Source organism: Ursus americanus, chromosome 27, assembly GCF_024610735.1.
Source record: "Ursus americanus isolate L20-20 chromosome 27, mUrsAme1.1.p, whole genome shotgun sequence".
NCBI classification, from domain to species: Eukaryota; Metazoa; Chordata; class Mammalia; order Carnivora; family Ursidae; genus Ursus; species Ursus americanus.
In genome coordinates, this window is record NC_142153.1 from 24,877,423 (window position 1) to 24,947,976 (window position 70,554).

Here is a 70,554-nt window from a genome sequence, read left to right on the forward strand (position 1 = left end):
GGCTGTAGCTGTCCAGTTACTTCTGTGAAGGCCACCATCAGAGTCAGCCTTTGCTCTGGTAAGCCCAGGTCCGCGTCACCCGCCGCTTCTGCTTGATATTATGTACTCATCACACGTTGTGTTAAGAATTCAGACGGGCTCTGAAACAAAGTCCCTGATGACTTTTATTCCAACCTGCTTTAACGAGAGGTGAGGACAGACACAAGCTAACGTTCTACTGAAGATGCCCTTCCACCAGCAGCAGGTCACACCAAAGCTCCCTGATAACGTTTATAAATAAAGAACCAGTGTCTTGCTTCCCCGCTATGACGGTCTAGCTCTACAGAAAAAGTCAATGACTCTGAAGCATCTCCGCTCAATCGCTATGCCTCAAGCTTCTCAACTCCTTGTTCCCTTCTAGCTCCTGATTTTATTGTTTTCTCCTCTTGAGTTCCCATCTTCTTCCTTACCTGGGAACTTCTGCATCAGCTTCCACCTTGTTTTCCCAGCTCATGTGAGTTCAACCTGTCTTCACCTGGAGTTGATGCCGCAGCCTGTCTTACCTCCCGAACCTTGCCTTACCGAGGCAGGGAAGAATCAGCGTTTGCAATCTTGGAACCAGATAGGAGATAGAATTATGTTGTATTTCTAACCTGACCTACTCTTCGGCATGCCAGGGATTGTCTCTAGATGCCCATTCGCTGCTGAATTAGAACACGTGTTCTCCCACCCATCACCCTGGTGACCTTCTCTGGATGCAGGGCTTCTGTGCGATGGGCAGAATGAGTATTTGCGAACGCGTCTTCTCTTTTCAGGCCATGGATGGCCTGATTGTCCAGTGCTACAGTTTTGTGGAGGAGTTTGTACGCCACCTCTGCATAAGGGTATTTCTGCGCACTGTTCCACCTGATTGAGAATCACAGAATTAGACCTTTGTGACTCTGGCACCCTGAGTTGGAAGCCTAGCTTACCACTTGTCATGTGTCACCTGGGCAGAATGAATGACCGTCGCATCTGTGTCTCAGCTTCCTCATCCTCTATAAGGTGGTGATTACGATAGTACCCACATCGTAGGGGTGAATGTTTGAAGATTAAATGACATGATCCCCATGAACTTTGTAGACTGCCCGGCACCTAGTCAGCCCTCAGTGACTAGTAGCCACCTGAATTTTTTTTCTCACTCCAAAATTCTGTCTAAACACTTTTAAATTCTGTTTGCAATTACCCAGGGGTATTTCTTTCAGTTCCGTTTATAATATGCTTTCTTCTGTAGATAAGTGCACAAATAGAGATTGGGGGCTCTTTGCTGTGCAGAGCTCTTGTCATGGTGATGAGATTTCACCATATTTGGTCCTTCTTAGATTAGTAGCATGGATTGGGACACATTTTGCTGGGCTTGGGAGCAGAGCCTGTGAGAGACGGATGAGCGTGTTCTCAGAGCAGTCAGTGCTCATTGGCTGGTACAGGCACGATCCCCTAATCTTGCTTAGTTAGCACCATGAGCTAATGAGACGAGCCACCAGGTCCAAATCGCTATGGCCAAAATTCCATTGCAGTCACAGTCAAGCTCTGTGAGATGGCTAACCCAGTTATGATGCTGGCTACAAAAGGAAGTGAAGACAGATGAAGAAGTCTGGGATTTCAAGCAACTAACTCTGTTCTCACTATCATTTCCATCACTCCTAGTCTCCAAAAGTCAGAGGGAGCTGACAGGTCAGAGGTCCTAAAAGTAGACATTATACACGAGGGATTCAACTTACCTCCGGGAAGTGGCTCAGAATACTCGAGTCCTGCCTGGCACCCTAAATTCAGAACAACACATTTTGGATATTAAAATCAGTGCAGGAAATAATGATGTATAAAACAGTACTCCCAGCTCCCCACATCTGCTGTCAAAGGACAGCAGGTCACAGAGCTGTATCTTTATGCTATTTCTGAGGGCCAACACTCCCAGTAACCAGTAAGAAGTTTTAAAAATGGGGGGTGGGGTGGTTAGCAGTTTGCTTAGAAAATTCCACTGCAGATTCAAGAAAATCCCACGAGCAGCTCAGTGGCGGGCTGACTATTACTCTTAATTTTACAATGGTCCACGGAAGAGCCATCAGGCTTTATGATCTGCCCCCTTCACAATACCATCCTTTTCCAATTACCTGATAGAAATTGAGCCAAAATGAAGAAAAAGGCAAGGATAAAATAAGACATCTTTCTGCTTAGGGTCATCTCTGAGGGAAGCCTCTTCAGAGTAGAGGTTTGGGACCTCTCTGAAAGGACAGGAGGCTCACTTATATTTGCAAGTAATGGGGAACGCTCTTGGCCAGTGAAGTGAATCAATAAAGAAAACACATTTATATGCTCCATTTCCCAGGATCAAGGACTGATAATGATGGACAATAACCCTTGGCCTCCACAAAGCCTTGTATTCTGGGAGCTCTGGCCAGGGCAGTGCAAGGAACACGAGGCCAAGAGCTGGAAAAGCAGAAGCCACCCCGATCCTCCCGATCCAGCAAGTAGGAGCCTGCTACTCCCTTTCTTTCTCAGAATTTACTCTTCTCTTCCATTGACTAAAGAGCAACTGCAGTTACTGAGAGTCAACACAGTATTGCCAGCCTCTCAGCCTTGGTGTCAGGCTCTAGTGATGACGATGGGGACGTGCTTGGAACACAGGGACAGCTTGGAAGGAGGCCTGGTGCCTTCTAAGAAGAGCCCAAGAAGCAGGCGCTGTTCCTTCCCGGGCTCTCATTTGCACTACTCGTCAATAACCCCAGGAGCAAGGGGGGAGGGCGGGGGCGGGAGCTGTCATTTCCCCAAGTGAGCTCTGAATCCCCAAGCATGTAACGAGGTCACCTAGGAGCCCGAAGGCATAATTACTACATCCTTTTCATTCTTCAAGAACATGGGGAACAGAATTAACACTCCATCACTGCACCTCGAAATAAGTCTCATCCTATTGCCCGTGCTTATGCAGGGCTCCGTTCTTCACTTTGGGAAGGCAAAGTAGGAGCACTTAACCAGGCAGACTGAATCAGATCAGTATAGCAAGTATGTGACCTTGGGCAGGTTGCTTCCTTGGTTGAACCTGCTTCTAAATCTTAAAGTGGGAGTGTAATAAAGGTACGTACTTCATAGGATATTTACAAGGACTCACTGAAATGAGTATCAAGTGCCATCAGACCCCACGCTTGGACTGAGTGTAGACGTACCTAGCGATGGGATGGGGGTGTCTCAAGTATAACAGAGCCATGGTGTAGGCGGGCAACTTGGCAGGGACAGGCCTCTCCCAAACCCTCAATTCAATGCTCATTGCCTCCCAGCACAGATGTTGACATATCCTTGAAGAGCCGCCTGGTCACCATGGGTGGGAGTGGCAGGTTCACGGAGGAAACACACCTGGCTTGACTCTCCCCGCAGCCAGGCATGGCAGTCCCACAGCTGCTGGCAGGAGGGGTCAACCCAGCAGCCGCTGGACCTCACACAGATGTGCAGTGGCAATGTGGGGATCCCGGGCACCTGTGAGGGTCTGCAAGTGTCCGGCAAGTATCCTTGTGCCTGAGGAATTGTGACATTAAATAGCAAAGAAAAATTTCTATGACAGATAGAGGAAATGGGTGCCTTTAATGGCCCCTTATTCCTGCGTCTTGAACATGGACGCTTGCATTTTTATTATGCACTCAGGCCAGCACATTATGTAGCTGGTCCTGACCTGCAGTGAACTTCTTTTTTTTTTTTTTTAAAGATTTTATTTATTTATTCGACAGAGATAGAGACAGCCAGCGAGAAAGGGAACACAAGCAAGGGGAGTGGGAGAGGAAGAAGCAGGCTCATAACGGAGGAGCCTGATGTGGGACTCGATCCCAGAACGCCAGGATCACGCCCTGAGCTGAAGGCAGACGGTTAACCGCTGTGCCACCCAGGCACCCCCTGCAGTGAACTTCTAGCCTTAGAAAAATAAGATGACTCTTGCAGCTCTCAAATTAAAGGGTTGGTCCTTGTCAAGGGGATTGCAAGACCTCCTTGATACATCAATGGGCCAAAAATGCCCCTGTGTAGTGGTCCCTGTGGTGCTTACTTCTGCAGCTCAAAGCCCCTTGCTCCAAACTTGAACTCTTCCATACCTGAGCGCTTCGGGTATGGTGCAAATAAGCATTTGTTTAGCCATTTAGAGCCCGCCTGCTTTGCGTGCCACCCACAAGTGCCCCTAACATCTGCTAACATAGACAAAGCAAAGCCCCAATTGCCACCGCCCTCCTAAGGGCTGTGATCCCAAGACTCCCCAACTTGCTGCTGAGAGGTATCATCTAGATGCGTGAGCCCTTCTCTGGTGCCCTTCTCCCCCGGGAGTTCCCTTCCCTTTTAGGGTGGATGCCTCCTGCTACTGTCTCTGGTGGGGCCTTCCCCCCATGCAACCCTGTCCAGGTGCCACCCGATGACACCTCTCTTCCTTGAGCAGCCCCCAAACCCTAGAACCCCACTCCAGCCCTTAGAATTCACCCACTCAGAGGTATCTGTCCTCTCCACAGTGAGGTGTGAACGGGGCGGCTCTTAGCCGTTGCGGTGCGCCACATCCCTTAGGAGAGAGGAGACAAGATGACACATGCCATGTCTGAATATCTGTGTCCCCTCAACATTCCTGTGGAAACCTAATCCCCACACTGATGGTGTTTGGAGGTGAGCCTTTGGAATGTGATTAGGTTAAGAGCCCTCATGAATGGGACTATTGCCCTTATGAGAGCTCTCTGTCCCCATCCTCCAAGGGAGGACTCAGCGAGACGTCAGCCATCTGCAGCCCAGAAGAGGGTCCTCAGTAGCACCCGGCCATGCTGGTGCCCAGTCTCGTATCTCCGGTCTCCAGAGCTGCGAGAAGTGAATATTTGTGGTTCATGAGCCACCACGTCTGGGGTGTTTCATGACAGCAGCTCAAAGGGACTGAGACATCATCTGAGTCTAGGTGAGAAGCCATGTGAAATCCTACCACCTTAGTAACGTCCGTTTGTGTCAAAGGGTCCAACTACGATTGCCCTAAGTTTGCAACCTTCACTTCCTGAAGAATCAGAACGGCCTTAAGAAACAGAGATAAGTGACATCATGAGGTAATAAGACCAATGAGAGTGCGTGTCACTGAAAATGTTTGGAAGTTTGTCTTTTCTTATGGATTTAAATCATTTTAATTGAGGAAGGGAAGGGATACAGAAAAGTTAAAAATGTGTCCCTTTTCTCAGAGTGATTTATGTATTCAATCATTTATTGATATCAGTATAGCACGAGGAAGTAAATGGATGGTCTTGTCCAGATCACACACAAAAACCATGTTTTCAACAACACAGCAAGCATCTGTTGCTTTTCAGGAGTTTATGATTATTTTAACAAATGTCCTAAAATATCTCAACTTTTAATAACAATAATAATAGGGGGGTGATGACATTAGGGCTCATCTCCTTAATGTTGCGTTAAAGAGAGATATTTCACAAGAAGGAAGAATTAAAGTGGATAATTCAGGTCTTTCTCTCTACCCACTTAGCTGATTAACTCCAGATTAGGAAAAAGAGGTAATTAAATTAGTGGGAGCCTCTGACATTCAGAGTATATGGATATCTGATATATATGTATATAGTCTTTTTTAAAATAATAATATTTTTTATTATATTATGTTAGTCACCATACAGTACATCCCTAGTGTTTGATGCAATGTTCCATGATTCATTAGTTGCGTATAACACCCAGTGCACCATGCAATACGTGCCCTCCTTACTACCCATCACCGGTCTATCCCATTCCCCCACCCCCCTCCCCTCTGAAGCCCTCAGTTTGTTTCCCAGAGTCCATAGTCTCTCGTGGTTCATTCCCCCTTCTCAAATATCCCATAAGCTCACAACTATCCAAGGAGCTATTTAAGGATTAAATAAGATAATATATGTAGCACTTAAAGTGTGTAGCACTTTTTTTTTTAAAAAAGATATATACTTATCTGAAAGAGAGAGAGAGATGGGGGTGGAGGGCAGAGGGAGAGGAGAGAAAGAGAATCAAGCAAACTCCCCACCGAGCGCAAAGCCCAATGTGGGGCTTGACCCCAGGACCCTGAGATCATGCCCTAAGCTGAAATCAAGAGCCAGACGCTCAACCAACTGAGCCACCCAGATGTCCCCTGTAGCACTTTTTAAAAAATAAATAATAACACATAAGCTTCAGTCGAGCAACTTGCTAAGGGTACACAGCTCATAAATACTGGAGCTGGAATTCCGACCCACTGACTCCATTATGATATTATATAATTACTCTCATTTTACATAGGAGTGAACAGAAGCTATTAAGGAACATAGCCATGATTAGAAATCCAAACTGCCAGGTTCCAGATCTTTTGTTCCCACTGGTGCTTCAATCTACCCCTGGTCATCAGTGCACCCTCTACTCTATGTGCCCTTCTTCCCCACTGTCCTTGGGAACGTTCCAGAATCAGAAAAACAATGAGCTGCAGACTGCCACCCACTGAGATGTGTGGGCTCTACTCGGCAGAGCATGGACAGGCCTTCATTTCTGACATGCCTCGCTGATCAAGATGGTCTTTGGTTTAGAGAAATATATAAATGTGGGTGTTTACTGCTCTTTTATCATGGATGCTGTGCTGATCTTTCAAGACCTTGCAAGTCATGAGGACGTTCCTCTTTCTCTTTGCTGTTTTCTTCCTTCTGGCCCCAGGTAAAATCAGCATCTTTGCAGGGAAGCTTATAGAGGTGGTGGCTAAGAGACAGGGTCTGCTTCAGTGAGCACCTGAGTGCACTCAGCCCGGTGACCCTGCAGGGGAACGTTTGATCCAGGAGCTAACTATCCCCTAATGCCTTTTCTGTAAATCCCTTGCATTTTTCATTACTGTCTAGCATGGGGTATCACGGGGTTGAAGACAGAAAGATATTCCAGGAAAGATGCCCTTTGGTCCCCGTTTCCATGCTCCCTAACAAAAACAAAAATTGGGGGAAAAAATATAAAAACAAGCATAGGCATCAGTGGATCTTTAAAAAAAAGACCATTGTGATAGAGATGGGAGAGATAAGGAAAAGAGCCAGAGAAAGGAGTGCTGGACAAGGAAAGGGATGGAGGTCAACACTGTGCTCGTGCCAGTCATGGCCCAGGTCAAACAGTACCCTGAAATCGTCACTTCTTTGCCACACTCCATGAAGCTGGGTCCTGTGACAAACACTTCACACCATAAAATGCAAGTTCTCCAATGCCAGGGCCTTTAAAGAAACTCTGTCCTACTTTTTTTTGTTTAAGTAGGCTCCGCCCCCAGCGTGGAGCCCATTGCGGGGCTTGAACTCATGAGATCAAGACCTGAGCTGAGATCAAGAGTGGGTTACTTAACTGACTCAACCACCCAGGCACCCCAGCTGTGTCCTGCTTCTAATTTAGTGATGTTCGGAGCAACCCTTTCGGCTTGGAAGGGCTGTTTTACAAGACCCAAGCCTCAGCTGGGCGAGGTAGCCTCTCAAAGTCATAGAGTTAAGTAGGAATGAAGCCAGGACCTGGGAGTCCATATCAGGACTCTCGTCACACTCTCCTGCTCCTGGGAGCCGCCAATGGCTCCAGTCAGATCCTCCTCAAAATTAAAGCCCAAGACTAGACTCATCCCAGTTTCCAGAGAGCTGAAGAAAGGGCTTTTCAGAACCTCCACTGAGCTCAAATCGGTGCCAGATGCTTTAGAGGTCTCCCCTTAGGAGGCCCAGAATTCTCACACCAGCTGTCGTGTGGCTGCTCTCTTTTGCAATAAGCCTGTGTGAGTAGATTCTGTGCCAAGTATCAGGGATCCAGGACCTACCGCAAGCTGTTCACTCACTGGCCTCAAGGTACACACTGGGACTGATGAAGGCCCTCTTCCGACCAGTAAGACTTATATAATTAGTCAACACAATATGCAAACATGTAACATAAAATTATCTAATAAAAGCAACTGGAGCTGACCTATTAATGTGCCATATGCACACAGACTCAGAGTTCCATTAACCCCTAGATGGGTGCATGTGACGATCCTTTTGAAGCCTCGTGCACACAGATGCTCTCTCCCTTTGCGGAGGCATTCTGTTTCTGCACCATAGCTATCAATCAGATGTAATACAAGAGCTCTTGTCAAGAGTGAGGTCCGGCACCTCCAGCCTGGGATGACTCACAACACTAGGAGGGCGGCTAGAGTCCTCGGCGGTGGGAGCCACGGTTCACTGAGCTTTGCAACATTGGAGTGTGTGTACTTAGGAACTTAAATGCTGATGCTAGAAATGATTAGGCCCATCCTGGTCCCAATCCACCTGGTTTTAAGTTTTACATACACGTGAATTAGCCACCTTTCTGGGTTGACCTCAATTTCAATTTGCGTACATGCGACGCTGTCCTTACATGTCTCCGGATTAGGTAAAACTCTAAAATGTTGATTCTGATATGTGCGTCTGTCCTTAACTTGAAGCTGGCTGCTCTTTCGATTGCTACTGATAAAGTACCAAGGCCAGAGCCGGTATTCAGTGCAGAACAGACAAGAAGAGTCTTGGAGAGCCACTCCCAGCATCTGCCCTGACCTGCTCTTGAACACATTTGATGAAATGTGGAAGAGAAATTTGAGCCTTTCTAAACAATCTTTTTCCTTCCGCCCACAACAGTAAATGTTTCCCTTTCTATATATTTATCCTTGTTTACTCAGTCTCGGACCACCTCCCCGGCCTCAGACCTGCCCTGCTCTTACCAAGGAGCATTTGGCAGTGAGTTGGGGAGTTACCCACCCTGGAGGGGTTTACAGGAACAAGGCGATCATGACCCCAATAGATTCTAAAAAAAGAACAATAGCTTCTGCTTCTCAAAGTCCCTACACAGCCTAAGCCCAAATGCTGGAAGACAAATCTGTTCCTCCTGGTCCTTAACCCACCTATGACAAAAAGACAGAAAATTCAAAGAGAAAATAGCTCCCTACCCATCTCAAATACCGTCAAGGTGAGACACTATGGCAGCTTGTAAAGAAATCTTTACTAACTAGTTACGCGACCGTACCTGGTAACTGGACATATCTGAGAAGAGAATTAATCCAGGCGGCTCCTTCCCTTGTATAGCCAGGAATGCATTTTTTGATGAGAAATGCTTCAAGCTTAACGGAAGATGCATGAATTCTTGTCGGAAAAATGAAGATCTTGTTGCTCTCTGCCAGAAGTCTCTGAAATGCTGCCTGACCCTCCAGCCATGTTGGAAGAGTAAAGATGATTAAATCTGAAGACTCTGGCTTCCCAGAATGACATAAATGACCAGATAGTTTTGTCTTCTCTTTACTCTGGCCTCTTCAGTGAGAAGACACTTCAATAAAAATAAATGACTGTCTTTTATCAATTTGTCGAGTGCTTCACTTAGAATAGGGAAATGTGAATAGCTAATCTTGATGGTCCCTGCCTACTGGCTGCTTCTTCTGTAATTTTTTGGTAAGGGTATTTTCCCAAAATCATCTGATATTTCTTTTTAAAGGGGACTGGTAAAGACTGTAAGTCAACAAACCTCTAGCTTGCCCGTAAGTCAGCCCCAACTGCCTGTTGAGAAAGAGGATAGAGAAATGGATGGGTAGAGAAATGAACATATATTTATATGGATAGTTACATTAATGACAAGTAGATAGCAGAGAAATTTACTTATTAAGGACTCTTACGTGTCATACACACATCTAAATTAATCATCTTGACTCCGTGGCTTTAATTAGAACGGTTTAATACTCCCCATGCATTTATCCCCTGTCCATAAGTCTGGAATCGAATTTGTTGATGGGCAGAGGGACTGTAGATATCTATAGCTGACAGTAGCTCCAGTGACCTGGGTCCTGGTTGCAGATTATTGACTTTCTATGACTTGCTAAATTATATCCTGACTCTAAGCTTTCCTATTACCTGCTTTAACTAAGGATTCCTGGTCATGTTCCCCAGGCCTACGATGCAGCCTTGGTTCCCTGCCAGATCAGAAATCTTGCCTTATTTCCCTCTTGATTCCTCGAGGTCAATGTATTTAATCCTGTTGGAATCAACAATCTTTTTTAATGACATTTTTCTGTTTTGATATATTTATAGAGTCATGTACAGTGGGAAATATAATAGATACATCTCTACCTTTTTTTATAATAATATTTTTTATTATATTATGTTAGTCACCATACAGTGCCTCCCTGGTTTCTGATGTAAAGTTCGATGATTCATTAGTTGCGTATAACACTAGTGCACCATGCAATACGTGCCCTCCTTACTACCCATCACCAGTCTATCCCATTCCCCCACCCCCCGCCCCTCTGAACCTTTTAATCCAGTTTTCCCAATAACACAACTAGAGTGCAATATGACCACCAAGATTGACAGGATACAAAACAAGTCCATCATCACAGAGACCCCCGCCACATTGTCCATTCAGAGCCATACCCTCTTCCCTCCTGTCTCTATGTCTGCCTTCACTGGTACAACTAATCTGTTCTCCACTTCGACAACTTGTCCCTTCAGGAATGTCAAATAAATGGAATCATACAGAGGTAACTTCTGGGAATTGGCTTTTTACTCACTATAGTTCTCTGGAGATTCTTCAAGGCTGTTGCATGTCTCAGGACACCTTTTTTTTTGGTGTTGTGCAATAGTCCATGGTATGGATGGACCACAGTTTAACCATTCATCTGCTGGAGGACAGCTTGGTACTGTCCAATTTGGTGCTATTACAAAAAGCTGCTGTGAACATTTATGGGTTTTTTTTTTTAAGATTTTATTTATTTATGTATTTGACAGAGAGAGAGAGCACAAGCAGGAAGAACAGCAGAGAGAGAAGCAGACTCCCTGCTGAGCAGGGAGCCCATATGGGGCTTAATCCCAGGACCCCAGGATCATGACCTGAGCTGAAGGTAGACTCTTAACCCACTGAACCACCCAGGCACCCCAACATTTGTGTTGAGCAAACACAATTTTCATTACTCTAAATGTTTTGTCATGCAATCGACTAGTCATATGGTTAGTTTTTATAAGAAAATGCCAAACGGTCTTCCAGAGTGGCTGCACCGTTTTACGCTCATACCAGGAATGTAAGCGTGGCCTGGCTTATCCACACTCTAGCTGACATCTGCTGCAAAGAATTGTCACTATTTTTTATTTTCACCATTCCAATAAGTGTGTATCAACAGCTTGTGTGTGATTTTAATTTGAATTTCTCTAAAATCTAATGATGTCTCACATCTTGTCCTGTGCTTTTTTGTCATTTTCATATCTCCTTCAGAGAAATGTGTGTCTCATACTTCCTTTGTAATTGGACTTTTCTCTTGTTGGATTTTTTTCTGTTGAGTTTTGAGAGTCCCTGATATTTTCTTCATATGGGTCATTGGTTGGAAACATGGTTTCCAAATATTTCCCCCCCAGTCTACAGCTTGTATTGTTAATATCTTACTACGATTTTGCAGAGCAAATTTTTTTTAGACTTTGTGAAGTCCAACTTATTTCTATGGATTGTGGAGTTTATTTGGGGTCAAGTCTAAGAATTTTTGGGGTAGCCCTAGATGTTTAATCATTTCACATTTACACTTACGTCCATGAACCATCTTGAGTTAATTTTTCTCAAATCTCTAAGATGGTCACACTTTTGTTGTTTCTGTTTCTGTCTTTGCCCGTTGGTGCTGCCAGATAGCTCCAGCGGCATATGTCCAAAAGGCTGTCTTTTCTCCAACGGATTCCTGTTGATTCTTTGCCAAACACTGGCTTGCAGGATCTGACTCAACTGATTTGAAAACTTATGTCCAAACAAACTCCTGCCTGAAATGTATATGGCAGCTTTGTTTGTAATCACCCCAAGCTGGAAGCAACCAAGATGTCCATCAATAGGTGAGTTGGTAACAAACTGTGGCTCATCCAGCTAATGGAATATTATTCAGGAGTAAAAAAAGATAAGCTACCCAGTTGCAAAATGACACAGAGGAACCTTAGATGCGTATTGCTGTGCGAAAGAAGCCAGTCCGAAAAGGTTAGCTACTGCATGATTCCAGTTACAAGGCATTCTGGAAAGGGAAAAACTAGAGATCGTAAAAAGAGGTGATCTTTTGCCGTGGTTGCCAGGGGTTGGCCAGGGGTAAAAACAGGGCGGAATGTCAAACAATTCTGCAGGACGCTAGGCCTTTGTTAAACCTTGAGAGCTTTGCAGCACAAAGTGGAACCGGTTCACTGTGCAAATTAAGAGAGTTAATTTAGGAAGTCGGGGCTACCCCAGGATGGAATGCCGAATGTGACGAAACTAACTGTCATGAACGTATAAAACAACTTCACTGAAGGTGGGGGGTTGGTGAGGCTGGCCTAGGTGACTTTGGCAGTGAGGGCCATCTCTCAGCCTACAGGCAAAAGAACCTGCACCCGAGCACCGCACTCTGGTGGATGACGGATTTCTTCGGTAACACAAACCTAGCAATTCCGATCTCACTATGCACATACAGCTGGAATTGAACAATTAAATACGCGGCCGGCAGAAGTGGGAGCCAGGGTCAGGAGGGAGTTTACAGATAATCAAGGAAAGGGTAGAATGACCACGTGGGGATGGATGGGCGGTGGAGACGTGGCTTCGATACAGATGGTGCCATATACAAATATTTATTGATACGTGTGTGCATGTACCCTGAAGGGAGGCCGAGGCTGTTCCCCCTGCCCCTCCCCCCGGGGGGAGGCTGAGGCCCGGGGTCCCGCACCAGGCAGAAGGGGGTCTGAGGTCAGGGCACTGCGGCTTTGAAGCCCATGGTAAGGAGTTGACTTGAACTCAACCAAAAGGTGTTCGCAAACTGTTGTAGGGATTTTGAGAGGAGGTGTGATGAGCACCAGCTAGCTTTTTTATTTATTTTTTATTTTTTTTAAAGTTTTTTGGTTTTGTTTTGTGTTGTTTGAATCATGCTGGAAGAGAATCAGATGGTATAGTCCATCCGCTAGGAGCGCAGAGGGAGGGGTGGTTGGGAAAACCACGGCCGTGGACCTGTTTCAGCAGTGCTCCCGGGCATTCTCTGCAGTTGGTTCAGCCACTCTCCCCAAAACCTTCCCCATCCTTGGGACACAATTAATCACACCGACTTATTCTGTTATTTAGTGAGAAGTGAATTTGACACAGACAAAATATGTGGTTATGGGACCGCCCGCTGCCGGAGGACTTGTGAAGCAGAGGAATTCCAAATCGGAGTATGCCCCAATGTCTATCCGTGCTGTTTGAAAAAGCGAACCCGCTGAACCCCGTGACACCCTGAAGCCCAGGGCTGCCTTGTCCCCAGAGCCGCAGAAGGCTGGACCTCGGAGCCTTCTCTTCCTGAGGCCTCACAGCTAGAATATTCCCAGCGGCAGCCACTAGTCCAATTATTGAGACTTTGCTGAGTGCCTTCACTCAATGCAGAGCCCATGTACGAGCCCCGAGATGGCTTTCTGCAGTGGGGAGAAGGGAGGAAAGCAGTGCGGGTTACGTGAGAGTTTCAACACCTTAACAGCCCAACCAAAAATACGCCTCATCGGCCACAAGCCTAAGTGAACATCTTTTTTATTTTTTTGGCCTGAATTGTAGCAATTGATCTTGATAGCATTAGTTTTCTGATCAGAAGTTTTGCTCTGCAGTTATATGTGTCTTTTGTTCATTAAAACAGGGAAATAAATCAATATTAAGTGCAATTCGTTTTGCATACACTGTAATTCAAAGCACAGACTTCCGGGGAGCAAAACAAGAGGGATGCTATGCGATGACCCGTTGTCCAGTTGTCCGTAGAGGGTCACGTCCTGCAGGAGGAGCTCAGAGCAGCTCCGTGCAGACTACTGTCCTGAGATCTGCCGAAGGAGGCGGAGTCGTAAAGCCTTTGACCTGCCGTTCCTTTCCAAACCTTCTTTCGGGGTGACCAAATGATTTGTGGGGAAAAGCTTCTCTCTGTAAAAGTAGTCCAGCTAATAAATGACTGAGAATGATAACATCAGGAGAATATCATTATTTTCCAACACCTGGAGACATAAGGATCTAGCCCATGAACATCAATGGCCCCACTGAAATAAACAAGAGCAACCACCTGGGGTCACGGGGTGCCTCGGGGTAGATGTCCGCAAAGCCGCCCAGGAGCGGTTAAACTGCTGCCTTTTAGGAAAATGGCAAACTGAACCTTCACGTAACTTACTATCACCCAGCCTCAGCATGTGGTTAATCTCCTTTCATTCCTTGATGAACTCCGCCTCCTGGATTATTTCCAAAAGTACTCAACATGCCATGTCACCTCATCTGAAAATACTTTGGAATATATAATTCAGAGAAAAAAACTCTTAAAAAGAAAAAAATATATATATGTACATTTATGTATATATACATATATATATATAAAACCACAGTGCTATGACCACACCTGGAAAAAATCAAAGCAAATCCCTTACTATAATCAAATAGTCAGTCAGTGCTCAAATGATCCTGGTTGTTTCTTAAGTGCTTTTGCCAGAACTGGTTTCTTAGACTCAGGGTCCTAAAAGTCCATCCACGCACCGTATTTGGTTGTCTGCCTCTGGCTCCTCTTTTGTGGGTGGTATCGTGTTGCTGTCCCACCTGCAAAATACTGTGTCGAAAATGCAAAGCAAATGCGAGCCTTTGATTTCACCACAGCCGTTACAGGGGAGAGGGGAGCCTGGGAAGCAGCCCCCCGAGGAGGCTATCCTGACAGCCCGGATGTCAGGATAAGGAACGTGCTTTAGGACAACCTAACGTCAACTTTAAGTTGTGTCTTGTCCTACGTTGGTGTCCCCCTTCATGATTCTCACACTGTATTTTACAAGGTACTGTCACGTGCATAATCTCTTTTGAGCCTCACAATAAGCTCGTGAGACAAGAGGCGTCACCCTGACCTTTTTTGGGTGTGGAAACAGAGGCGCAGAGAGGCGAGTGCCTTTCCCAGTAGGTGAGGATAGTAGGCAGGACCAGGCATCTCCCCCACCCCTCAGGTTCAAATCTGAGGCAGCAGGGCCTGGTGTGCTAGAATCCCAGCCCCTCGGGATGGTTTCTACCTTGGTTCCAGTTCCTAGACATAAATATGAACACAACCGTAAGCACAGCTTTGGGGCTAGAATAGAAAAGTAACATGGCTTACAAGTGAGGGGATAAGAACATCTCTATTTGGAGTTAGGGTCTCAGCAATTTCCCACCCCCTGATTGACCATCTACTTTCTTCCAGCATCCAATTGTCAGCATCTGATGGCCTCGGTGATTAGCAACCCTTATCAGGGACCCGTTGCCTCCCATCTCTACCAGCATCTCCAATTCCCTCCTCGAATTGAAGATTTCCTAATGCCTAAAAATCAAGAATGTGAATGATCTTATGCTAGCCCCTCTGTGCTTCACAATATTGAATCTGCCCCAGGCCTGGAGGAGAGGCTGCAGCACGATGACCCTGTGCACTCCAAACCTTGTCTACTTCACTGTTGCTTCTTGGGTGCCCAAGCCCCTGCTGGGCCACTGCTGCCCTCTTCATCCTCCCTCCAGGTAGAATATCATTGTTTTCATTTACACAAATGATCTTAGACATTTTCTCTGGACCAAAATGTGCTTGTAAATGAGACACACGTGACAAGCACTACCCTTTCCAACACCTCCGAGGCCATATTGAATTTTAGATGGTCATAACACTCTTGACCAAAGCCCACATTTCTCTGGTCACATCCAGGGCAGACTGCCTGGGGTATGCATGCCTCAGATAATCCAGTGACATAAAACTCATCCCTGCTAAGAAGAAGATGAGGGGTGACTCAGACGGTTAAGCATCTGCCTTTGGCGCAGGTCATGATCCCGGAGTCCTGAGATCGAGCCCCTCGTAGGGCTCGCTGCTCAGCGGGGAGCCTGCTTCTCCCTCTTCCTCTGCCCGCCACTCTGCCTACTTATGCCCTCTCTCTCTGTCAAATAAATAAATAAAATCTTTAAAAAGAAGAAGAAGGAGAAGAGCCTTTTGCTTATTGATTATGAGAAGAGAAAACGCAGCATCAATTACAGATTTTTTTTTAAGCAGAATTGAATTGGACCCGATGGCAGCAATAGCCAGACATCTGAGGAAGACAAGAATGGAAAGGAGAGAGAAACATGAAGAAGAGTCAGATGAATTAAAATCAAAATAGGGAGGATAAAAAGAGATGAAGGAGAAGTAGAGGAGGTCAAGAAACCGGGGGAGGGATTAGGGGGAGAAAGAGCAGAAATGAAATCTGGAGTGACTTTGCGACTTCAGGAAATGACAGGTCATCTCTGATATGTGTGATGTCTTCCTGCAGGGTATTTTACACCAAAATAAATACATCCAGAAGACAGGACAGAAGCGCTATGGTGGCCATATTTATGTCACCATGTCGGCACCTAGCAGTGGTCCAACAAGAACTTGAGGAAATTTGTGCTTTTGTGGTTAATGATGTCTGTTATGCCCCCTCTCTTTCCTCTTCCTGCTCCTCTTCTCTTGCCCTCTCATTTCTTTCTTTCTTTTTTTTTAAAGATTTTATTTATTTGACAGAGAGAGAGAGACAGCTAGCGAGAGAGGGAACACAAGCAGGGGGAGTGCGAGAGGAAGAAGCAGGCTCATAGCGGAAGAGCCTGATGTGGGGCTCGATCCCAGAACGCTGGGATCATGCCTTGAGCCAAAGGCAGACACTTAACGACTGAGCCACCCAGGCGCCCCTTGCCCTGTCATTTCTTATTCACCAAACCCACCCAGGGCATTCAGGCATGACATTTACTTCCTGAGGAGAACGGCTCAAATGTTTGTTCCGCTAGCTAGTGGTGGGAGAATAATGTGTCCGCATGTGTCCTCTGTGACTCAGAGATTATTCCAGAATGCCTCTCTTCCCCTGCTGCAGGCCCCCTCCCTGCAGCTCAGGGCTATAAAGGGAGCCCTGCTGTCTGCCCATCAGCACCTTCTCAGCTGTCAGTCCCCTCAGCGACATGAAGCCATCCCTCTCTCCTTTGATCAGCCTTCTCCTTGTGGCCCTGATGTCCCCAGGTAAATTGGAAATGTGATCTGGTCCTGAGGCCAGGGTCTCTCCACAATGGCCGTGTCCAGGCTGGGCAGTGAGGTACTAAGACCCGCAAGTGCATTTCCTGGCAGGGTTTTGGGGCAGGAGTGGGCTGGGTTTGTAAGGGACATTTTGAATATGCTGATGGCACTGACTGCCCAGGAGTCGGGTCCTAACCCTGACTACACTTTCTTATCCTGTTAATACTCACCTACTTCTTATAAAGAAAGACAGCCTGCGTCACAAGGGACCTTAAATATTAGGGTGTCTCAACAACTATATTGGTGACATCCCCCTGGATGCTTAGCTTGGCTTCCAGGAGGAACTCGGGCTCCACTGCCCACCCTTCTTGGTCATCTCTTACCTCCCTCCGTCTCCCTCTCCCTCCCTCTCTCCCTCCCTCTCTCTCTCTCTCACACTCACACACACACTGGCACACACAAATAACATTTGTCCTGCTTCCAACCCATTCCATCCCATTCTCCACTTGCTCTTTTTCTTTACAACTTTATGGAGGTGTAATTAACACAAAAAATGGCTCATATTTAGTACAATTTGATGAGTTTGGATGTTTGCCAGCAACCATGGTGCCATTGCTACAGCCAAGGGAATAGCCGCACGCACCACCTCCCAAAGTTTCCTTGAGTCCCTTTGTGGTGCTGTTTTGTGTGTGTGTGAGCAGAACACTTAGCAAAAGAGCCACCCTCTTCACAACCCTTGAAGTGCACGGTACCGCACTGGTACGCGTAGCCGCCGTGCTGCACAGATCTCTGGAATGCGGCCACGTTGCAGGACTGACACTTCATACCCACTGAGCAGCAACCCCCGTCTCCTCTCCACGCTCTGCTTTCACTCGTCCCTTAGAGTGACGCACTGCATCTTCATGGGTCTGCTCACGAGAGCTCTGAAAATGCTCTGCTGTGTATTTACTGTGAAACAGGACAATCCAGAGCCGGAAATGTTAACCACCAAGGCACCGAGGGTCTGAGAGAACCAAGAGAATCCAGGGAAGAGTCTCCTGGACAAGGCAAAAATGGGTCTCCCTTGTTACACCACCAAGAAAAACGCCAGCTCTTACCACGCACTCCCCCTTACCCGGGTAAGTAAAAAAAAAAAAAAAAAAAATGTGACAAGTTCCTCACTCTGGAAATGTTTAGCGAATGAATAGATGGGAAGGTGTCTATGCAGGTGGGGGAGGGCCGAGCAGTGGTGGAGATAAGGGTGGGCTGTGTTTATGAAGATAGTAGGTGGACGGATCGCGCTGTCCCACCTGTCGGAAGGGTCATGGGGTCTGACAGCCTCCCCTGACAGACGACTGAGTGTCCCATGAGACTTGGAAGCATGAGGGACAAAGAGACAAAAGTATTCAAGGCACTTCTATAATCCTGACCTCACCCACACCAGAGAGCCAGAGGAGATGGTACTGAGCAAGGCCCCCTCCTCCTACCAGGTTGGAACCCCGCTCCCTGGGCCTTCAAGAATTTGTGAATACCTGCTAAGTGCTGGTGAGCAATGAGCATGCAGGGAATGCCCCAGGGACAGATGCAGGGGACAGGCCACTGGGATGACAAAGCTAAGGAGCCCTCAGCCGCTTTTTGGGTCGGTCCTGAACACCCATGTGGAGCCAGCTTCCAATTCGTAAGGGCCTGGAGGAGACAGTCATTTCCAAGATGCTTCCTTAATCCCAAACTCATTCTTGACCCTGAAATAGGGAACAAGAGGCTGGATGCTCAGTGGGCAAGAGCAGGGAACATACACGAGGGCACTGGCAAAGGGACGCCAGTAATTCAAATCCTGCCCCATTATTCCTCCCACTGTCCTTTCCTCACTTCGATCCCTTTGGAAGTGACCCTTGGTTCTCAAGGACTCACTAGCTGGTTCTCCTCCCAAGGGAAGAGAAAGAGAAAATACCATGATTGCACAACAAATATAAACAGTAAAAGGCATGTGTCATTTATTCTAAGAGTAGATCTTCGAGACGGGGTTGTTACTCCCATTTGATTCACGAGGGAGTTGAGGAGATTTAAAATAACTCCTCCGATTCAGGACAACAAACGGTTACAGAATGGAGAGGGGCATGGGGATGGGGTAACCAGGTGATGGGCATTAAGGAGGGCTCGTGCTGGGATGCACACTGGGTGTTCTATGCAACTAATAAATCATTGAACACGACAGCAGAAACTAATGATGTACTATATGTTGGCTAATTGAACATACTAACTAAAAAAAAAATAAAATAATAAAATAAATGAAATAAAATAAAATAACTTGTCCAAGATTGTGCAACTGGTGAATGGCAGTCAAGAGTGGAAGCTTCAAGAATTTAAGCCAAACTTCCCAGTGTTATCCTCCAGGAAGCCATCCCAGTATACTTCTTTTAAAACATACCCGTTTCCCTCTTCTCTCCAATACACCGTACTCACTTCCTGCCTCAGTTTCTCAGGGTGCATCACTCGCTCCTGAATTTTTACTTGCCTTCCCACTTGGGATTTCCATCCTGGGTGTGTAGCCTCCTTACGTTCAGACCGGCCCTGATTGTGTCTCCTCAAGCCCAGTGCCACCCACAGAATGCAACACTGACCACCTCCACCTCGTTCCCCAACTTAGAGAAGAAGCAATTAAGAGAAAGAATGTCCTACATAATGACTATTTCTGCAATACAATTTTCCCAAGCATTTTTATTTTCCTGCTGGTTTTCTACTTCCCATTTCATTTGAGCGTGCTGGAAAAATATTTATTACGAACAAAATTCTCTCTCTTAATTGCTCCTTCTCCTGAATTGGGGAAAGAGTCTCATTACTTCCTGCACTGGCATAATACTTCAATCTGCGTCTAGAAACACAGTAGCTCAAAAGCATACATCCTAAAATACTTAGCCAGCTGTAAAAGTCTGTGTTAGTCTGGCATCAAGCTGTCCTACCCACATTTCCCATCAGTATCCATCATTGCCGTGGTCCTCAAGCCACGCCCATGATTCCGAGAAAATACTCCATTCTTCCAGGTCTCTGCACAGCTCTGTGGAACGCGTGTAGCCTTCGTTCAAGCCCCCATTTAGGAGCTACATTTAACATACATTTAAATGTAACCATCTCTGTGACCTTTTGGCTGTTCTCTATGTTCCCAAAACACACTGTGTAAACTCCACTATAGATTGATTATATTGCATTTAAATATATAGTTATGTGTCTGTTTCCCCACTAGACTCCGAGTTCCTCATCCAGAGAACTATCCCTGACTCTGTCATAACAGGCTAAAATGTCCTACATCATTTTGTCTCGAAGGAATGGGCAAGTGAATTAATTTGCCAAATGAATAGAGCTCTGTAGACACCCCCCATCTGTTCTATTCTTGTCTATCTATGATTATCTCTTTCTCTCTCCCGAGTAATTAACTTTCTGTATTTAACAGCATGCTTAACAAGGTATGAAAACAGCATTTTCAGCTGAGATGCAGAACGCTGGTGAGTGGGGAGGCAGACCACCCTGCAGAGAGGAGGCAACCAAAATCCAGGGAAACAAGCCTTAAATCCTAGGGCCACTGGCTCGTGAAGAGGCCCCCCTTTCTCCTGAAGGCAAAGGCCTGGGGCCCCTGCTCCCAACTGGAGCCACGGGAGTTGGGTTTCGACAGGCTCACCTGCTGGATGGGGTTACAGGGCAGTGCGTCTCCTCTGCCTCCAGACCCACAGGTGGGAGCGGCTCAGGTGAGCTTCGCTCACCGCAGGTGCAGAGCACAGACCGGGGCTACTTCAGAATAGGCCTGTTTTCCGCTTGGTATTGGGTCTCAGATGCTCGATGAATAAGTTCTAGAAACCTGTTGTACAAGCGCCTGTCTATGGTTAACGATGCGGTGCTGTGCAGTTAAAAATATGTTGAGAGGCTAGATCTTATGTTAAGTGTTCTTACCACAAGGAAAACAAAACCAAAACAAAGCAACAGAAACAAAGGGACACGAGGAAACTTCTGTAGGTGACAGACAGGTTTACTGCCTTGACGGCGGTGGTGGGATCCTGGGGCAATGCAGGTGGCCGGACTCATCAGGTTCTGTGCAGGCGTGCCGATCTTCGTCTATCTCTGTGTATCCATGTATATCTATCCTCGCGTGTTTATCTCTAGGGAAGGATGACTACTGGTCAGAAAATGAAGTGATAGGAAAAGACTTCTAATCAACTGATTCATTGATAGTGGCAAATGTTTGTAATGCTTACCTGTGAGACAGATTAGGGCAGGAAGAGGGTAACATCTCTTCACATTGAATCTGTTTGAAGGTCACATCTCAGGTCGGTGGCAGAGCTTCGATGACCAGAGCAGCCTCGGCTTGGGGTCCATCGGAAGACGTCCCCAGCCTTCTTACCCGAACATTGTCTGATATCATGTCTCTGCCTTCATCGTGTTATCTATTTTTTCTTTGCTTTAACACTCGTCCCTTGCCTTTTCTATCAACTCTCTTCATAATATATCATTTAAGACAAGAATTTGTGTGTAATAGTCTCAGTACTTGAATTGTAGAGTGAGGTCCCAATTTCACATTGCTCAAGTAAACTGGCACATCTTGGAGGCACCAAACAGCCTTCCAGGTGTTCCCTCAGAATGAGGGGGAAAAGAAATCCTTCTCACTCTCTAAAATCTGCCCTCGGCTACCTGTCATCTCCCTTACAGTGATGGCTCAGCCCCAACCCGCCTTCCTCGGACGACCATCCCACTTATGGACATGTCTGGTGGGGCGGTCACCCCCAGCTGGCCTCCCAGAGTCCTGGTGGGTCCCCTGACACTGCGTCCTCAATTGGCCGAAGTGGAACATTTATACTGTTGCACATCCATCGCTGTTTCTCCTCCCGGCTGCCTCTGAATTGGCAGCTGTTTTTTTCAGGCAGTCAAGGTGCCTTTTAAGCCAGAATCAAGGATCTGATTTTTACGCTGTCAGGATGGCCACAGGGAAATAGGAATGCTCATTGACAACCTCCCTGTGGCCTTTCTCCACCACATTCCCTTGGGCTAAAATAACCCCCGTCCGATTCTCGAGATGGTCTTAAGATGCTAACGTTGGATATTTCTTTATACAGAACCCGAACCGGATTTCAAAGTTGTTGATTGCAAGAAAAGTGAAGGCTATTGTCAGGAATATTGTAATTATATGGAAACACAAGTTGGCTACTGCTTTAAAAAAAAATACGCCTGCTGTTTGCATCAGAACTGAGGCTGTCGACACAGAAGCCAACGCTTGGCCCACCTGCCTGCTCTCCACGGCGGTAGCACCCACCCAGACACAGGTGCTCTGGAGAAGCATGGAGTTGCTGGGGAGCTGTCATCTGATCTGGACAGTCTGGACATTTTGTAGCAGAAGAAGAAAAGGCGAAAACCAGCTCTGCCTGACTGTAGAGAAAGTAGCTTAGCCGGAGATGGACAAAATCGTCACAAATCACCCAGCTTTTAATGTAATAAACATTCACAGGAAAACATTCAAGTAATTCCTTCTGTTGTTTGAAAGATATTTTTTGAGCACCTGTTTTTTCCCTAGGCACTGAGAAATGCAACAAATTGGAAACATGGGGGGGGGGGCAAACACCCAAAGAGATAAAAACGATAAAGTGCCACACATTTTATAATGTGCATATGTCCAAGGCAATAGGTGGAGGAGACAAATGTGAGAAATGTAAGAAAGGGTTCCTGGGGAAATGCGAGCAGGGTTTCAGAGGGTGAGTAGGAGTGTGTTCACTGAAAGAGAGAGGCAGAGATTCATAGAGGGTACGTTTGCAGAAAGGCATGAAGGAGATGTGAAAGAATGGTTTGCTGAGCAGATGGTGAGAACCTCAGTGTCTCTGCCAAAGAGAGGCATTAACTCCAAGTGTCAGATGAGGAGGGTGTAGGAAAATGTGTGAAGTTGTCCAAGAAAACAAATATTACGCTAACGCCCTCAGGCTGCTAAACGAGAGGAGGTTATCAGGGGCTCCAGAGGAGTGACACTGCCATGTTTTCAATTTTAGAATGTTCCTTCTAATGAAAGAAGTGGGGTGGATTGGAAATGGGTGAGGCCAGAGGCAGGAACACAGGTAAGAGCCGAAGGCAATGGGGCAAGTGCAGGGACAGCCATTCGGTGACCAAGGTGGAGATCGTGGTGAGGAAGGGGGAAGAACTGGGGGTGGGGCAGCAAGGACGCGGAGGTCACAGGTTTGGTGACGGAGGGGAAGGAAGGACGTGGAGCAGGAACGTGCCCTGCGGTACTCACCGGCAGTCTGCCCTGTCTCATGGTCCCCATGAGTGGTCCGGGCTGGGCTAATCATGCCCTGTTTTCCATCCAGAGGTTACGTATCCCACCACTTCCAGCTCTCGGTGCCAAGCTTTGCCTTCATATTTCTAACGAGGTCCTGGGGAGGATTGCAGTCGGTGCATTTTCTGTGACTAGACTGGAAAACCTAGGGACCACGGGAACTGTCCCTAGGTTTGTTTTTGTTTCTTGTGTTTGTTTCAGAATTTGCCTTCCATTAACCAAACTCAACCCATTTGACTTCCGTTACACATATCCCAAGAACCAAAGAGCAAATTTACGGAAACTCTGCTCAGCGGTCACCAAGAAAATGGCAGTTACCTGTAATTTTCACTTTTGACTTAAGATGACAGCTATGAGGGGCACCTGGGTGGCTCAGTGGATTAAGCCTCCGACTCTTGATTTTGGCTCGGGTCACGATCCTGGGGTCCTGGGATTGAGTCCCACATTGGGCTCCCTGCCCACAGGAGTCTACTTCTCTCTCTCCCACTGCCTCTCCTCCTCCTTGTGCTCTCTTTCTCTCTCTCAAATGAATAAATAAAATCTTTCAAAAAATACAAAAATAAAAATCAAATGTCCATTCGTATTTCCATTAGCAATGTATTAAAATATCTGTTTCTCCACACTCTTTGATTTCTGATATCAAAAGTTAACTAATTCTTTTCACTCTGATGGGTGACAAATGGAGACTCAGTTCTGGAATCAGGCAAACCCTGAGTACTGTGTGGTTGAGAATTTTTTCATTTGTTTATTGGTCATGTTTTCTTTTCTGTATGTTTTAATAATTTTCTTGGGTTACCACTTCATTCTTATCTATGGATACATGCTCTTCTCATAGGTACGATGTTCAACCTTAGCTATTCTTTGCTTCCTTACTTCCCTTTCTCTTTCTGGAATACCGACTGCTTAAACCCTCATTGTCCTTGGACCACCTTCCTCATCTATCACCTTTTGCTCATAATTTCCATGCCTTTCCATTTTTGCTCTCAACTTCCATTTGTAATTTTTTTTTTTTTTTTAGATCGCAATCTCTCCTTCGGTAGTGCCCTTCTATTTTTCACTATTTGGGGATTTTTCAGGTTCAGATATTAGATTTTCACTTATTTTTAAATATTCCTATTTAAAAAGTATGCCTATTTTAAGGATTCCTATTTTTAAAGTATGCCTTTTTCATGGGATCCCGTTCTCATTTTATTGATCAAACTGTATCTTCTCAAATCTCATCAAGAATAAATACACATTAACTCTAAAAAAAAAAAAAGTTCTGCATTTTCCCCTTTGAAATGGTACCTATCCCAGTCCCTAGTTTGTTAAAATGCTCGTTCTCCTGAAATTTGTAGTCATTTCATACCGACTGCTAACCCCTACTCTCCCAACGGACCAGCGATAGAGGTCTCCTCGCTAAGTAAGAAGTGCGGGATGTGCTCCATGGGCAGAACCCTCTGTTGTTTATCTTAGAATTTTGTGCTGAGCATCCCTACTCAAAAGCAGTTTTGGGGATCTCTTTATAGATCCATAGTGAAGAAATAGTGGAATTTGCTATGATATATATATATATAAATGGTGATTATTTTTAGACTCCAGATAATTATAGTAAACTGTTTGTAACTCATGTTACAAACTTTTGAGGCCATCATTCTCTCTATATCTTTCTTTAGCTTTCATGAGTTACAAATCCTCTCTGCTCATCACAAGGAAAAACTTGGGTTTTTTTTTCTTTTTCTTTCTCTTTTTTTAGTATCTGTATGAGATGATGGATGTGAACTAAACCTGGTGTAATTATTTTATGATATATGCAGGTCAAATCATTATGCTGTACACCTTAAACTTATACTGTGCTATATGTCAATTATATCTCAATAAAACTGGGGAAAAAAGAGAAAAAAATCATCATTTCTGATGTCAACTATATCTCAATAAAGCAAGAACATAAAGGAGATGCTATGGTTCTAAAAAAAAATAAATCTTCTGTGCTATCGTTACATGTGGGTATCTTTCTGGGTTAAAATCAAGATTCTGCAGCTCATACAGACAAAACGAGGTGCATAGATAGACCTTTCCAGAATGCTGCCTTTCCAGGCTTCTTTCTGGATGAGTATGTTCCATACTTAATCCTCACACAGATACGCTCACACAACGCTGACACGGCGTAGTGCAGGCATGGTGAAAACCAGCATTTACATATAAAACCAGAAGCATTGCCAATTTACATAACGTCCCTGAGAAGTAATTTTTTGTTATGCTTGCAAGAGAGGAAATACTTGTGCTCATTGGCTCAGTTATTCTGCTTCTCAGAAATGACTGTTATGTTACGGTTATGCAAAATGAGTAAGTTCTAGCAATCTGCAGTACAACATTGTGTCCGTGGTTGAAATACTGCATCGTGCTCTTAAACATTTCTTAACAGGGTAAGTCTCATGTTAAGTATTCTTACCTCAATTTGTACTCTAGAAACTACAGAACACTTATGAAAGAAATGGAGGAAGACACAAAGAGATGGAAAAACATTCCATGCTCATGGATCGGAAGAATAAACCTTGTTAAAATGTCTATCCTGCCCACAGCAAGGTACACTTGCAATACCATCCCTATTAAAATACCATTGGCGTTTTTCAAAGAGCTGGAACAAACAATCCTAAAATTTGTATGGAACCAGAAAAGACTCTGAATAAGCAAGGGAATGATGAAAAAGAAAAATGAAGCTGGGGGCATCACGTTGCATGATTTCAAACTCTATTACAAAGCTGCGATCACCAAGACAGCATAGTACTGGCACAAAAACAGACACATAGACCAAAGGAACAGAATAGAGACTCCAGAAATGGACCCTCAACTCAATGGTCAACTAATATTTGACAAAGCAGGAAAAAACAATCAGTGGAAAAAAGGACAGTCTCTTCAATAAATGGTGCTGGGAAAATTGGTCAGCTACATGCAAAAGAATGAAACTTGACCACTCTCTCACACCATACACAAAGATAAACTCCAAATGGATGAAAGACCTCGATGTGAGACAGGAATCCATCAAAATCATAGAGGAGAACACAGGCGGTAACCTCTTCAACATCGGCCACAGCAACTTCTTTCAAGACACATCTCCAAAGGCCAGGGAAACAAAAGGAAAAATGAACTTGTGGGACTTCATCAAGATAAAAAGTTTCTGCACAGCCAAGGAAACAGTCACCAAAACAAAGAGGCAACCCACAGAATGGGAGAAGATATTTGCAAATGACACTACAGATAAAAGGCTGGTATCCGAGATCTATAAAGAGCTTATCTAACTCAGCATTCAAAAAACAAATAATCTCATAAAGAAATGGGCAGAAGACATGAACAGACACTTCTCCAAAGACGACATACAAATGGCTAACAGACACATGAAAAAATGCTCATCATCACTTGCCATCAGGGAAATACAAATCGAAACCTCAATGAGATACCACCTCACATCAGTTAGAATGGCAAAACTTAACAAAACAGGAAACAACAAATGTTGGCGAGGATGTGGAGAAAGGGGATCCCTCTTACACTGTTGGTGGGAATGCAAGTTGGTACGGCCACTCTGGAAAAGAGTATGGAGGTCCTCGAAAAGTTAAAAATAGAGCTACCCAGCAATTGCTAACCAGCAATTGCACTACTGGGTATTTACCACAAAGATACAGACGTAGTGAAAAGAAGGGGCACCTGCACCCCAGTGTTCATAGCAGCATTGTCCACAATATCTAAACTGTGGAAGGAGCCGAGATGCCCTTCAACAGACGACTGGATAAAGAAGATGTGGTCCATATGTACAATGGAATATTACTCAGCCATCAGAAAGGATGAATACCCACCATTTGCATTGACATGGATGGAACTGGAGAGGATTATGCTAAGTGAAATAAGTCAAGCAGAGAAAGACAATTATCATATGGTTTCACTTACATGTGGGACATAAGGAATAGCAGGAAGGACATCAGGAGAAGGAAGGGGAAAACTGAAGAGGGGGAAATCAAAGGGGGAGATGAACCATGAAAGACTATGGACCCTGGGAAACAGACTGGGGGTTTCAGAGGGGAGGGGAGTAGAGGTGGGGGGAAACAGGGTGGTGGGTATTAAGGGGGGCATGTGCTGTGATGAGCACTGAGTATTATATTTAACTAATGAATCGTTGAACACTACATCGAAAGCTAATGATGTACTATACAGTGGCTAACCGAACATAATAAAAAAAAAAAAGAAAAGAAATTAATGAAAAGAAAAGAAAAAAAGGAGGGTAATTGTCCTCAGGAGATAACAAAAATATTTTGAGAAACTTTTTGAAATAAACCTAAACGTTCAAACTAGAACAATTATCTCAGCAAACTACGGTACACCTACCTAAAGGGATATTATATATCTCCTAGGTATAATAAACAGGAAAACAAATAAAAACCATAAAAATGCCTAAGATAAGATTTCAAGACAACTTTCTCTTAGAAAGTACAAGATGCAAATTTTCATATATATGATGTAAAATTAATTATGAAAAGTATGTCCAAAAGCAAAAAAAAAAAAGGATTTTAGGCTACAATGTTAAGATTATTGGCGATTTTTAATTATTTTATCTTTGAAAATACCCTGTCAAGTTATTGCATAACTCTTGGGACACCTGGGTGGCTCAGTCGGTGAAGTGTCTGCCTTCGGATCAGGTCGTGATCCAGGGGTCCTGGGATCGAGTCCCGCATCAGGCTCCCTGCTCAGCGGGGAGCCTGCTTCTCTGTCTGCCTGCTGCTCCCCCTGCTTGTGCTCTCTCTCTCTCTGACAAATAAATTAATAAAATCTTTATAAAAAAGTTATTGTATAACTCTTAGATTTTAAATATACATTTAAAAAGATAAAATAAATGTGCCTAAGGATAAATATATATATATTATATACAAACAAAGATGGACTTGGATTGTAAGCAAAGACATTACACCAAGAAAGTCCTAAATCTAACATAAGAAAGAACTTCTGGGTATTAAGACTATAAAGCATTAAAGCACATCCCCCAGAGAGATTCTGGAACCAACTTTGGGATTCCTAAGAATTAGGTAACAACTGATATTTTTCTACCACCTGCAGTAATTTTTGCAGTCCTGCTTGGAGACAAGGAAACGAGCACCATGGTCTCTCTAGGCAAGTTCCGAGTCAGCAACTCTGTTACGCTTGTGTTGTTCTTTTCATAAACACCTGCTTCATGCAGGACCCTGAGGCCGGCAAGGCTTTATGGACACCAGCTGTACCTGGTGGGAAGAGACCCTTGAGCTAGCAATTGCTTTAGGTCATTACAGGGCCAGTCATACCACGCCTGGCTGCCTCCTTTCTGCTCTCCCTGCCCACCTTGCACACTCAGTGTCCTGCCTCCCACTGCACACTGGACCTTCTGTGAGCTTTGATGCCTGTGACCCGTCCATCCCCCGAAGCGCCCCTTCATCGGGAAATCTATTTGCTCCTCAATGCCCCAGGTCTGCTGGGGTGGGCACCGGGTGGGCAGGCTCAGTCAACCAAACCCTATGACTTGGCTTCCTATGACTTTCATAACAGTCATACCGAGTTTTTTTCTGCCTGTCCACCTACAGGCTTGGACTGACTCGGCTTACCTCTTGGGTCATAAGAAATTACCTTACTGGGGGCGCCTGGGTGGCACAGTGGTTAAGCGTCTGCCTTCGGCTCAGGGCGTGATCCCGGCATTCTGGGATCGAGCCCCACGTCAGGCTCCTCCGCTATGAGCCTGCTTCTTCCTCTCCCACTCCCCCTGCTTGTGTTCCCTCTCTCGCTGGCTGTCTCTATCTCTGTCAAATAAATAAATAAAATCTTAAAAAAAAAAAAAGAAATTACCTTACTGGACCCAGGGAGTCCCCTAGTCATAAGAGCAAACATTAAAATCCGTATGTCCAAAGGAAAAGAAACTAAGATTATTAACAGAGTGTCTGCCTCTTTCTTGATAGACCAAAAAAACTCCCAGGAGTTGGATGACTAGCATCGGGGTTGCCAATGAGGACAGCGGGGATCGGGATCGACCCTGGCTGCAGGGAAAGGACATCGAGCCCGGGTAGGAGGCAGAGGGGTCTGATGAATTATCTCCGTTAGGTCTAAGTGCGTTGGTGGACGCTGTGGTTAAACATGGGGCTTTCGGGAGCGCAGGAAAGCCTCGGAGTCTATTCTCTCTCTTCTGCCTGCTTCCTATGGGTCCCTTCTGTGACTTGCCTCCAGTCTGCTCTTCTTTTCTCTGGGGGCTCTGAGAACACCCGTAGAGAATTCATTGCTACCCCCTACCTGTCTATCCAAGGCACCAGCACTGGGCCAGTTATTGTTCCTATTTCATTATAGGACAAATTAAGGACAGTGATCCAACCCAAATCAGGTGGTGATCAGATGACATATCCAGGACACTATCCCAGCTCACTTCAAGCCAGAAAAGTCCAAGCGTGGGCTTTTTTGTCTCACATGACACTGATGTTTCTAAGAAAACACACATTTGTTTCTCAGAACGTTTCCTGGCCACAATCTCAGAGAGATGGACCCCGGCCAGGACGGGGGCTCAAGCTCTGGGGGAAGGCACTGTCCCTGCAGGAGGGCATGCGACTCTATGAGTCCCAGATGCCACTAGAGGTGGGTGTGTGAGCAGAGGAAGTAGCACTCACCAGGAATGCTGATGCTTGGGTCCTAGCCCCGACTCCAGTGATCATTGTGTCGCTGCTTTGCATAACTCCCGATAAGCACGGTGGGCAAACATGCCCTTCTCCACCCAAGCTCTTCGTGACAATCAGTGAGTTGTATCTGTAAGAACAAAAATTAAAATTTGTACACCCCGAGGGAAGGGAAGGGAAACTGAGAGGTATTTCTGTAAGTGACCCAAGCACAGTAGCTCAGCAGACAAAGGAGGTGTGATTGCGGGAGCGTGGTGCGCTCTCCTGTGATGAATTACGTTGAGCCTGGAAGAGAGAGAAAGTCCTTGGAGTACACAAGACAAGAATCTGATGTAGGACTCTGGGAAAACGACAAACGCTCTCCTTGGCTTAGCCAGGGGTCTGGTAAAATTGTCAGCCACACAGGGGGCTGTACGATAGATCAACTACAGGACGGAGTTAGGACAGTGGGAGAAAGCCCCAAAGGAGTTTCCCGAGCTAGGAGGAAAGGAGGCTGGTTATGCTGATCAATCACTCACCTTTTGTCTTTATTTGAGGCTCCAGGAATAAAGACAAAAGCAAGACACAGGAGAAAGGGCCCACGCAGATTCTTGGATAAGAGGAAGTCAGTGACTAACGTAATATAATAAAAAAATTATAAAAAAAAACCAAGTGAACAAATAAAAAAAGAGACAAACAAAAAAAAAATAGACTCTTAAATACAGAGAATAAACTGGTAGCTGCCAAAGGACAGGTGGGTGGGGGGATGGATGAAAGAGATGAAGGGAATTAACAGCACATTTGTTGTGATGAGAACTGAGTAATGTACAGAATTATTGAATCACTATATTGTACTCCTGAAACTAACATGACACTGTGCATTAATTATACTGGAATTAAAAAAAAACTAGTGAATTAAATGTAACTCTTTTTTTTAAAAGATTTTATTTATTTATTCGACAGAGATAGAGACAGCCAGCGAGAGAGGGAACACAAGCAGGGGGAGTGGGAGAGGAAGAAGCAGGCTCACAGCGGAGGAGCCTGACGTGGGGCTCGATCCCAGAATGCCGGGATCACGCCCTGAGCCGAAGGCAGACGCTTAACCGCTGTGCCACCCAGGCGCCCCTAAATGTAACTCTTAAATGAAAAAAATAAAAAACAAAAATAGATAAATTAGGGGCAAAAAAAAAAATAAAAAAGAAGAAGAAGAAGAGGAAGTCAGTGGGAAGATCATTTCAAGGGGATAGTGTGGTAAGAATCGTTAGCCAAAGAGTAAGAACAATTACCCCCCAGCCAGAATCAGGTGGTGGAGACCCAGTTTATTATTTCCCTTAGTCCAAACCCAAGGGCTGTGTCGACCCTATTCAAGCGGCTGGGAACCACACACTTGGCGAAGCTTTTGATGAATGGAGGGAGTGGTCCTACACTAGACAATCAAGACACTCCCCCATAGTTTTTAGGGGAGCATGAGATTGTCCCACTGGAATAGTGGAGGCTGGAAATTCTGTTTATTTCTCCAGGAATAAAAAGGTGGACGTGAACCACACTGTACACAGTAAAACAGACACACGGGGAGGAAGAAATGCTTCTGTAAAGGTGAGAAGCCAGTCTGGCTTGAGGAAACCTGAGTATGAACGTAAGTACGTCTCTGAGAGCGGAAACGCACATCTAGCCAACGCGCTCTGTGCTTCTCACTAGGAGATGTAACTTTCAGAATCGACAGAATTGCAGAGCCGTCTTAGCCTTTAAAGGGCACAACCATGCTTTTGGTCCTCAGGACACAGGAAAATGGGTTTGAACATGGCAAATTCAAAGGAAGAAACTGGCGTCTAGCATTCCTTTACTCAAAAAAAGGGAAAAAAAAGTCAATGTGACATAGGAACAAATGTAAATGCTGTCATTTTTTCAAGAAAGGCATTTGGATGAAGTATTTTCTAACTCCTTGAATATTTCAGGGTGATTTTCTCTTTACTCCTGAAAGATACTCGGTTATGAAACCAAATCCTCACAACACAATTTCCCTCTTAGAATCTCAAAGATGCCATTGCTCATCTGCCATTTTGTGTGGCGTGAAACACACACGAGGCTGGTTTGCTTTTGTTCTTTTGCAGGATGCCCGATTTCTGCGGGTTTCTTTTCTTTTCATTTATTCTTCAAACATTTCATTTAGTCTTATTTAACTGTAATTCTCATTTTATTAGTTTCATCTGAAAAATTGGTAAACCCTACCAACTGGCTAATTCTGATAATTTTCTAATTCATAAACAACTTCAAAATTGTATTTTAACATTACTTCCTTAATATAGAGAGGAGGTGGGTGGGGGGATGGGTGAAGTAGGTGAAGGGAATTAAGAGCACACTTGTGATGAGCACAGGATCACGTATGGAACTGCTGAATCGCTATAGCGTTCACCTGAAACTAATATAATACTGTATGCTAATTATCCTGGGATTAACTTTTTTAAAAAGAAAAATATCAATAATTTTTTATTTTTATTTTATTTTTTTTTAAAGATTTTATTTATTTATTCGACAGAGATAGAGACAGCCAGCGAGAGAGGGAACACAAGCAGGGGGAGTGGGAGAGGAAGAAGCAGGCTCATAGCGGAGGAGCCTGATGTGGGGCTCGATCCCAGAACGCCGGGATCACGCCCTGAGCCGAAGGCAGACGCTTAACCACTGAGCCACCCAGGTGCCCCTCAATAATTTTTTAAATGTTGAAAACAAAGATAGGAGAAGTGGTGAACTATATGTTCAAAATCAATTGCAAAAGTACTGAGACAGGAAAGAACTGGACAATGGAGACACTAACAATTGTCGGGATATGGACGTCGAGCCCAGTGCTCAGCAAGCATTCAGTAAGAGCCACTTCATTTCTTCTGGTTTCCCCATACATGTCTCATTAAAAATGAATTCGCCTTTTAAAAATTTGTAATTATATTGTCATAAGAACACTTCACATGACATCTATCCTCTTAACAAATCTGAGGGGTGATCATTGTTGCCTGTTGTACAGCAGACCCTGGAGCTTATCTGTCCTGAATAACTGGAACTTTATACCTATTGATCATTAACCCCCATTTCTCCTCCCTCCAGCCCCCGATAACCACCATTCCACCTAATTTCTTCTTTGAAAACTTTCTGTTTTCATCTCAGGGATCACATGGCCATGAGGTTGGCTCGCCTGCTTTTCTATGGTGTCTCACCTTCTCTAATCACTTTCCGACCATGTCTTTTTCCCCCTGTTGTCTAGAGCGCCAACTCAAATTTGACCCTCATGTCATTAATTCAACTTCCAAAGGATCAACTTTCCTTGCCACCGTAAACTCTTCTTTACTCTTCTAATTCATTGTTTTCATCTTAGCCCGCCATTCGACTTCACCTTGTCGGTCCTTAGAGACACTTGCTTCTAATTAGGAGATGCTATGGTTTTTTCGTGTTTTGTTTTGTTTTGTTTTTTGTTTTTTTTTTTAAATATGTGAGACAGAATTGTCATCTGATCCCTCCAACTGAATATTTTCCCTAAGATAGCTGGCTTGCTTAGTCTTCCCAACAATATTTCCATACTTTTATTTTGCACTTGTTTTTTTTTCTTTTGCTTTGTGTTGACTTGAATTCTATCTCTATTAGAAAACATGTTAGAATGGTAAAAATCGACAAGGCAGGAAACAACAAATATTGGAGAGGATGTGGAGAAAGGGGACCCTCTTACGCTGTTGGTGGGAATGCAAGTTGGTACAGGCACTCTGGAAAACAGTATGGAGGTTCCTCGAAAAGTTAAAAATAGAGCTACCCTATGACCCAGCAATTGCACTACTGGGTATTTACCACAAAGATACAGACATAGTGAAGAGAAGGGCCATATGCACCCCAATGTTCATAGCAGCAATGTCCACAATAGCCAAACTGTGGAAGGAGCCAACATGCCCTTCAACAGATGAATGGATAAAGAAGATGTGGTTCATATATATATAATGGAATACCACCCAGCCATCAGAAAGGATGAATACTCACCATTTGCATCGACATGGATGGAACTGGAGGGGATTATGCTAAGTGAAATAAGTCAAGCAGAGAAAGGCAATTATCATATGGTTTCACTCATTTGTGGAACATAAGGAATAGCATGGGAGGCATTAGGAGAAGGAAGGGGAAAATGAAGCAGGAGTGAAATCAGAGGAGGAGAAGAACCATGAAAGACTATGGACTTTGGGAAACAACTGAGAGTTTCAGAGGGGAGGGGGTTAGGGGGATGGGTTAGCCCGGTGATGGGTATTAAGGAGGTCACGTGTTGTAATGAGCACTGGGTGTTATAAGCAATAATGAATCATGGAACACTACATCAAAAACTAATGATGTACTGTATGGTAACTAACATAACATAATAAAAACAAACAAACAAACAAATAAATAATAGATAAAAGATGAAAAAAAAAAAGAAAACATGTGAATTCATTCAACAACTATCCATTGAGCCTCTCTTGTATGACAAGCACTGTTCTAGGTCCTAAAGATAAAGTAAAGAACCAACCACACAAAACCTCTACCTGAATGGGGCTTACGTTCTCATGGGGCAAATAAGTAAGTGGAAAGAGTAAATGGCTTCACTCACCAGAGAGCAGTGGAGCCCTATCTCAGAGTCACCTGGAGGGCGGGTGGGTGGGATTCCTGGCAGAATTCTAACCACCTAGTTAGTACCCATTTAGTGAAATAGTGAGACTAAAATTGGAAATAAAAACTCTACGGGTCATCGGGCAGCAACACCACTTTGCTATTGTTGTCATTATTATAATTTATTATTATTATTATTATTATTATTATTATTATTATTATTTCTAACGGTCCTCCTAGTGCCTGGGAAGTGATATCTCTGTGGTTCGAATTGCATTTCCCAAATGATTACTGATGTTGAATACCTTCAGTGTGTTTGTTGGCCATTTGCATTTCTTCCCTGGAGAAATGTTTATTCAAGTCCTCTGCCCGTTTTTTAATTAGGCTGTTTATCTAATTATTGTTGAATTATATCAAGGTTTTTTTTTAAATATATACAAATGTTTTGCCACTCTCAAATGTTTTCAAACCAAAGACATCTTTCATCTTTCCTTACACCATCTTCCTCTGTCTGAGTGTAAAGCACCCAGAACAATCATCTTCCGTGCTGGGACAAACAGAGCTCTAGTTCCTTTCAACCCTGTAATTATAAGAACCAATGACCCTACGACCAGATTAATGAAATTGTTCAATGAGCTGATTTCCTAGTTTGTCTTCTGTGGGGATGGCATGCCTAATTCTTCAACACCACTCACGGGATTCTTTCTTAGCGGTTGTATCTGAGTCTGTGACTTGAAAATGATACATCTATGTGTAAAGAAAAAAGTGGGTGATAAAATTCTAATACTGTTGCTGTGTTTCTCTCCCAGGTGAGCTACCTTTCCAACATAGCTCATAGAATTCCCAAACTATACAGAAAACAATTTTCAAACTCTAATCTCACAACTATTTGAATACTGGCTGGACTGCTAGAAAAAATATGCCATCCACATTTACCTTAAATCTTTTCTAAATCAGGTAAGTCTAACTAGCAAGCAAGAACACAAAGTACAAAACATACTTTTTATGGGTTCACCTACTAAGGTGACTTTTTAAAAAACAGCACATACATTTGGATATATAAGTACTAGAATTTGTACTGAACGTAATTCTTATATCTCCTAGCTATACTTTCTGCATCCGCAGAGGTGGATTCAGAATTACAATCATTCATTCGAAGTCGTGAACTTAGGATGTGTTCTTGGCGTAGAAGAGAGTTTTCGCAAGGATCAAATCAAGATGCCGATGCCTTTTTCACAACGGGAAAATCTGGAGATGTGTTCAGAACAAATGCTCCAGAGAAAAAGAATTTCAAATTTTAACAGATTTCTCATAGACTGTTTGACCCACACACATACACATCTTGATATCTATTTTATGATTGTTTAGTTCATAGTGACCTATAGGGTGACCTTTTGTTGGCAAAGAGAGAAAAGTAGCATTTAGTTCCCAAATAATTCCTCCTTAACTCCTATTTTCACATTTTTAAAAGATCTTATTTATTCGTGTTTGTTTATTTATTTATTTCGAGAGCGCACACTGGGGGAGGGACAGAAGGGGAGGGAGAGGAAGAGGGAGAGAATCCCAAGGAGACCCCACGCTGAGTGTGGACCCCAATCTGGGGTTCGATCTCATGATCCTGAGATCACAACCTGAGCCGAAACCAAGATCAGATGCTTAATTGAGGCACCCAGGGACCCCTCCTTATCTGCTATTTTCATAGGTGTTTTACAAGGTACAGAAAGGCCAGTGAATCAGGCTATCCTTCATTAAGACCCACATTGTCTTTGCTTCATCTTTCTCGTCCTGGAACATCCAAAGTGAACTCCTGGCCCTCACCTCTTCCAGCCACCTGCATTGCTCACCTATGTCCTTCCTTGCTCACCTCCAGAAGTCTGGGTCCACCACCTGACTTCTCATCAAAATGCATTGTCTGAGTAAGACGCACAGTCAGATGTTGCTGTGGATGGTGCATATCAGGTGGGAGACCACCTAAAAGAACTCACATGCAGCTGTTACAAAAAATGAGGAAGCTCTCCACGCATCTAGTTAACAAATCTCCAAGGTACGTCATATAAAAAAGGCAAGTCCAGAGTAAGAAGTATAGTCTGTCACTGCTTCTACAGAAAGGGGCACAGAGATTCATCTCTGTGTATGCACACATGGAAAATTCTGGAAGGAAGGGTAAGAAACTAGAAACAGCTATCATGAAGCCTGGAGAACGAGATGGCAAGAAGACTTGTTTTTCATGTCTTCGTAATGAATTGTAAGGGAAATAGACGTAGGTGATGCTGGGCCCTCAGCCAAGTCGGGGCAGAAGGAGAAGCTGCAACCACTGGGCCTTTCAGCGTCGTCTGCTAGGTACGGCTGCATGGAGAGCTGTCCTTCCAGACCCGGCTCGAACGCCATCCTCCTAAAGGCTCGCCTGGGGTCCCCGAGGCGGGCTCCGCCCTGCAGCCCAGTGCTCTGCAAAGCCTCCCCTTGTCCCCGCTAGGCTGCATGCACACTCTAAGTCAAGACGACTTTGTCAAACGAGAGAAGACTCTACCCTCGTCCTTCTTCCGCCGAAGTAGGCAGCTTCCTGCCTTTTAATACACCAATTAGATTTGCCACGTTTTAAAAAACTAGTGCCGTATGCGTCCGCCGCGTGCCCCTGCGGGGTGCGGCGCGTGCGCGCTGAGGCCTCCGTGGCGGCCGTCCCGGGGCGACGGCCGTGGGGACGCCTCCCTGGTCTTGGTACCCGCTGGAATGGCTCCGAGGTCGTGCTCTGCGGACGGCTGCAGCGCAGGGGCCCGTGTCTGTCGAGTACACACCTGGGAGGGTATCCTGCGCGCAGTTCATGCGCTCGTGCCGCCCAAACCGAAGCTTCCCGAGGGCAGGAAGCGTGTTGACACGTGGCCGTCTCTGTCACCCAGCACAGCACCTGCTCTAAGGAGCCCCTCACGGCCGTTGGTTCTCTTTCCGGGGCGACCTTGGTGTACCGAGCCATCGGTCAAGCCCTGCTTCTCCCAATATCAAGAAGCTTGTCTATTTTTAGGCAGAAAGGAAGAGTATCCAGTACCTTCTGCCCACAGCCGTACTCAGTAGACCAGATAAATGTGCTCATTCCTGATCAGTGTTCCCAAAAACCTATAAATGTCCCATTTTTGTGTCCTTTCCACTCCACTCCACTGTTTTGTTGGCTTGGTGTTTCTGCACAGGAGGGCTGGGAAAGCCGCGGGGAACCTTGAAACATGAAGGTCCTCTTTCTCTTCGCTGTCCTCTTCTGTCTGGTCCAAGCGAACTCAGGTAAATGTCTCCTGGCTGGTGCAGAAAGCTGCTGGAGGTGACCAGGGCAGGTAGGGCGGGAACCCCTCAGATAAGCCTCCGTGTGGAGGACTGGGGTGTCTGTGTGTTGGTAACAGCGTAGAGGGGGCCCATCTGGGGCTCAGCTCTGGACCGTTTGGATCTTCCCTGTGAAGAGTTTTTTAAAAAGTGAAATATGGGACATCAGGGTCAACTAACACAAAACAAAGGGGGCACCTCGGCTCTGGTAGACATAGGAAACATTCACCGAAGTCTGAGAAAAGTTTCCAGGACAAAATGACAGTCACATGAATGTCAGAGCTGGAAGGGACTATGGGCAGCCCTGTGCTCTACAGGGAGAGGACACTGAGCTCCCAGGAGAGTGACGGTGTACTGCTGGGCACTCACCGCTTACAGCCCAGCAGTGACTCATGCCCAGAACAGCATTCCTCCAGCCCTCCACCCCGTGTGGTCAGTTCTGCAGAACATTGAGGCATTGCTGGTTAAACAAATTGTCCAAAGAGAGAGAATTAGCTACTGGAGGAGGTAAGACTAGAATGCAGATCTCCAGGTCCCTAGGCTCATGGTTCTTCTACCTTCGTTGCTGTGGGGCCCATGTCTTCACGTGACTGTCCTCCCCAAGCCACGGCAGAGCCCAGGTGACATGGGATCCCAGGGTAGGCCCCAGTTGTTGCTGAGATCTTGCACAAGGTTGTTTTTTAAATTGTGCAAGACCGAGACTCCTGGGCGGCTCAGTCGGTGAAGCCTCTGCCTTCGGCTCAGGTCATGATCCAGAGTCCTGAGATGGAGCCTCTTGGGCTCCCTGCTCCGCGGGGAGTCTGCTTCTCCCTTTCCCTCTGCGGCTCCCCCTGCTTGTGCTCTCTCTCTCTCTGACAAATAAATAAATAAAGTCTTTAAAAATAAAATAAATCGTGCGAGACCAACACTGTGGGCATTTTATGGTTTTTGTTGTTGTCTATGTTCATCAGAGGTGACATTGCAGACCTGATATCTCATTCCCAAATAGGAAGTGCTTTTTTTTTTTTTTTTTTGAGATGGAATTGACATACGACCTTATACTACTTTCGGGTATACAATATAATGATTCCGTATTTGTATGTGTTGTGAAGTGACCACCGCAAGTAAGCCTAGTGAACGTCCGTCACCACACACAGTTACACTTTTTTTTTTAAATAGAAAATACTTTCCATAGGGGGTGGTCGTGCTTGACCTACGGGTTCACAAGTCATGGTGAAAAAAAGGTTATCTTTTCTTCTTTTCATTGTAAGACATGAAATTAAAAATGGGGCCACAAACTAAGAATCAGAGCTATTTCCAATTTTCCTAGAGACCCAGACCCACCCCTCCTTTATTCTACTCTGTTCTCTGAAACTTCTTTGCTTTCCCCGAATTCAATAACTCCTATCTGTCCCCAGGAAGTTTGAGAATGCTGATATAATAATATAGGATAAAATATACACCCTTCTGGAAACATTCGGAGGAGGAGGTTATTGGGTCTGTTTTAAAGCTAAGAAACCAAAGCTCAGTTAAACTGGAACTTGTCCAAAGACACTGCACTTTGGAAGAATATAGGAGATAGAGCTGGGCGGTGGGCCGGGGTCCTCTTGTACTCTCTGTACCATATGAACTCGGTATCAACTCTACACTATTGTATCGACAGGGGATATTCCACCTGGAATCAGAGATGTTATCTGCTTGACGCAACACGGGACCTGCAGGCTTTTCTTCTGCCATTTTGGTGAGAAAAAGGCTGAAATCTGCTCCAATCCCTGGAACAGGTGCTGCCTACCAACCACAGAGGCAGAAGGAAAAAATAAACCAGAGACGGACAGCAAAAATGATGGCAAAAACAAGAAAACTGAGACCTAACATGTAAGCTGCTGGAAGTCAGGAGGACTCTTGAAGCATCCCAAGGACTTACAAGGACGTGTGGCTTATTGAAGGTGCTCAATAAATGTTTGTTGAATGAATCCGGCAGCAAGGGTGAAGGTCTGATGAAAGAATTTTCCTAAAAGCTTGCTTACTTTACCTTTCTCTGTTTTTTTTCCTGACAGTCTCAGAATTTTGTAATAGCCAACCTCCTTTCCTTGCTCCTGAGAGTGTCTCTCACTGACCCACAGACAGGGGGACTAGAGACCACTCTCCAGGCTGATGTCATCCACAGAGGGACAGAAATGCAGTCAGTCAATCCACTGGCCCCTTTCCCACCAAATGCCGTCTGCCTTCTCATCAGACCCAACACCAGCCTCCACCTACGTATGGCCCGGCCCTGATGAGCCTGGTCCCCCTTCCCCAGCATCACAACAGGTCACATTTACCCTTAGGTTTTCCCACCTGGCGAACACAACACAAATCTTATGGAGCACGTATGAGCGGCCCCATTGGTGGGATGGAAGGAAAATGAAAGCCGAACGGTTAAGCCAACTGCCCACGTCGGCAGGTCGTTGGAGGGACTCTGATGTGCTCACGGTGCTGGGTTACTTCTAAATAACAGACTTCATGGGGTACCTGGGGGGCTCACACATGCTGTCTATACCACACCTTTGAGCCAGGCCCCCCAAGAGTAGTGACTATTAATTCCAGGTAGGAAATGTCAGAAAATACCAAAAGCAAGTGTGCTGGTGGAAGGGGCAGACCCTGTGCCAAGCTTTTTCCAGCCTAGTAGCTTGGGGAGCTGCCTGGCGTCGGTATTCCTGCTCACTGCCTGAGTCCAGTCTGCCCACGAATTCCCTGAGCGTCAAGAGTCACCTGGAAAATAGACTCTTGGGTTCCTGTCTCGGTTCCCTGGTCAAGCGTCAGTGAACGTTTGGAGTAACTGCCTTGGGCCTCTCCCCAGGCTCTTTTATAAACGCTCCTTGTTTTTTTATGTTCTTTTTCTGCTTTTTTGAAGAGTTTTAAAAAACTTTTACTAGAGACTATATTGGAAGTGTGACCTGGATTCACATTAAAAATTCAAAGTTAGAAAACTAGTAAAAAATGTATATACAGTGATGTTTAAAGAAAAATCCAGAGAATAGTGCAAAATGTCAAAAGGAGTATAATAAGTGGTGTTATATCTTAAGGTTGTTATTATAATCCTCTTTCTGTCAATATTTTATAAGTTTTCAAGAGTAGGAATTAAACAAATATAGAAATTTTTAGCCCAAAACATAATTTAAAATATCACAGAAATGGACTGTTTTGATCTTGAGACTTCCTTATATTCCCCCCTTTCAGGATAAGCAAGATAACTGTTTACAAGTACAATCCCCTATGAGCTTACTGGGTGCTAAAATGCTTTATATTTTTCTGGGCTATTGCTAGTACTTGAATAAACTGTAATAGTGTTGGTGGGATGGGGAAATTTTGTTTGTGTTATGTTGTTAGTCACCATACAGTACATCCTTAGTTTTTGATGTCGTGTTCCATGATTCATTGTTTGTGTATAACACCTAGGGCTCCATGCAATACGTGCCCTCCTTAATACCCATCACCAGCCTATCTCAGTCCCCCACCCCCCCTCCCCTCTGAAGCCCTCAGTTTTTTTCCCAAAGTCCATAGTTTCTCATGGTTGTCTCCCCCTCTGATTTCTAGTGGAAACTGGGCCTGGTCTGGGGCGCCTGGATGGCTCAGTTAAGCTGTGGACTCTTGATTTTGGCTCAGGTCGTGATCTTGGGGTCGTGAGATCGAGCCCCACATTGGCTCCATGCTCAGCGTGGAGTCTGCTTGTCCCGCTCCCTCCCCCACCTTGCACCTTCTCTCTCAAAAATAAATAAATAAATAAATAAATAAATAAATAAATAAATAAATAAAATATTAAAAAAAAAAAAAGGAGCGCCTGGGTGGCTCAGTCGGTTAAGCATCTGCCTTGGGCTCAGGTCATGATCCTGGGGTCCTGGGATCCAGCCCCAACGTAGGGCTCCCTGCTCAGCGGGGAGGCTGCTTCTACCTCTCCCTCTATGGTCGCAATCTCTCTCTCAGGTAAATAAATAAAACCTAAAAAAAAGAAAGAAAGGAACGAAGAAAAAGAAATGGGGCCCAGTGTGGCCTTCAGTGTGGAAACTGTTGTCTTTCTCGAAAGGGAAGTGTGGACGTGATGAGGCTGTGTACCCACCGTCGTTAGCGGCAGGGACACCCGCAGCCTCGCCGGCACAGAGCAGACCCCTGGAGGGTCTGCTGAGGCGCAGAGGGACACCCATGAGGTGAGAGTAAGGAAGAGCGGGAGGACGGCGGCGTGTCCGGGGTGTCCTCTGCGGCCCCCAGGAGCAGGGGCCCCTCCGCACACACCTAGATGCGTCCGAGGACCTGGACGCAGGTTCTTGCTCGGCCTCTCTGAAATGCTGAACAAACTACCTCATCTCCATGGTAATTTTTGGACGTATCCAGCCGTACATGTCCTGTAAAGACGAGGTGAAAACCCCACTTGTTCTTCCCAAACCCGAACCCACTGGGTGAGTGGCAGTCCGTCTACACCAGAACTCACCACTAGAGGGCGCGCTGCCGCCTTCCGCGCCTTCAGGCTGGCTCCTGCACACCGGCTCCTCCCACCGGGTCCTGCACACTGGGTCCTGCACACTGGATCCTCACAGGCTCCTCGCACGGGTGCCCAGCGGCTTGCGCGGGTCCAACGAAGCCACCAGCTGGAATCGGATCCGCCTAGAACAAGGGAGCCGGAATCACCAACCCCTCTAGCCTGCATTTCTGGACGTTAGTGAAATTACAGTGTCTCTTTCATGTCTGCCCTATAATACCATGACAGGTTTGCGGGCGTTCGCTGAACGCATCGGGACTGTACTCAAGTGTCACCCGTGCCCTCTTCTTTGGGGAGGGGGCAGGCCGGCTCCAGAACTGTGAGGAATGAAAGCAGAGCCTGCCTGCTTCCTGCTGCTGCTTGTCTGCTGGAGTTTCAACCCCCAAGAGTGACAAGCTGAGCACCCTCTGCCGTCAGGAGCCTCAGAAAGGCAGGGGGCCAGGGAATGGGACAGAACCCCTGCTAGCCCTGCTTGGTTATACTGCCTCACAGCTGAGCTGGGAGCCCACTCCTTTTCGGGGTGGGGGGGGGGGTTAGCAGCTCCCCTTGTGGGCAGCAGGAGGGCCCGAGCAAGGGCTGGAGATGCCTTACGGAGTCCTCCTGGATCCTGAGTCCCCACAAGAGCATTCGCCTGCTGTCCCCTGTCTCTCGGCCATAGAAGCTTAGACAAAAAAAGAGAGATCATTTAATAAAAACCATGTCCTCTGAAAGCGTGCTGTCATGGGAAGACACTGGAAGGAGGAATCAAAGCAGCTGAGCTTGGTTTAGCTCGCAGTTCAAGACGGCACTGTAGGAACGCGCTGAACACACCTCCCCCACGAACACACCAAATTAACGCTGGGACCCAAACAGATCCTGCTGCCTCGGGCACCAGGGAAAAGCCACGGTTTAAAGGAGCAACTAGCATATAAAAGAGCAGTGGAACTCTGCCAAGCAGTGCAGATAAGCTGCAGACAAAGGTGAGAAGCTTGTCCCCTCGCTACCTCTGAAGGTGAGATGTTGTGCCTTGACAAGCCCACACGGGAGACAAGCACGCTAATGTCATTGACAGTCTCTCGGGCCAAACCCCGTGTCCTCACACTGGGCAGAGTCGGGCAGCCCCGCCTCCACAGAGTGACTGTCTACCGTCTAACTATCACCTGTCTGCAGAGGCAATGCAACAATAGGGGGATGGAATGGGTTTCTAACAAAACAAACAAGAACAGCCTTTTAAAGGGTCCTTTTGGAAAGCCACAGGCCATACACTTAAACAATATGCTGCAATCACTCGACATATTAAAACTACTCCTTTGGAACTGCCTTGGCAATCCTCTTCCATAAAACTGAGAAAGAAGCTAGTTCAGCACAAGTATAAACTTCAGCAGCCGAGGAAACCAAAAGCCCTGGGAGGTCAGAAATCCTCCCCTGGTCCTGGGCTACGTCCCTCACTGGAGGGAGAAGGAAGCATCAGCCAGACTCAGAAACCACGAACGGCAGGCACGTCTGCAATCTGGAGCGTTCTCAGCATGGCTGGATGCCAGATGAACCTGTGCTTTGCGGGCTTCCTCCTCGCTGAATGCCAGGCCGGTGGTACCCACCTGCGGGTTATCCCCAGATGACTACACAGGAGACAGGCACATGGGTCCTCTGCAGGGAAGCACGTGCCTGCCCTGGTGAGTCTGAGAATTCATGCAGGGGTGGGGCTGGCTATGAGGAGCGGTGCCCACGGTCTCCCAGAGGAGGGTCCAGAGAGCATCAGCTTGGGGCCCAGGGGGATGCATGACTCAGGCTGGGTCTGCTTGGGATCCAGGTCCAGAAGAACTCTCATGCTAAATGCCAAGGGACCCTGGTTTGTGCTCAAGGTACCCCAGCTCAAGGTACCCCAGCCACCCTGACAGCTCCTCAGCGCCAGCTCCCGTGCTCAGGGTCCCTCGGGCACCTACCTCAGTTTGTCTGGGGAGCAGGTGTGAGTGTGCCCGTAAACCAGACAAAGCACCTACGGCTCAGAGGTGTGAAGCGACTCACCCAGAGCCACACAGCTCTCAGGGAGGAAGTTCTGTTCTGATCTCCCAGGGAGCCTGCAGAATGGGGTGTATTATTTGGAGGTTCCAAAGGCTTGCCTGGGGTCATGTAGCGAATTGGTGACAGGTCGGTGGTGGGCCCTTTCCCCTCTACCTCATTTCCTCATCCTATAAAATCTAGCGGAAGCAGTGTCCACACAGTGTTCCTTCCAGCTCCATAAATACTGGTGGGAGGATCGGTGTGGTCTCAGCAGGGATAGTAGAAAACCACGTGTTACGAATGGCCTTTTGTATTACATCTGCCATCTGCACTGAGGTGTCCTCGTTGCCCGGATTTTAGAGAGGAGGAAACTCACACTCACCGAGTAAAGAGACGCCCGAGAGCACAGAGCCAATGAAGGAGCAGGAGGGGATGCTGTCCGCGCTTCCTCCTCTGGCCATTTGGGTGACTCTGTGGAAGGAGTTTGGGGTTCTGCCAAGGCTCCTGTAACCCCAGGCGTGGGCAAGGTAGGAAATGAGTTATGGGCTTTCCGCCGAAGCATCTCCCTCTCCCCGTCCTGTGTTAGCCTGAGCCCACCTCATCCTTCCACCTGAGCATCCATGGACACGTTGGAGTCTGTTGTCTCTCTGCATTTCTCTACTTGGAAACCTGAAAAGAACTGCAGATGCAGAGACTCCGGCTTGAGCCAGCCACAGAAGCCAACCGCAGCCCGCTCTTACCTTGGGACTCGTCCGGTGTAGGCATCCCGTCTGTAGCTCAGGCAGCAGAGGGGGAGGGGTAGGGGCAAGTGAAAGAACCCCCCCCCCCCCCGCCAGGGCAGCGGGGCAGGGCTGCAGCTCTCCGGCCATGGCCATGGGGTGGGGGTCTGCACAGCAGGTGCACAAAGAGGGAAGAAGGAAGATTCGAACGTGGTGGAGCCGGGTGAGCTGGCCCCGGGGGCCTCCTACAGCGAGGAGCTGGCTCCCAAAGCAGATGGAACATGGTGACAGGACATGACAAGTGCAAGAGTGAGTGTCTGGGGAGCACGGGGAGGAAGGGAAGAGGAAGAAGTGAAGGAAGGAAGTTAAGGATGAATCCTCTCCATGGCACCTGCAAGGGTGATCCAACCAGCCCTTACTAGAATGCAGGGAGCCTCGGGGACTCTGCCCCCACGCCCCGCATCCCGCTGGCTCTGCCCCCGCAGCAGAGGGGAGTGAGCAGCTGCCAGTGAGACCGCAGACTCTGCCAGCGTGGCCCAGGGTGGGCACTAGCACCTAGAGACAGGAATGCTGTTGGAGCTGAAGGACTCCTGCAAGGAAGGCTTCCCAGACTGGCTCTGCCTCTCCATCCTTCTTGCTGTAATGAGGAGGTGTCTCTTGACACAGCTCCCTCCATGTGAGCAAAGCCTGCCAAAGCCAGAACGACTGGGAGGACAACCGAGGCAGGCGAGGCAGGCTCACACATACATGGTGCGAGGCAGCGGAGGTCCAGCCCTTTCCCGGCAGACCGGGCCGTGCAGGAGGCAGCCCCTAGCTCCCTGGAATTCAGGCCCGCCCGACCGACTGAGCGTGGAGTCACAGTGACTCACAGACAGGGTGTTCGGGGTGGTGCTTGATGCCAGGCGTGGTACCTGTCACAGGTGAGCATGACCGAAGCAACTGGAAAAGCTGCACATTTCACTTGATCGTTGCTGCTATCTGGCCACAGGGAGGAACCTGGAGGAGTACAGACAGTGAGGTCTGTCCCCAAGCCTGGGAGTGTCCTCACCCTTAAGAAATCATCTTCCTCTAGAGCCTGGTTCCCAGTGCGGCAGTGGCAGCTTGTCACACTGACTCATTATGCCCCAGGAACCACTGCAGGGAGCCGACGGGATCCTTAGCTGTTTCTGTGAAGGTACTGAGTGAAGCTATTGTGCTTTCAGAGCTGACAACCATGGCCTCGTGCACAGGGTCATGGCCGAGCCCTCCTGGCCGTGGCCCCTGGTGATGCCCCCGCCCCACAAGCACACAGAGAGGGATCGCGGGGGACCTCGAGGATTCTCCCCTTCCCCAGCGGTCCTGCACACACACTCCCCAACACTCTGAAAATGGAGCTTTCTGGTACAGACAATATTTTACTCACGTTCCTGGAAATCTTATCAAAGAAAGGCAAAAAATTAAAGTCTGGTAAATTAATGTTTTCCCCCACATTCTAGAAGGAAAGTCCCTTTGCTTAGATCCTTTAGAGAGTTGGTCTTACCCCAGGGTGTACTTCCCATTCCAGCCTCAGCGCCTGCACCCAGATTGTTCTCCTTCAGCCCACCCTCGGGCTCTCCCCCGGCCATCCCCCCACAGGGAGAGGTGACCCTCTTTCATCCGCCACCTCTTTCCATTCACCTGCACAAGCTGGGGTGGCCCCGTGGGCGGCAGCAGGACACCCAGGGGGGACCCTCGTGCTCCAGAGAACATTAAACTGGGAAGGGCTGGGCTTTGCAAGGGTGGTGTGGGTGGTCCCACACCTCAGGCCGGCTTCGTGAGTGTCTGCACAGCGGGTGACTACAGCTCTGTCTTCAGCTCCTGACCCTGTTGGACGTGCAGCTCCTCAGAACAGACATTGGGTTTTGAGGACCACACAGGCTTAACTCGGAGTGAGGAAGGAAACAGTTCCCTAATTGCTAAGATATTTCTCACTTCCGGAAGAGTCAGGAACCCATTGTTCAACAAAGGAGCATTTGGTTTCTGTCCTGCTCCACCCCGAGGCTCCCTGGGAGCATTATGGAGCGCCTTCCCCTCCCTTCATATCCCAGGAAGTGAAGCTGGGTTCTTCCAGGTAGGATCCAAGCAAATGATGATGCCCTCCTGGGGAACGTGAGGACGGTGGGCTGGGGGAGTTGGGACCTTCAAAGAAGAGCAAACAAAATAGGGCGTAGGAAAACAAACAGCCTCCTTGTTTATTTGCCCTGTAGAAGTAAAAATAGAAATAGATCTCTCACACTGGAGAAAAGGGCTTTTCTCTTTGTAGGAGACTGTCTCCAAAGGATGGAGAAATGCCAGTGACCGTCCTGAGCTCATGCTTGTGTGGAAGTGGGTAGAGCTTGAGGGATGAAATATCAGGGTCGATTCACGTCTCTGTTATTTATTCTCCATGAATCTTCAATGGATGTGTCTCTCCAGAGCTTTGTGGCAAGGCTGCTAACAGAAGCAGGGCTGTGTGCTGGTCACGCTCTCCCAAGAGAGCCTTGGAGGCACCTGATGGCCAGAGGACGAAGGGTTCCCTGCCTGGCTGCAGAGGATGGTCCTATCAGCTTGGGAACACTGTAGCCAGTCCAGAAGAGATCTCTGGTATGGAGAGACCCCGAGACCGGAGACCACTGCATCGTCCTCAAAAGCACAGGTAGAGGGGCCACCAGGCAGTGTGGGCATGCATGGGCACGCGTGCACACACACTCACATTCACACACTCAATGATTAAAGACAGAGAACACAGTGAGAGATGGATAATGACAGACACAAGAACACAGAGACAGAGATAAAAGGAGGCAGAGAGAAAGCAAGAGCAAGACAGAGAAGGACTGAGCTCAGTCCACAGCAGCAGAACAAAGAGACCAGGAAAAGATACAGATTTAGAGGAGGGTTCTAGGGAAAGACAGGCCGTTCCAGTTAGACTGAAATGAAGACAAAATAGTTTTCGCTTGTTGAGAAAGTGGGCGTGGCTTTGTAGTGGGTCTGTAGGCTGATACTTGGAGCTTCCAGATCTCTCCAAGAAAGAGGGAAATACTCAAAGTCAGGAAAGTGGGACATTTAATAGAACCTTCAGGGACCAGAACAAGGCAGCCTGTGACATTGAGCACCAATTCTCTTGAAGAAAATCTAGCTCCCAAGAGCCTACAGGGAACCAACTGGACAGAAGCAAATCTCACCCCTTTGGAAAGCAGCGGCCCCCATCCCGGCCACCGAGTCTCTCTTGCTCAGTGGACCATGATATTCACAGCACTATGAACACAATGGATGGGTGGTCTCCAAACGTCAGTCTCCAGGAGAATTAAAATCCAGGCTATGATCAAAGTTATTGTTCTAAAATATGGACCACATGTGACAACGTCTAGATATTTTTTTACCCCCCCCCCCCAGTTTTTATAGGTTGTCGTCAGGTGGACATGTTCCATGCTGGATGTGCAAGTCTGAGCCGGTGTTGCGAGCTATGCATGTGTGTACATAAGTAGCATACTAAAGCCAAGATCTGGCCCGAGGCCAGAGTGTTTCCTAAAACATACATCTTGTGAAATGCTTATAACAAAACACAAGTATGCCCTTAACACAAGATAAATTTTGAGTCATGGAGGTTTAAATCAGCAGGTACATATATACCTATCTTGATAGACTGCTTTTTCATGAGCCGGCACTCAGAGGAATGAGAATCCAAATACGGGCAATGTAGAAAAATAGAAACCGCGTGTACAGTGACGGCAAGAGGGTGGGGAGGGAGGGGGCGGGCGGAGCAGTGGAAGGAGAAGCAAGGATTCCCAGAAGTGTCAGAGCTAAATTACTTCAGGTGAGAGAACACCTTTGCCCTGTTAAAGGAAAGATCTCAAAGCAACATCAGACATAACTTACGTGACTCCTTAAAGCCCAGCAGAGCCAGGCATTTTGAAGAAGTGAGCCAAGCCAATGAAAGATAGTGAATGGAGGTTCTGATTTAAGGGGCTTTTATTCTATGTAAAGGGGCAGAGATCTTTGCATACACCTTGGCGTTCCCACGTACGAGTGTGGGCCCCAGTGGTTAAATCATCATATTTTTCTGAAGAAGCCAGGGAGATGGATTTTTATACAGAATCTTGACTCCTTTAAATGTCAGCAATTAATAGCAAAATAAGTTGGGAGGCTCTATTTCACCCATGGGTTTCTGATTCATTAGATATTGCTCTGACTCTGTTCAATGAACTGTGAGGATTCAGACTTGTAATAACCTCAGAAATTCATGACTCGCATCCCTTTGGCAGGCAGGGGGAATTGGAGGGTCCAGACGGGTAAGCGGCTAACCTGCATTCTCAGGAAGCCTGGCCCCAGGCCGTAGGCCTCCAGATGTCTTGTGTTGTTTGTGCTATACCCACTGTGGTAGTTCCCCGTTGCACAACAACAAGTGCTGAGGATCTGTGGGTTTCTGTGGGTCGTGGGAACCATGCACAGCTTGGCTGGGTGCTTCTGGATCAAGGCGCTCATGACGTTCCGGTCAAGCTGTTAGCCAGGCTGCAATTCCACCGAAAGCTCAGCAGAGAACGATCCGCTTTATGAAGCTCACTCACGCGGTCCGTGGCCGAAGTAGATTAAGAGTCACTTAAGTTCCTCACTGGGTCGGCCAAAAGTTTCCCTCGGTTCCTTGCCAAATGGGCCTCTCTCCATAGGGCAGCTGTAAATATGGCATCCGGCTTCCCTCAAAGTCAGCAAGGCAGAGAGCAGAGAGCACCCCAAACTGAATTCACAGTCTCTTATAACCTCACCCCAGAAGTGGCGTCCATCACTACCGCCTTATTCCATGTGTTCGAAAGGAGTCAATGAGGCGAGTCCACCAGGACAAGGAGGGGATGGCACAAGGGCATGAATACTAGAAGGTGGGGCTCATCACAGGCCGTCTTAGACGCTGCCTCCACTCTCCTAGCCTCACAAATGCAAGCCAGGGGCCCGCAAGCCATGGGGCACTGGCTACAGCCAGCTGCTACCTATTTATAGAAATAAAGTTTTATTGAAACAAAGCCGCACCCATGTGTTTGCATATTGCTTCCGACTGCTTTTGCGTCACACCCGCAGAGCGGAGTAGTTGCAACAGAAACTGTAGGATCAGCAAAACCTCATTTTTTTTTTTTTACTGTACAGTTCTTTACAGAAAGAGTTTGCTTCCTGATGTATGCAACCAAAAAACCTTTTTTAATTTATTATTATTATTATTATTATTTTTTAAAGATTTTATTTATTTATTCGACAGAGAGAGACAGCCAGCGAGAGAGGGAACACAGCAGGGGGAGTGGGAGAGGAAGAAGCAGGCTCATAGTGGAAGAGCCTGATGTGGGGCTCGATCCCAGAACGCAGGGATCATGCCCTGAGCCGAAGGCAGACGCTTAAGCTTAACCACTGTGCCACCCAGGCGCCCCAAAAAACCTTTTTTTAAATAGGGAAGAGGAGATTGACATAGAGATGCCAAAATCATCGTTCGCTTGCATTTCTCTCGATGCCCTGGCATCATACCTGCCACGGTGACCACTTCCGTGAGGCACTCGTCTGGGAATTCGGAAGCAGCTCTGTAGTCTGGGTCAAGTGGGTGAGGTCTGGCTTCACTTCCCCAGTCCTGTTGCGTTCTTTCCCACCACACGGCATCATACACTTTTCCACTGGAAACCACACTCTTGAAACCTTTGGCCAAAACCAGATATGAAACATAGTTATGTGTAAGTGTTGGATCACCAAATTGTACACCTGAAACTAACGTTACCCTGTATGTTAACTAACCGGAATTTAAAACAAACCAACAAAACATCATTATAATGACCTAAGGCAGCAGACTGGTATAATCCTAACTCAGCATAATCTGTGAACCTGACCTATCTGGGCTCCAAACTTGGGTTTTACCAAGTTACTTCATTCCTCTTGGCTTCATTTTCCATATCCTTAAAATCTAGATTGTAATAGTGACCTCACACCTTTTTGTCACAAAAAACGCACTGAAGCACCCATCACATACACGTGCGCGTGCTCCGTACATACTAACAGCTCCGTAGGTGCCAGTCCTTATGTGTGAAACACCCGATGCTTTCCCAGTGCCTATTGCAACAGTAGCTGATAGGTTTATTTCAAGTTTCAGTTCTGATTACATCAGAGTGGCACAAGTCCTATGTTTTTAAAATGTTTCCCTGGGGTGCCACCTCTTGCCTTTGAGTACATCTCCTCGTGCACCCAGCCCCCAGCCCACCGGTGAGTTGTAAGAGCCTCTGACACTCTCAAAGTCCCTCCCAAGGAAGCAGCTAGCAGACCGCGTAGGTTGGCGGCAGGTGTTGCTATGCGATGAGGCTTCACTGGGGCTGAGCATGAAACGCAGTGAAAGAATCTGATTAGAATGTAAAAGTATAAACAGAAAGTAATGCATCATACACACACCATTCCGCTTGGAAAGAAAATATTGTTGTCAGATGGGTAGGAGGATGGTACGGTAGGCTTATAAATGAATTTTTATGTACTTCACTCCTTCTTGATTTTGCCCTCAGGAGTTGGGAGATTCATTCCCTACCAGGTTTGTGTGATTTTAGATTCTGGGAAAGGCACACAGCATCACATCCCTGCTAAGGCTTCAAATTCCTGAACCAGTTTCAGCCTGCTAAAAGGGGTCCCATCGTCAGCCTGACTCTCTCTCCTTCCGTGCCTAGTGGTGTCAGCACCCTTGTTCTCTCCACTCGGTACTTGGGTAAATGCTGGCACCAATCACACTTGATTCTATTTGGAAGGCATTTCCTGAGACAGATGCCAGGAAGCAATCAACTGGGGAGCAATGGGCTGAGGGCATAGGAGGCCACATGAGCCCAGACCACTCTTTTGAGAAATTTGGTAATGAATGAAAAAAGAGGGTGATGTCATGGTTTCAGGAGAAAAGAAGGGTCAAGCGCAGGTTATTTTTTAATGAAGAATTGTGAGTGTGGAGTACAGAGAAGGACCCAGTGGGAAAAGAGAGTAGAAGGGTTTAGTAATGGTTTCTGGTTTAAAAAGGCAGGGTTCAAAGAGCGTAGACGGGAGAGCCACGGAAGGGAACAACTTCCTCCTGAGCAAGAGGGAGAAGCCAGAACAGGTGCAAATAACAAAAATTTGAGGGAGAGTCTGGAACATGGTGACCCACTGGGGAGAGGGTTGGTGCCTGTTCCCTTCCAGGTCCTCTATATCTACGACTCAAATTGAGCCCTCTGAACCATCTGGGTGGTTTTTTACTCAGAAAGGCTAGCATCACGTTATCTAAGCTACAAAGACAAATATCCAACCCCCCCAAAACCTGCATTCATTCTGAAGACGTTTTTTTCTCTTTCTCTAGGAGCTGACCTGGGTGTGACCATAAGTGGAAGGGTCCACCCTTCAAGCCCCAGCCGGGATATAATGTGAAGATGCACTCGGCGAGCCCAAGAACTTGGCTGCAGTGAACGTCCAGCACTGCATACAGCAGGCACTACCTAAGGGCTCACCTTTGGACACAACATAATCTTCTGACTCTGCTCTCCTGAGAGGTCCCATTCCACCACATGAGGCCTCTCATGTCTTCTTGTGCTTGTAATATTCTCAGACGGCATCAGGAAAACCTGGCCCTCACTCGAAGGAAAGTCAAGGAGGGTAATGTGGGGGGATTTGCACGTGTGACCCAAGGAGGCACTGACGGGAGCTCTCTGCGGAGAGTTGGTGCAGAATGTGGGTATGGAATCACTTTCTTTTATTCTCCCTTGCCCAGAGCTAAGTGTATGCCTGTGTCTGCTAGACCCACGAGTCAAATCCTGAGGGATGGCCCCTCACCACGGACAACGGTGGGGAGTCCGGGAGTCCGGCTGCATTAGAGAGGTCCTGTTTGGGAAGCGTGGGGAATGGCTGTGTGAAGGTAAAACCTGGTGGGTGTGGAGAACCTAGAAAAGCAGCACCCTGTCTTCAAAGTAATTTATTCTGCATATAAAGAAATGAGGAGTAAGCATTGTGGTGTAGGAGGTTTCAGTGTGTGGTCGACGTGCGGGGCCTCAGTGAGTCCCAGCGTAAGACCACAGAAGCGGTCATAGGCTCAGTTGCCCTCCCCGACAGTCTCTGAGTCAGAATTTTGGCTGATGTGGAGATGTTGGGGTTCAGAGCCGACAGCCAAGAAAGAATTCTTGGTGCAAAAGCACGGGGGTTTATTAAAGCCGGGGGACGGGACCCGTGGGCAGAAGAGCTGCATCGGGGTTGTGAGGGGTGGCTGATTATATACTTGGGAGTTGGGGGAGGTAAAGACAGAGGAAGTTTCCAACAGAATTTTCATGTGTTAAAGAAGATTCACAGGATCCTGGAGACCTAGCATATTATCAAGCTAAGGCTGTTTTTCCCTCTAGCAAGGCATTAATGTTGACACAGTCGGGAGTTTCTAAGGGGCACCTGGGTGGCTCAGTCAGTTAAGCGTCTGACTTCAGTTCAGGTCATGATCCTGGGTCCTGGGTTGCGTCCTGCATCGGGCTCCCTGCTCTGTGGGGAGTCTGCTTCTCCCTCTCCCCCTCCTCCTGCTCATGCTCTCTCTGTCTCTCTCTCAAATAAATAAAATCTTAAAAAAAAAAAAAAAAGGCAGTTGGGAGTTCCTGGAGGAAAGTCATGCTCTGCCTGCCTCAAGGGTTTGTCAATGGGCTGCAGGTTACAAGGAAATTTAATTTTATCTACATTCCCTTCTGCTTTGTTCCCCACATCACAGCCCCTGGGCAGAGAAAACAGGCTGTGTCTCTCCTGAGACCTTCTTCCTCTGGACTGTGTCTGGTTGCTGGAGAACCACACTGCTGCTTGGGGGGGGGGGCGGTGCAGAGGAACAGGGGACCCAGGGCCATCCCTGGGCATCAGTACTCGCCTCCCAGTGGCTCAGCTCCCAGACCAATCATTGACACCACTTGCAAGAGGATGACGTAAATGTCTTCAAAACACAAGCATTTGGGAGTTACCCCATTGTATGCACAGCATTCTCAACCCTTCCCCTCAGTGGTGTTTGAAGTAGCCGTCAGTGGGTCCTCAGCCTATTAGAGAATTTAAATCTTAGATCTAGTTTCTCATGAATCCATGGCCTGTCTACCAAATTAAATGCAAACCTATCCAACATGCTTGTCCAAGCTAGACTATTCACTGCTCCCTAACCTGGCTCTACGCTTCGCCACCTCTGTGGTAGCTCCTGGGGACAGTTGTGTCTGACTCTGTAGTGGACCCCATCAACCCAACGGCGTCCTGTGACTCCTGGTCAGTCCCTCAGGCCCAGCTCTTGTCCCTTCTTTGCACACCTCCCTTGCCTTTCCATTGACATGTCTGCCCCTCCTTTTTTTGTACAGGGATGGAGCCCAACAGCAAATAAAGTGTTCACAGTACAGGGGCATTTGCAGGAAGCTGAAGGGACAACGATCTTTGTTCATGCCTGCAAGATACAAAAATGCCAAGAAAGCTTGCTGAGGATGATAGAGGATTTGTCCGCACTAGGAGGTTTGGTGAAGACAGACAACTCAGCCTGTGTGGAATAAAGCCCCGGCTTCTCCTAGCCCACCTCCTGACCTTGAGAAGTAGCCCTCTGACTTGGGTTTGGAGGGAAGACAGGATCTTCTAAAGCAGGAAGGCATAGCTCACATGCCTTCAGGAGTTCTGCAACACATCAAGGCACAAAGCAGGGCAGGCGGGACCACGTGCTCAGCTGGGCTTTCAAACCTCCCTGGAGGCCTGATCCACTGGCAGAACAAGGTACCTCCATGGACGGTTCCCAACTAGAGGCCTACAGTTTGCTACCTTTCTGGAAGACAAGGTAATCTATGGTTACATAGTTGGAGGAAGGTTTTCTTTTTCCTGTTGCCTTGCTTACATTATTTTGTAGAAAAACAAGTCAGCTAAATAGCTGGGATAACTCAGACATACACCTACAGGGGAAGCATATAGGATTGTGAGAACAGGCAGACAAGAGGCCGCAGCAAGCTGGCATCGACTTGTAACCCCCTACCACCACCGCCTCAAAGACCTCACTTCGTGTGAAACCTTGAGCCGCTGATAAGGTATTCGGGAGGGCTGTGTAGAGCAAAGCATTATTCTAGCTGCTGACAATGCGTCAACATCACAAGGACAGGAATGGACGGAACTTTAATATTGTGATGGTTTAAGCATGGACTTTGAAGACAAAGTCCAACCAGAGAAACTGAAATACATTTAAGAACCTCAAATGGGGAGAATTTAATATAGACGGTTATCCAAACAAAGCTGAGAAGCCAAATGTATGGTGAGTCGCCTCAGAATTCGCAGCAGCAGAAAGGCACTACTGTCCCTAGAGCCAGAGGGACCGAAGGGGGAAGGAGTTAATATTAAAAGCAGGGGCTGAGACCCGAGGCCCAGGGAACACTGATAAAGCTGTCTCCAAAGACCCTCAGCCGACTGTGTGGCCCCGGGGCCCCTCTGGCGCTTGTGCTCTAATGCACACACTGCTTATCCCTGCAGTGTGTTTAAACAGTATGTTTCCACGATATTCCTCTCCAAAGCCTAGGGTACGGAGCACCCAACAGGTTGTGGCAGACCTGCCTGGTGGAAGCTGGGACCATGGAAGAGGTGGCTTTCTGGTAGGAATTGGAGGCACAGAGGAGATACCTCCTGACGTCCAGCGTCTCACCACCTCCTGCCCTCCCCTCTTCGGCTAAGGCATCCCTTTGGCCAATCTGTATGGTCCCTGGGGAGCAGGGGCTCCTGAAGTTCATAGTATGGCCACTGACAATCTGGGTGGCCTAGGGCTAGTCACTCAACCTACACCCCAGTGTCCTCAACCATAGGGCTGGGATAATGACTCTCATTGCCTGGGTAACTCACCCAACAGGGGGCATGACAAGATGAAGAGAGTGGCTGGGCCACGCTTGGCTGTGATAAAGAAAGGAGTGGATACCCTGGATTCCCGTGCTGGGAGCCCAGGCCATTGTCTTTGAGCTGCCTGAGTATTACCATCCCCTCAATGATCACGCTTCCTGAGGGCCCCACAGGTAATACCCGGGTCACGTGGTAATTTGCTGTTTTCTGTCAATTTCACAGCATTCACTCCGCGGGCTACCACGGTGGGCTCGCAGGACATACACTGCTCTCTCTGCTTGCTGCCGAGGCACAGATGCTCAGAGAGCTACGGAACTTCCTCAGGGAAACTCAGATATTCGGTGTTAGGGCTGACAGTTAAACCGCTAACTTCCCTCTCCAAACCCAGGGTCCGGTGGTCTGGCCTCCACCCAAAACCTGCATCAACCAAATCTCAGCTCCATATTTTCAAACCCAGAATTCAAAAAAAACAAACCAAAAAAAAAACCAAAAAAAAAAAAACACAGATTAGCGGCAAGTCTAATACAAACGTTAAGTAACTGACGTCTCTCCTCGACTTTATCAACATCGGGAAAGCGCGTTAGAGCTGAGAGCGAATCCAGCAGGGCCGCGCGTCGGTGGGTGGGGTCTGCGGTTCCAAGCTCCCGGCTCCCGGCTCCAGGGCCGGCTAGCAGCACCCGCTCTTCCTAGTGCATCAGGCCCCGCAGGCACGTGTTCGTGACCACCTGGGAAATGTGTAACTACTAGGACTGCACTGGCTACACGTATTTTTCACAGTAAAAAAAAAAACAAAAACACACACACATATATATATATATATATATATATATATATACACACACACACACACACACACACGTAATAGCCAAAAAGAAGGCAAACCACAGTTACCAGTGGGTCCCCCAGGTAGAGGAAAAGGGAAGAACATTGTCTAACTCTTCCATTATTCGAATTTTTACCGCAAGCATTCATAACTTTTAGAAACCTTCTCAAATGCTCCTCAAAATTCATTTTGTAGTGAGGAGGGTGCCACTGCCAGAGCCCAGTCCCCAAGCCCAGCTTCTAAATCAGCTGATGAGGAAAAATAGCTTTCATTCCCAAAGAGCCTCTTCTAAAATAGTGGCATTGCCTTAGAAACGCCTTCCAGTCTTTGAAGGAACCAGTTAAGCCAAGAGTTCACTGTGGACGTCTGTTTTCCATGTGGAAAAGTAAATCATCCCCTGAGACCTGACGCTTGGTTGACTCCAGCCCCGCACCTGGGCTGAGAGCGGGTTGTACGTTCCTCCAACGCCCACCCCGCCCTCTTCATCCCATGTAAGCCTGAGCAAGGCTGTCTGCACAGCCAACACCTGCCCCACCCCACACTCACTTCCTTCCCCACTTAAAAACACCTGCTTGGGGGCATCTGGGTGGCTCCTTGTTAAGTGTCTGACTCTTGATTTCGGCTCAGGTCATGATCTCAGGGTCGTGAGATCAAGCCCTGCATGGGATTCTGCGCTTGGCATGGAGCCTGCTTAGGATTCTTTCTCTCCCTCCCCCTCTGCCCCTCTCCCCTCCTCTCTCTAATTAAAAAGAACAACAAAAAACAAACAAAAAAAAGTGCTTTGTCTTAAATCCTGAACTTCGAGAAAATTTTGATTTAAAAAAAATGAAGTGTCTACAATTTGAAACCCTTCTTAAGTCATTTAACCTGCCTTTCACTGTGAATTACGTTTCGTCTGCATTTCCATACCCCTGTGCTAGAACCCTTACTATGACACTTGTCAAAATGCCCCCCTCTGTGGTTTCTGTCTTTACCTACACAGGTGCTCTCTGAGAGAAAGAACCTCAACTGGTCCCTCTTTGCCTGTCACCCCCTTCCATCGCACTGGCCCCGAGCATATGGCACTTGTCTATCTATGGGAGGTGTTCAGAGATGCTTGCAGACCCCGATGGGTGCACCAGGATCCCGCACATACACTCCTAGAACTGATATACCTGGAACCTTGGTGGATCGTTATAATTGCATTCACGCAACACAACAGCCAGGCAATGTCATGGTGACTTCAGCTCCCAATTAGACAATCTATCGACAAATACAAACCACTAATGGATTCCTTAACATTTAAGTCCAACATTTTTTTTTCTTTTTGGACTTCCTTGAATGCTCCCAAGCCATGAGTAACCAGAAGTCTTAAAAGTACCTTCCTAAGCCCCTTATTTGTATAGGGAGTGTCATCAACAAGGAAGAGGTGCCAGTCCACCAAATACATCATGCCAGCATTCTCCTTCTCTGATGGAGAATGAGACACCTTGACTCATGAATCTGACAGTTTTCAGACAGTGATGAAATGTAAGTCACGTTTTCCCCCAAGTTATAGCCCACATCACACGCCAAAGAGCATAGGGTCAGGGGCTCTGGAGAGTAGCCCGTTCTTCCTCCCTTTCCTACTATCTAGAAGCTGATCCCATTTTATCTCGATTTCAGGCGTGCCTGTGCAGGCTCCAGGTGTGACCCCGCCTGAGTTTACACCTAGATTCTGAATAGGTCCAAAGCTGGACTGCTTCGGTCCCACATGAGTTTCAGAATCTTCTAGGACTTTAGGAAGATAGCTTAGAAGTATCACAGTGGGGGCAAGGCAGCTCCCAATTACACGCCCTGGGAATGCTCCCGAGAGGAGAGGGTCTTTGCCACCTACACGGCTAGCCAGGTCCCAGCTAGAGCTAGACGTGCTCCTGGAGCCTAGAGGGCATCCGGAGAGCTGTGTGCTCACATCAGGCTTGCTTCACCCTTTAGGTTCGCAATTAACTCGGGCTGAGTGGGCGTGGTCTGTGAGGTGAGAGACACTGGCATGAGGCATCGGGAAACACGTCATATCGTCATCATTGTACTATTACAGGAATTGCAGCCGCGGCTTACTTGTACCTGTGGCTGTGTGTCCTGCAATCCTTATAAAGTGGACGAGCACACCTTGCCATCCAGTCTGAGCGCGCTGCGAAGCCTGTCGGCCATGAGGATCTATTACCTTCTCCTCCTGTTGCCGTTGCTGTTCTTGATGCCCGTTCCAGGTAAGGGGGCTGGGAGGCGACAGGGTTGAAGGAATTGCAAATATGTCATTCAGAGTCAGTCCCTCTCCATTCCTGTGGGAACTTTAGACCAGGCAGATTTGTTGTATGGGAACAGACGTCACCATTTCCTTTTTCCTGGTGAGAATCATCAAGGATCTTGAAGCAGTTTTCCTGATCTTTTCAGAGACTAAATAGCTCACGAAGACCACCCCTTCGTGGAAAGGGACGAACCTTACCTGCTCATGAGACATAGAGAAAGTGATAAAAAAACTTTAACCCCAACAGGGAAGATGGATTTACTCTGAGATCAGAAGTGCAGACTTCCACTTACTAGCTTTAGTGGTTGCCAGGTGAAGTCTTTGCGCGGCTGCGAACCCCTGGGGGCCCCTGCGGCCCCAGCCCCAGCCCCTGCGGGCTCTCACGCTTGCGCGTACCGGCAGACCACACCTCTCCCCCACTGCCACCGCGGTCCACTGCTGAGCTGTGGCCCACAGAAGCACAGGCCAGTTGCTTGCTTCAGCCTTCTTCTACTTTACTTCTCATTTTACAGAAAAAGGAAAAAGTGATAAAAAAAAGAAAAGAAAAGAAAAAGAAAAGAAAGAAAACACCCTAACATAAAAGAAAAACCTAACAATTCCCTGGGGATAGTGATCAGAATAATGTTTTATTTATAAAGGAAACTACAAATTGGTAGCTACCAAATCCGAAGCAGTATCTTTATAACGTGTGTTTTCTCATTTCTTCATGCCAAGAAATGTATGTATGTGTTCATCCCTATGAGTGAACAACTAGGATTATAACTGAACTCACTTTCAACCCCCTGACCCTAAGTAGAAGTGGGGGGGGGGAGGGGCGAGGGAAGAATAAAAGAAAGGTACCAGATCAGGTGTTTGGGGAATTCCAAGCCCTGGACTTGGACTAAAGCCTGCCCGCGTGTTCTCCTTCTCCCTTGCAGGACACGGAGGGATTATAAACACGCTGCAGAGGTATTACTGCAGAATAAGGGGTGGCCGGTGCGCCCTGGTCAGCTGCCTGCCGCGGGAGGAGCAGATCGGCCGCTGCTCTTCCGGGGGCCGCAAGTGCTGCCGAAGAAAGAAATAAAAAAACCCCCAGAAGCCTGATGGGAACGTTGTAAAGTGTGAAAATGCCTCCTGGAAGTTTATAGAAGAAAAATCAAATTAAACATCTTTTTTCAAAAGAATTAGAAGCTTGATTGTTCTTTTTAAATTCTGGTTATTGTGGTAGTTGTTACAAATTGTGGTAACTTAGAAAGCGTGGACTCCCCTTGAATTCACACACAGAATCATCTCTGGAGGAATGCCCAAGGAGGTCTAAACTTACTTTCCAAGTGTAATCAGATATGACTCCTCTTTCGCAAATTACGTACCCCAATGAGACTGGACTCCCTGTTCCTCCTGAAATATTCCCTTGGCTTTCCTATCAACCACGCCTCTGCTCCAGCTGACCTCCAGCCTGGCATACAGTCACCCTTCTGGCTTCATCTCTAAACGAATCCATCCCCGGGGGCCATCGCAGATCCTACCCCCGACTTAGAAAGAAAGCTGCTTTCCCAGAAGAGCATGAGCTTTCCCCTGATCCACAGCAGGGTTCTGACCGAGCGCTCCTTCTATGAGTTTAGTTTAATCTCTGTGTTGCATACATTTGCATATTTCCAATCTCCATATTTCAGTGCATCATTTTTTAAGGGCCAGGACCTTGTCTTAATCATTTCTGAACAGCCAAGGAAAGTGCCTTGAGCCTAAAAGCTACTCGGAAAGTGTTTCTTGAAGTACATTCCAGTGGTTTGGGGCCCTGCAGGTTAACCATTCAGTGTCCTCTCGATGTTGATTCGGGAGGATTCCAGGAAATGCAGTGGGAGGCCCATCTTTCCCTACACCAACCCTGTGGAAAAGCAAGAGAACTGGGCTGTCAGGGAGAGGGGAGCAGATTCCCAAAGAGAAAAGCCTGCATCCCACTTTCCATCAAAAAAGCATGAACTGCTGTGCGAACGGCCCTCTGACAGGATGCAACTAAGGAAGCAGACAGAGATATGAGACAACTCTTCTAGAAACTGGACAACCAGTGTGTGGGGCTGCAGCTGCGGAGTGGGGCTACTTGAGCGAGACCCCTTGTCTCCGGTGTCCTGGGGGAAGCAGGCTCCAGGCCAAAGCATGGGTAAGAAGGACCCAAGCGGACCAACAATCCTTCTGAGTCCAAGAGGTGGAATCAAAGTTCAGGCAGCACAAGTCCCCCATTCCCAGCATGGAAAACCGGAAAGAGGCATCTGGATGGGGGTGGAACTCCCAAGGGCAGCAGAGGGCTCTCTTGAATCTTCGCCTAGTGCTGGTCTGAGCACGTCTGGGGTAAAACTTGGCAAGCCCAGAGGAAAACAAAAATACCCCAGAGGGATTGGATGGGCAATTCCAGGAACACACACCAGGCTGGCACATGAGCCTTCCCACAGCACCGCGGAGGGCGTCCTCAGAAAGGGGTTGCTTCTGTAGTTGGGCTGTGGAGCTCTAGAGTGACCTGTTCTGGAACTACTCTGGGTGGTAATGGCGTGTCAATGCAGGTGGGTTTATGATAACTGATACGCCCTCTGGGAGGATGTGGATCCCGAGGGAGGCCATGCACGTGTGAAGACAGCGGGTTTGTGGGAAATCTCTGTACCTTCTGCTCAATGTTGGTGTGACCCTAAAACTGCTCTAAAAAATAGTCTATTTTAAAGAAATAAGGTAAAACTTTGTAAACAACAACAACAAAAAGCAAAGAAAATTCCTCACCAGAAAACCTGCACTATTAAAAAAAAATTCTCCAGTCTGGAGAAAAATAATGCCGGATGAAAATTTGGCTCTGCAGAATGGATTCTGTCTCAAAGGGAAGGATTGTCAACTTCTTTTTTTTTTTTAATATTTTTTTATTATATTATGTTAGTCACCATACAGTACATCCCTGGTTTTTGATGTAAAGTTTGATGATTCATTAGTTGTGTATAACACCCAGTGCACCATGCAATACGTGCCCTCCTTACTACCCATCACCAGTCTATCCCATTCCCCCACCCCCCTCCCCTCTGAAGCCCTCAGTTTGTTTCTCAGAGTCCATAGTCTCTCATGCTTCACTCCCCGATTGTCAGCTTCTTAAAAAAGAAGATACACACTGTCTATAAGAAACCCACTTGAGGCATCAAATGGAAAGACAAAGATAGATGAAAAACAAAAGACTGGAAACAGATAAGCAAAGGAAACACTGATTTTAAAGAAAACAGAATTGGCCATGTTGGCTAATTGCCAATAAATCAGAGTATATTTTAGAAGGAATATTACCAGAGATAAAAGGGGATATTTTTCCCAGTTGTAAAGTGCCTAATCCACCAAGGACACATATTAATACTAAATTAGAATGCTCTTAATAACAAAGTCCCAAAAGTCTTAAAGGAAAATTGATAGAAAGGAGAGGAGAAACCGGTACATAAGCAATTACAGTTAGGTACCGCCACACTGCACTTGTAATGAAAAGAAAAAGCAGATAAAACACCAGGAATAATATAGAAGACGTGAACAACAGTATTATCCAGTGTGACCTAATCGAAATTTATAGGACACTCTACCCAATAATCACAGAATCCGTTAAAATGTTATGTAATAACCCTTCTCCTGGGCTATAAAACAAGTCTCAAGAAATGAAAACAATTTAACATTATTCAGTGTATATCATACACAGGTATATACTGTGTCTGTCTACAGTGGAATTTACAAAGATATGAATTACAGAAAGATATCTGGAAAATCCCCAAATATGTGCATATTAATCAACATGCTTCTAACGGATCCAAGAAAAAATGACATGAGAAGTTAGAAAATATTTTAAACTGATCAAAAATGAAAACAGCATACCAAAATTCATAAGAGTGCTTACAGAGAAATTTTTAACATCAAATGCTTTTAAGATAGTCAGGAGTAATTCTCACAAGTCAACGATGTTGATTTCTACCCTAAGGAACTAGAATAAAGGCAGGTAAACCCAAAGCAGAAAGGATAAAAGTGAGTAAAAAGAAAATGGACACATAGTTGTCTTTGAGAGGACCATAACATTGTTAGAGCTCTAATTAGGTTCATTGGAGGGGAAAAAGAAAAAAAAAAAGGAAATCCCAGGATGCTCAGATATACACATGCCCTTTGGCAGGCAGGAAAACGAGAACATTTTACATCTCAGGGCAATTTAGACAAAGAGTCTGCACGAGGTGACTGTAATTCGCATGCTCATCATTATCTCCTGCAGGGTCAGGTCATGACCCCCCCTTCCTTTTTTTCTCTTAAGTTTAAGATGTGCTACCAAAAGCAGCTATACATTCAACGCAATCAGTATCAAAATTCCAAATGCTCTTTGTACATTTCTTTGGAAAATGCCTATTCAGATCCTTTGTCCATTTTCAAATCAGGTTGTATGTTGTTTTACTATTGACATGTATATTTTCCCTATATATTTTGGATATTATAAACCCCTTATCAGATATACGGTTAGCAAACATTTTCTCCCAATCTGAAGGTTACCTTTTCATTTTGTTGTTTCCTTGGCTCTGTGTGGCCAACAGACACATGGAAAGATGCTCCAGGTCACTCATCCTCAGGAAATCCGAACCAAAACCACAATGAGATACCACCTCACACCTGCTAGGATGGCTAGCATAAAAAAACAGAACAGATGTTGGTAAGAGTGTGGAGAAAAGACAATTCTGGCACATTATTAATAGGAATGTAAACTGATATGTCCACTATGGAAAACAGTAAGTGGTTTTCTCAAGAAAAAGAAATACCAGGGGATTTAGCAATCCCACTTCTGATTATATACGAAAGGAAACGAAACCAGAATCTTGAAGAGCTATCTGCACTCCCATGCTCATTGCGACATTGCTCACAATAGCCAAGATATGGAAACAACCTATGTGTCCATCAGTGGACAGAAGGATTAAGAATTGTGCTATACGTCAAAGGGTACAGAGTGGGAGTTAGGTAAGACGAGTAAGTCTAACGATCTTGTGTCCAGCGTATGACTATAGTTAGTAATACGGTATCGAACCCAGGAAATTTGCTAGGAGAGTAGATTTCAGGTGCTTTCACCGCACACACAAGGGATGGTGACTATGTGAAGAGATATGCTAACTAGCTTGACTGCAGTAATCATGTCACTATGTATACATATCAAATAATTTTGTATACCTTAAATATATACAATTTTTATTTTATTTTTTTAAGATTTTATTTATTTGAGCGAGAGCACGCTAGAGAGAGAGAGTGAGTGAGCATGCAAGCATGAGCAGGGGGGAGGGGCAGAGAGAGAGGGAGAAGAAGGCTCCACACTGAGCAGGGAGCCAGACCTGGGACTGGATCCCAGGACCCTGAGATCATGATCGGAGCCGAAGGCAGACGCTTCACCGACTGAGCCACCCAGGCGCCCCTATGAATTTTATTTTAAAAAATTAATAAAAGAATAGACTGAAGTCTATAAAATGGTGTTAGAAATACAGATTTCCCAGCTTACTGAAAAATGTGGTCTGCAGTATTCAGGAATGCTTTTACGGTCAAATTAATGTTCAGCCTTATTTCCAACTTTATCAAGTGAGTATTAACGATGAATTTGGTTGGCTCCAACAAGGCGGTTATTCCTTTTCCTACGAAAAGTATGAATTAAACTTAAAATGATACTCTAAAAAAATCCAATGGCATTTTTCACAGATAGAGACAAAAACAATCCTAAATTGTGTATGGACCCATGAAAGACCCCAAATGGCTGAGGTTGCCTGAATTATCGAGTACACTGGGGCTACACCAGTGTCGGTGGCCCCTCACCTGTATGTGACCCTCAGGCTCTGAGGTGAGGCCCCATCCTCCCATCGCCCCCGATGAAGAGACACGGAGCGCCTTTCTGCCCCATCATCTGTCACATGGGGATGAGGGTAACCTTTAGGAGACTTTTCCCATGAAGGGTACCATCCCATGGGAACCTAGAGAGGGTCTGGTCCTCTGTTTCTTCTTTCCCTCATGCCCCCAAACCCACCCTGTGCTGTGGAAAGCCATGACTGTCTCAGGACAAGCCCTCTTCACCCCCAGGAGCTGACTCCGCCCCAGCGGTGGATGGCTTTAGGGAGAGCTAGTTTCTAGTCTGGCCTGAGGCTGTTCCCAGACTCTCAGGGAAAAGTAGTGGGCAGATTCCAAGTTCCATTGGGCAGGCCTATGAGCACCAGGAAGGCTGTACCCAGGTGGAGACAGGCCTGGCCCCTCACGCCATCCAAGCCTCACCGGAACTGAGCAAGGAAGGGAGAAGGTGCTGGCCCCAGAGGCAGAAGGAGAGGTTCTTCTGTGGTTTTCCAAGTTCTAATTTCTATAAACGCAAATGGCTGTGCTTTGGGCTTTAAAGGCCGCCCCCATGAGCACCAGGAGAGATACTCAATGTAATGGCTCTATAGCTGTGAAGTTGTGGCCAATACTGAATTCTACCAGGAACCTGGCCCCTTTACCAGGTGGAAACTGAGCTTCCTCTCAGTCTGGCTTGCTGGGAAGCTCACGGCCAGCAGCAGAGGGCCCATCTTCTCCTTGTCTCCCTCTTTGCGTTCCTAGTACTTGTTCCCATAAGATGGGCCAGCAGGACAGGAGGGCTGCAGGGACACAAGCACGGGACAGCCCCTCCGTATGACTGTCCCTCAGTGCAGAAGGAGTTGGAGACCCCTACTGAGCAATGCATAACCTTTTCCCTTTTTTTAAAGATTTTATTTATTTATTGGAGAGGGAGAGTGAGAGAGAGCGTGAGTGCGGGTGGGGGGAGGAGCAGAGGGAGAGGGAGAAGCAGACTCCCCACTGAGCAGGGAGCCCAAGGATGCAGGGCTCAATCCAGGGGCTCTGGGATCATGACCTGAGCCAAAGGCAGACACTTAAGCGACTGAGCCCTCTTCTAAGCCCCCCGGAAAGGAGGGAGCCAGGTAGCTTGCCCCTCCCCTCTGCTCACTGCCCCTGCTCTGGCTGCTGCTTAACAGAGGAAGCTGCTGTTAGGTGACTTTTCTCTCTTAATAAAAGCAAGAAATTTGATTTTAACCAAGGACAGAGTTGCAGAATGCCACTTTATAAATCTTTATGCGCAAAGGAGTGTCTGTGTCACCAAGAGTGCCCCAGAGAGCAACAAGCCCCAGGTCGTATTTGGGGCGGCTGTGTGGGACGGTCCTCTGGCTGTGTCCTTGCAGCTCCAGGGACCTGGAGGAACCCCCCACCCACCCACCCCAGCCCCTGCTGACTTCGCTGCTCTGGGTTCCTAGCCGAGAGGCAGCCCATTGAAAGCAGTGTTTCAAACTGCATGCCTACCTTCTATTTTATCATGGTGTTAGGAAGACAGAATTAAAGGGATGAAGGAAGGAAGGAGAGAGGGAAGAGAAAATAGGAAGCAGAGCCCAGAGCAGACTGGTTACATACAAGAAATTAGGTCAAATAGCCCGTGTTTTAGCAACATGGGTTATGGCTGTGTCCCCACCCTTAAACAGCACAGGCAGCGAGGGAGGGAGGGGAGGCAGGAGAGAGAGAGGAAGGAAGGAGGGACCCCACAGCCCACCTGAGATCACTCGGAAACTAGAAACAATATCACAACAGGTTTCTTTTCTTAAAAATTAATTAATTAATTAATATTATGTTCGTTTAGCCACCATACAGTACATCATGGTTTTTGATGTGGCGCTCAACGATTCCTGAGTTGTGTATGACACCCAGCGCTCATCACACAACAGGTTTCTTAACCAAGGTCGTTTCCAATGACAACTTACTTACATATTAGGTTCTTGCTGAACAATTCCTACACTTCTAGCTGCATCTTTTTCTCCCATCTCAGCCCGAAAACTTCATCAACTGAATTTACCGGAAAACAAAATGATACAAATAGCAACCTGCGGGCTGTTTCTGATGCTGAAACCACTGGTCCCTGGTGGAGACTGACTCAGCAGAGCTTGGGGGGGTTTTCTCTCTCGGAGCGGGGCTGACCTGCCAGGGAGCCCTCGCCAGACCCCATCCAGCCATGGATGAGAGCCTGGGCCGGCTGCTTCTGCAGCACTGAGGACCCCCTGGGACCTCAGCAGCGCCAGTCTCTGTCTGAAAACTATATCCAGACAATTACCGACTCAGGTCTTATCGACATGAACGCAGCCTTGGGGAGAGAAGCCCCCGCAGACTTACTCAAGGGGATACTGACACAATTCATCTTTCTGACACAGCGCTTGGATTTCTGATGCTCTTTTGCCTTTTTTATCTTATTTTTAGGCTTTATAAAAATACAGGAGATGCTATTATTTCTTTAAGAATAGGAGTTTACTTGTGGCTGTACTCACGTGCTATGAAAAAATGAAACAATAGTTGAAAATCAAGACTCGGGCATAAAATTAGCCACACAAAAGATCCAAAGCTGCGCTATTTAGTGGAGAAAAAAATTACAAAAACTGTCAACATTTTACTTCATGTATCTTTTTTCATAGAAATGCCCATGGTTCATATGTCAAATTTCCTTCCCTTAGTAGGGGCCCTGGACTCACCATTACAAAAAGGACCTGTTTATTTCAGATTTGTGGTTTGGATTTATTTGGAAAAGGTGCAGCCTTGGGGGCAGAGGTGGGGGTCATGCTGTGCCCCGTGATTTCACACCTCTGAGAAGATCCCTCCCCGGAAAAAGCATTTCCTCGGTAGAACTGACAAGGAATAAATCCACACTCCTGAAGCCTGATTCTTACGATTGGAAGTTTAATTATTAATTCATCACATCCCCCCAAAAGGCTACTTCAAGAAAAACAAATTGCTGCCACACAAAACACCGTGTTGCCTTCAAAGCCTTCAAATGTCACCTGGGATCCAGACCCTACTGATCAGACCCCAGGAATAACCTGAAATCACAAAGGCACATTCCTAGAATCCTCATTTGCATAGATAGTGTCATAAACTCCAAGAAGGTGACAACCCAGTTACTTTGGCCCAACAGTCTCTTTCTCTGAAGAGGAGAAACAAGATGTCTCCCTAACTCATCATCTCTACAGTAGTTAGTGGTGAATTTAAGAGGCTGTTCACACGAATTTAATAGTATGTGAAAATTCAGGTGTTGTGGGGTCTTTTACCTGTGGAAGGTAACCTGGTTTTCTTCCCTTCTCCCAGATCCAAAAGTTAACCTATTCCCTCCTGTCCAAACTCTAAGAGTACCCACAGGGATTCTTGGTCTGACCCAGTCCTGATTCATGGCCAGGCTGGAGTGTGCCCCAGGCATACTGAATTGAAAGCCATTTTGTCTTTATTCTGCCTCCTGCCCCTTGGGGAGGAGAACAGGAAATTGGGAGCCTAAAAGAAACACAATGGGAACAGATTAAACCCAGGCTCTGTGTCCTAGGATTGCTACCAAATGGAGACAGATGCAGCCTAGCTCCACGCCCCCCAGATCCACTGCTAGAAATAATCCATGTGTGCACATGCTTTCTACAACCCTCATGGAAGCAGGAGAGCAATTTCTGAGGCATATGACCCTATGCTTCTTTGCATCTGGTTCAGGGGACGTGTTATATGATCTAAGAGCAAGACACGAGAGCCAGAAGGAAAGACGCTGCCTTTTCATCACTGTGTAATTTTGCTAGAATTGCAAACACCACTTCTGCCAGTAACCGTGTTCCCTTAATCTTTACAAAAATTGAAAGAAAATCACCTTGCTCCTCATCCTTGGCTGGTCCCTGAGTTTGTCAACCATGAGGATCCATTGTCTTTTCTTCATATTGCCAGTTTTATTCTTATCGCCCGCTCCAGGTAACATGGACTCAAGAATTAAGAGGCTTGAAATAATTTGAGGGTAGACTGAAATTTCTCACTAATTTTCTCCAGGGTAAATAGATTATTTGAGCCGTTCATTCAAACTAAACACTCTCCCTTTATCATAAAAGATGTAGAGGACCTTGAGGGAGTTCTCAGAGTTTCGTTTTTTCTCCACCCAGCCTAACAGACTAAATCACTGGGTAACGTTCCACTGCTGTTTCATGGCAAGATCGAAGGGTCTATGCTTAAAGCCTAAGGACCGAGCCTTCCTAAGTAGAAATAGAACTCATTTTATTCCAAGGATAGAAATCCAGGCTATCTCTTGTTCGTTTTAGAACAGGACAGCGGGATTTTCGGCCACCTAGAGAAACTCGTAATAGGACTAAGGCTCCCATCATACATTTTGGAAACTTTTGCCGTGTGTGTCCGCGGGTAGTCTCTCCCATGGGAAATCCTCTGAAATACATTGTTCTCTGTCACATCCTTTGAGCACAGGGGAGGGCTCTAGCATCATTCACGTGGCTGCTCTTCCTTCCTTTACTCTGTCCCGACATGTACAGTCATCAAAGTGAGACAGAAAGGGGGGACTGAAAGAGATAAAGAAAAGAAAGTAAGAAAGGAGGGAAGGGAGGGAAGAAGAGAGGGAAGGAGGAAGGAAGAGAGGGAGGAAGAGAGAAAGAAGGGATTTGAGAAAACAACAGGAATATGAGGTATAATTGTAAATCTCTTGTCTGCACAACTTTGCTATGTTCATGTGATAGCACTCAAATGTTTATAAAGCAATAATTACACTTTCATTGCATCTCTCCTTCTCACCTAAGCTCAAAGTCTCAATGAACTAGATGATTTGGGAAAAAGGGAAGCAAACAAATGGCCTCCAGCTCGCTTTTTCTGTGTCTGGTAACTACTGACTTTCAGTGGTCTCTAGTTTATTTTCTTGGGGTGGAGACACATTTGCACAGAACCCTCAACAAGTTTCCACCTGAACACATCCAGCGGCCCAGGTCACTCTGCCACAAATCGGAAGTCCAGCAATCCGGTTCTTCAAGAACTAGTATCCATGGCACAGCAGAGACAGCCCCTTTGTCAGAAAATTATCTGCAAGAAGTCACACCCATGCCAAAATCATCGTGGCCATAGAGCCCTGTTCTTGGGAAAGAAGCCCTTCCCCCAAGGATTTTTAAAAAGGATTTATTTATTTATTGTAGAGAGAGAGAGAGTGTGTGCACTAGCTGGGGGAGGGGCAGAGGGAGAGCGAGCGGGGAAGCAGACTCCCCACTGAGCGGGAAGCCCAATGCGGGGCTCCATCTCAGCACCCCGAGATCATAATCTGAGCCAAAACCAAGAGTCAGACACTCAACTGACCAAGCCACCCAGGCGCCCCTTCAAGGATTTATGAAGGGATGATGACTTGTGCTTGGAGTCTTCCTGAAATGGTGTGTGAACAAATTCGTATCCTTCCCTTTCTCTTCAGGTTTTTCTGGAAGGGTTCCGCTTCCTTTTTCTTGTATCGGGAACAGGGGCTTCTGTTTTCCGTTCAGATGCCTTCATAACTGGGAAGAGATTGGCAGGTGTTTCTTCCCCACACAAAAGTGCTGCAGAAGATAGAAGCAGAAATAAAGAGAGCCAGCTGCCCGGACCGTGGGGGAGAGAGAAACTGTTCCCCTATGCTTATAAGATCTGTTAAATCGCTGTTCAGAATCAAGGAACCGATTTCCTGTAATTCTGGTTGTGTGGTGTTCCAGAGACCTTTATGAACTTTAAGATTAGACTCTAATATTTATTTCCTCACCTGTAATATGGAAAAATAATTGCTCTATAATAGGTCAAAAGGGAAAAATGCTGATTTTTAGCAATTTCATTCATTCCTGGGTAACAGGTGAATTATTGACTTTT

The 70,554-nt window shown here is 46.6% G+C and overlaps 5 protein-coding genes across 5 annotated transcripts in view; 4 read left to right on the top strand and 1 right to left on the bottom strand.

Annotated features, from left to right (window-relative positions):
- The window catches only part of LOC123800920 (beta-defensin 105), a 3,348-nt gene extending 1,149 nt beyond the window's left edge, over positions 1-2,199 (bottom strand). Inside the window, exons 1-2 of the mRNA XM_045810871.1 lie at positions 2,130-2,199; positions 1,740-1,781 (exon numbers count right to left, since the gene is read on the bottom strand). Coding sequence (XP_045666827.1) covers positions 1,740-1,781; positions 2,130-2,199 — 112 coding nt within the window. The remainder of the gene's footprint in view (positions 1-1,739; positions 1,782-2,129) is intronic.
- A 4,421-nt stretch (positions 2,200-6,620) lies between these two features.
- Positions 6,621-9,208, top strand: LOC123800922 (beta-defensin 15). The gene is made up of 2 exons (XM_045810872.1): positions 6,621-6,669; positions 9,057-9,208. The coding sequence occupies exons 1-2, from the start codon at positions 6,621-6,623 to the stop codon at positions 9,206-9,208; spliced, it is 201 nt and encodes a 66-aa protein (XP_045666828.1).
- A 7,691-nt stretch (positions 9,209-16,899) lies between these two features.
- LOC123800925 (sperm-associated antigen 11B) lies at positions 16,900-22,169 on the top strand. The gene is made up of 3 exons (XM_045810875.2): positions 16,900-16,963; positions 17,917-18,075; positions 22,036-22,169. The coding sequence occupies exons 1-3, from the start codon at positions 16,906-16,908 to the stop codon at positions 22,167-22,169; spliced, it is 351 nt and encodes a 116-aa protein (XP_045666831.1). The 5' UTR covers positions 16,900-16,905.
- A 15,523-nt stretch (positions 22,170-37,692) lies between these two features.
- Positions 37,693-39,634, top strand: LOC148107643 (sperm-associated antigen 11A-like). The gene is made up of 2 exons (XM_087856320.1): positions 37,693-37,747; positions 39,426-39,634. Exons 1-2 carry the CDS (start codon positions 37,693-37,695, stop codon positions 39,632-39,634), a joined length of 264 nt encoding a protein of 87 aa, XP_087712446.1.
- An 18,992-nt stretch (positions 39,635-58,626) lies between these two features.
- On the top strand, positions 58,627-59,944 carry LOC123800904 (beta-defensin 103A). Its single transcript, XM_045810860.2, has 2 exons — positions 58,627-58,843; positions 59,799-59,944. Exons 1-2 carry the CDS (start codon positions 58,627-58,629, stop codon positions 59,942-59,944), a joined length of 363 nt encoding a protein of 120 aa, XP_045666816.2.
- Positions 59,945-70,554: the final 10,610 nt, after the last annotated feature.

Bases quoted from the DNA above. Each gene is read 5' to 3' on its own strand.
- LOC123800922 (XM_045810872.1), top strand. From the start codon at position 6,621: ATGAGGACGTTCCTCTTTCTCTTTGCTGTTTTCTTCCTTCTGGCCCCA. The intron at 6,670-9,056 runs GTAAAATCAGCA...TCCCTTGTATAG, and splicing joins TTTCTTCCTTCTGGCCCCAG to CCAGGAATGCATTTTTTGAT.
- LOC123800925 (XM_045810875.2), top strand. From the start codon at position 16,906: ATGAAGCCATCCCTCTCTCCTTTGATCAGCCTTCTCCTTGTGGCCCTG. The intron at 16,964-17,916 runs GTAAATTGGAAA...ACTGTGAAACAG, and splicing joins TGTGGCCCTGATGTCCCCAG to GACAATCCAGAGCCGGAAAT. The intron at 18,076-22,035 runs GTAAGTAAAAAA...TTCTTTATACAG, and splicing joins ACGCACTCCCCCTTACCCGG to AACCCGAACCGGATTTCAAA.
- LOC148107643 (XM_087856320.1), top strand. From the start codon at position 37,693: ATGAAGGTCCTCTTTCTCTTCGCTGTCCTCTTCTGTCTGGTCCAAGCG. The intron at 37,748-39,425 runs GTAAATGTCTCC...TTGTATCGACAG, and splicing joins TCTGGTCCAAGCGAACTCAG to GGGATATTCCACCTGGAATC.
- LOC123800904 (XM_045810860.2), top strand. From the start codon at position 58,627: ATGAGGCATCGGGAAACACGTCATATCGTCATCATTGTACTATTACAG. The intron at 58,844-59,798 runs GTAAGGGGGCTG...TCTCCCTTGCAG, and splicing joins GTTCTTGATGCCCGTTCCAG to GACACGGAGGGATTATAAAC.